The sequence below is a fragment of the Plasmodium brasilianum genome, chromosome 7 (genome assembly GCF_023973825.1).
Source record: "Plasmodium brasilianum strain Bolivian I chromosome 7, whole genome shotgun sequence".
NCBI lineage: Eukaryota > Apicomplexa > Aconoidasida > Haemosporida > Plasmodiidae > Plasmodium > Plasmodium brasilianum.
The window spans coordinates 264,188-336,276 of NC_090120.1; the positions used below are offsets into that span (position 1 = coordinate 264,188).

Genomic DNA, 72,089 nt, shown 5'->3' on the forward strand with positions numbered 1-72,089 from the left:
AATATTAACATATGTAAAATAAAGTATTAATATCAAAAATTAGTAAAATATATAATATTTAATTTTAGTGATTTAGAAATATTTCAAATGAAATAAATTTACAAAAAAGAAAAATATATATATAATTTTTAACGTATTTATTACAAATGAAAAGGAATAACAATAAAATTTAAGAATATATACAATTTATTAATTTTTCTGCTTTTTTTTATATGGAATATGTAATTTTTTATTTATATTTTTACCCAAACTTTGTGCAAGAGCACGTATTAAAGGTATAATATAATCAACAAACATAAATATATAAACAAATAATAATATACTAAAAACATTTTTACCGTAATTGTTAGTTATTTCCCAGTATTTTTATTCCTTTGAATTGTAATTCGAACATTGAAAATTCCATAAATAAATCCCTCAAAACATTTGAAATTATATAAAATATAACGTTATGTATTTGTTCGCTTAAAAAATTATTATACTTCCAATAATATATTTAATATATTTGAAAAAGTTAATTATCAATTAATATATTTATATATATTTGAATTGTTTTCTTTCTAAAAATAACCTATTCCATCAGAACTTCTTTCATTTAAATAATAAAATTTTGAAAAAATAAAATATATTTAAATTATCACATAATGAACTATGCTGTTGTAGATAGGTTTTAATTCTTATTTAATACTATTTGCCCTTTCATATTTTAAAAGTAGTATAAATTAATACGTATATTTCTTATTATGCATGCAATGTAAGTACATATTAAAATTTTTAAAAAGTTTTTTTCATAAAGCTATCAAATACAGAAAGACCAAAAAATAAATAACATTATATTCATTTATTTATTCTAAAATATGTATTAATAATTACAGAAACGCAACCATAATATATCGCTATTTTTTGAACTATTTATTGTGGTATATTATTCTAAGTACATAGACTTATTATATTATTTTGTTTTATTATAAAGTTAATTTTTTTATTTCATTTTAAAACGTATAGTAGTATAATTAATATTAAAATGAAATTATGCTAGTAATTTTTCATTTTTTGGAACAAGTAAAAAAACTTATTTTCATTAAATAATATATATAATTATATATTGCTTCAATTAACAGTTATAACAACTTAAAACATTCCTATTCAAAAGTGACAATAGTCATATACATAAGTATATATTCGTATAATAATTTATACTCTTCTAAAATTGCTAAGAGATACATACCTTTAATAATTAACATTTAGCCAATTTATATATATATTCAATGTTAAGTATCATAAGGACATTCTTTATTATGTACTTTTCAGAACTTTAGACACAATATATAATAATTTATATATTATAAGTGTTCATTTCTCCATAAAGTGTATTAAATATAAAATAATATTAATAGTATAATTATAACAGTTTAACTGTTTATGTTAGAAATAAATAACGAAAATGACACAATAGAAAAAAAAATTGCTATCAATTCTAATAATTTTTTGGATTATAATTTATATTATTTTGGAAATCAAAGGAATAAATAGAATTATTTACATTAATACAATTAATAATATTTATGTATATTTATGTACGTGTATTAGGATAAGAAGAAAAAAAAGACTCAATACATATATAATTATATTTATACACGATAATATATATATTATCTCTTAATGTTAGTTATATGTAATTTTCTATTGATAGCCATTTTTTTATTTCTTTATAAATTGAATATTAACATTATATGATATATCCTTAAATGTTATTTAATATAAAAATGTGATTATGATATATATCCAGTTATATTGTACTTATGTAAAGTAAAAAAAAAAGATAGCAATAATATAAAATAAATATTGATGTATTCAATTATTTTATAATTCTCATAAAAATTACAGTGTTGGAATAATTTCATTATTTATGTTAATTAATCATATTTATTATAAATTATGCTACTGATAAATAAGAACATAAAAATTTGTATTTTTTGTTCAGATGTTTATTTTCAACGATATAAAGAAATAATGTACAGTCATGGGTGGTTCACAATCCATAGTAATATTAATTTTTTATAACTGAATATATGAATAATTTATTTATTTATTATAAAAAAAAAAAGCGATAATGCAACCAACATAAAATTTAGTACCTACATATTTCCTAATTATCGCTTTGAATATAGCTCTTAAGAGGAGAACGTGATGAATTGAACAGGTGGGCTACATCACATAAAATAGTAAATAAAATAAATTATATTATAAGTAAAACTCGTTTCTTGAGTACTAACGGTATTAAAAAAGAAGAATTTAGGAGACAATGCTTAAATTTGGTGAATTTTCTAATATTACAAAAGAATGCACGCCCAAATATTTTATCACAAAGACGGTGGGAAGCATTACTAAAAGAATTTTTAAGTAGATACTTTAACAAGCCTAATACACATGGAATATGTCCTTTTATATTAAAAGAGGAAGAAAGAGACCTTTTAAAATTATCATATAAGGCGCATGATTTCTGTGAAGAAAAAAATAGTCTACTAAAAGTTCTAGTACCATACAAAACAGAAGATGAAAATACATATAAATGTAACGGTGATCCTAAATGTATAAATAACTTTAAACAATATAATGCGTGGATTATAAAAATAAGAGAAGTTTTTTTTAAAAATGATATCTTTAGAAAATCCCAAGCAATACCTCCACAAATCCATTTTCCAAAAAATAATTGTAACGTATTCAAAGATGAAACTTTTCATGAACTCGTAAGCGCAGAATTGGATCAATTTCCAAATTATCAATATTCAGATAAAACACAAGCAAATTACAAAGAAAACGTAGGAGAACAAAGTATAACACCAGATCCACTTATACAAAAAGAAAATACTGCTGTAGAAGAGGATTTTCCATTTTCAGATAAAAATGAACTTCATATTACATCACTATCCGAAGTTCCTATAGAGGAAACTTCAAAAATTCAATCTGAAATTGATAACATAAAACAAAATTTTTTATTGCAAGTTCTTAAACATTTGGAAACTCCCCAAGGAACAATAAAACCTCTACTTGAAAAAATATTTTTAAGTAATTATAATGAAACTGCCTTATCAGCACATAGTGAATACATTGTTACCCAAGATTCTTTAGTTCTACCCTCATTCCCTATGAACACTTGTATCATCAGTACTACCTATTTTTCTATTTTTGAAATTACTATTTTAAAAAAAATATATATTTAAAATGTATTTATAGGTCAAAAAGGAAATACATCAATCAAGTATATATTATCTTTTCTAATAAATTTTCCAATAGTTATTCTATTTTTCTTTTTTATTAAAGTAATATAAACCTTAAATATTAAATATATGGTAAACACATAATTGTTTTAATAAATTTTCTTATAAATCCTTTTTTACTGTACTGCAGCACGCGTTAATGAGGATATTTAAAAAAAATAAAAAGACAAAAAAAAGACAAGTAAAATTACTGAGAATGGTAACATCTTCACTTGCTAGTAAAAAAACTAAGTTTTTAATGGATAAACGTATGGAAGATCCCTTATATAATGATGAAGAAATCATAAAAAACATAAAAATACATGAATCCAATATGATTAAAAACACAAAAACATCAAAGAGAAAAAAGGAAAGAACAAAAATTATAATAGAAATACATATGGAAGTGCTCAAAGAATTCAGAAATGAAGAATGGAAATTCATCAAAAATGAATTTTTATCAATATGCATAGAAGAGTTTACAAATAAGATATATAACACGCATTCTCATTTAAAAAACGATGTATTGATAACTCAAAGAAGTAACAGAATAAATGATATTGAACAACAAAAATTGCTATGGAATAAATGGATAAAAAGATACGGAAATCTTTCAGAAAAATTGAAAAAAGAAGAATGGTTTAACAATTTAAAAAATGAATGGAAAAAAGAAAAAGCCTACATAGAAGAAATGGAAGAATTAAAAAAGATAACTTCTAACGAAAACCACAACTTTTCATTTTTAGAAAGAGAAATAGAAATATTGAAACAGTGCTTATTAAAAAAGGGTATTATTATAGAACAGTATCTGGAACAAGACTGGTTTAAAGGATTTGAAGAGGAATTGCAGAATGAGTTATATAAGTTCGAAATTAAAGAAACTATAAATGATGGTCCACTAATAAATATGGAAGAACTGGAGCATAAAGAATTTTATCAAGTATTATATAAATATGTAAAAAAAAAATTACTAGTAAAACTTTGTACACTCGTATTTATAACGATATTGGAAGAATGCAGAAAAGAAGAGTTGATATATAATAGAGAATTATATTTTGATACTTCCATAAATGAATGGAAGATAGAAATGGATTTAAGGAAAAAATTGGAAATTGCAAAAAACATAACTGATGCTAACGAAAATTTTTTGGAAAATAAAGAAAATATGGGACTTATGGGGAAAGACAACATTAAAAAGGAGATAGCCGGTTGGATAAGTGAAGACAATGCAAATATAAATTTCACAGTTAATGACTAGGAATTACACAAAACATTTGTAGCAGGAAAACACATTTTATAAATACATATTCATACGTCCAAAATATATTTGGACGATATTTAATAGAAAACATATGTTTTCAAAGAAAAATAATTTTAAAATAACCTTATATAGTAAGCGAATGAAGAAGAAGAACCTACGATAATAAGTAATATAAAAGAAATGATAAACGTCATATATAAAAATTAATATGCATATTTTTAAAAGATATTCATAAAATATATAATATTTTTTATCTCCGTAAGAATAATTGGATAAGATTTATATTAACTTTAGATCAATAAAACTAGGAATTCGTTAATGCATATATAAAAAAAAATTAATTATTTTGTATTAATTATTAGAATATTAATTCAATAAGTTCTAATTAATGTTTTTTGGTTTAATCCATAATAACTAATTTTATTAGTAAACTTCTAAGATACGTTAAATATATAACTTATTATTTCAAATGCATATTAATTTCTTATATATTTATATAGATAGAAATGATATATATATTATTAATACAAAATATTGAAAATTAGGCTCCCATAATAACTTTAAAGAGAATATTAGTAACCTACAAAAGAATTCATTTAATTATATGCATATTATTTGTTAATTCTTTTTTTGTTATTCTTTAAGAGTAATTTCCTTTTACTCTGAGCTATAATAAGAACATCTTTAACTCACCTTTAAAAAGAAAAATTATTACATTCTTAACTTATTTTTCTTTCATTATATAATATAAAGTTACATGTTATGGTGTATATCACTCTTTAATATATATAATCTAATATGAATTTTAGTGAATTTATTTTTAATCGAATACTTTATTAAATAAATAATTGTATTTCTTTTGGCATAATGAATTGTAAAGTATAATATATATATATAATAAATAATTTTATATTCCAAAATTATAATATGCTTAATTAATAACATTATATTATATTCATTATTTTATATTGTTTACATTGGTAAAAATGTGTATGCACATATATGTATAATCCATGGATACATATATTTTTTACATAATTAATATATGTTGTTTCCTTTATATCTGTTTGACATCTAAAGTGAATGATTTAAAATATTTTTGAAATTTTGGAAAACATAATTATTGTTACTAATTTAATTGTAAAAGACAACTATAAAAATGGAATAAGCCTTAATATATATAATTAAATATTTAATAATATTTAAATAATATTACTTTTATTCGTAGAGTAAGACAAAAGAAAAATAGAAAGCTTCTTCATATATACTTTATTATTTACTGTTTTTCTGTAATATAAAATGAATGTTAATAAAATAATTAAAGATACAGCAGTAGTAAAATATAGTTGTATTGAAATTATGTATTTTTTTTTTCGAAAAATATTTTAATAAATTTAAAAATATAATATATTACTTTTTTATTTTTGCTTATTTTATTATATTGTATGTAATGTAATTATATGGTATTAAAGATATGATCTTAAATCACTTTTTATAATTAAAAATGTTTATTACATTAAATATTAGAGAAAATTTAAATATAATTTTTCAGAAATTATTAAAAACCTAATTTTAAAACAAATTAATACATCAAATATACAACCAAAAAGCAAAGCATAACATTATTATTTCAACTTGACTTTTGCATTTGTTTCATCCATATAATATATTATACCTTTTTTTTACATATATATACATATTTTACAAATTACTTGAATTCACAACAAATAGTAATTTCATTTTACATATAATATATTTCTAATATATATATCTCACTCAATTATTATGAAGACCTTTTATATTAGTTATATATAATAAATGATATAAGTTATTAAAAATGAACACAATGATAATGATCAAGATATAACCACAGCTTATTACATATTTTTGCATATATAATAATATTCACAGAATTCTTATTAGATTATAAAAATTTTTTAAAATTAAGCTTTGTGAATACATACATCTCGATATACCATAAGTAATAATATTAATAATACGAATTATTAATACTTGGATATATATTTTGTTTTTTGAAAGAATTACTCATAAATTTTAATCACTTTCATATTTTTTTGGATATATATTTACCTCTTAATTAACATTATGTTAAAAATGTATTATAAATAAAAATGTTCTTCACTTTAAAACACTTTATTTTAAATTTAATATATCATTTCACATTTCATATACATAATTCGTGAAGAGCAAAAACTCTTAAACAAAACTCTTAAACTATAATCCATCATTTTTAACAATATTTTATATTAGACACATATTAAATGTTTGTATATGTAAATTACAATACAAATTAAGGCGCTTTTTATTGATGTTCTTGGTATTTAATGTAGAAAAGGCATTAAATATACGGGGCTATAAGTAAAAATATAAATATATTTTAAATACTTAACAATTTATCGTTATAAAACTTAACAAAAATTGTTTTCATATATTATACAATATTATATCTTCTAAAAAACAAATAAATTGTAAGAACTTGCATATATATATATATATATAAATGAAAAAGTTTCTTAAAAATGGTAATTTTTTCTTTATTATAAACATAACATACATAAGGAATCAATTTTGACATATTCATTATAGATTATTTTACATCGAAAAAATATTTAATAAAAGCAATATATGTTTATATCGCTTAAGTAAATATTACTAAATCATAATGTATTAATATCGTAAGAAAAAAAAAAAATAATATTTTAATGCTATACTGTAAAAATAACGTAGGAAATTTTATGTAACAATTTTTTATTCCTAGTAATGTAAATTTATTATTTTTAGTTATTTTGATTATTTGCTACATTTATATTAGGAAATCCATACTTCTCTCTTTATAAATTCATTTTTAATTATTCTATAATGCAAAAGAATTAATAATAAATGTATAAAAAATAAATAACATTTCAATTAATTTTGTATACATAATACATTATAACATTTTCAACATAAATACATTTATTATTTATTTATTTTTTTTTATTAATTTTTTTTTTTAAAGAATAATATTTTTTTTCGCAAAAAAAATTTAAAAAAAGAAAGTTTAACTTATTCTAATATTTATTTTTAATATAATTTCATATTTTGTGTTAAAAATGCTTTTTAATTAACACTAAAACCACTAAATTCTGAGGAAAAATAAATAAAATTATGTGTAAGTTTTTTGAAAAAAATAAAAATTTTATTTATGATATACAATGTAAAATAAAATTGAATACAAATAATATATTTTTTATTATTAGTAGATCACTCAATATTTATTAAGAAGAAATATAATTATGTTGATATTGTTATAAATTACATTCAAATAAGTTTTATTAAATTATAATTATTACATAAATATTTTTTTTCTACAATCATTATGTTTATTGTAAATTATTTTAAAAAATTTTTTTATATGTATGAATTAAGATAACTTTAATATATTTTAAATTATTTTAATTAAATACAAAAATTTTAAATGATATTTTTTTTAAAGCTAAGTTACAACATATATATTAGGTCATGTAAATTTTTTATATTTTATTTGTTTTAGTAAACAAAAAAACAAAGTTCCTCACAATGTATGAATAATAATATATAAATAAATTTTTTTGAAATAAATTATTCATATATCTTCCTTAGTTCCAATTATTTAATTAAATGTTTTCTAATGATATTTCAGAATCTAATCTATTTATATTATTTTAAATAGTATTTTTTCAAAGAAATATTACTATAATATTTTTATTTAATATATTTTTTATCGTATTACATTTGTAAAAATCATATAACTATTATATTTAAATATATTTAAAAGTAAAAATTTTAACATTTTGAAGCATCACAAAATAATAAACGACAAGTATAATTAATCTTCTATTTAATATTATCGAAAAAAATTTATTCCAAAAATTAAATTATCACAAAACATTTGACTCCTAAAATTAAATCCGAAATGATAGCGCATATAAATAAATTAACTTTTTTTATTATAATTTTTTCATTTTCCCTATTAATATGGATATTCCAGGATGCTTATGCGGTAGAATTATTATATTTAATAATTTCTATACATTCATTATAAATCATGTATTTTCATTTTAAAAATAACAATTTATTCATAAGAAAATGAGGACATTTTTATAAATATTAAATATTTATTAACATTTTTAGGCAGATGTCTCTACAGAATCATTGAATAATACAAAATATCATAATCATAAGTTTGATTTAGGTATGAGAAGATTTTTTCTGGGACCAATGTATTATGAAGGTGATGATTCCATACCCAAACATTATAAAAAATATTGCTTTTCCAATTTTTTAAGATGTTATGATACATCCAAATATAAGGATATCATTATAGGTTCTTATAATCCAAATGTATCTAATGCAGCTATTGTCAAATTATATAATGAATTAAAAGAAGATGCAGAGAAATGTGATGGATACAAACCAAGAGCAGTAGAAATAGTTAAATATATAAATAATCTTTTATTTTATTTACAATTGAAATATAAAAAGAAAATTGAAACAGCGTCACCTACTAAAAAGGAAAAATACGAAAAACTTTTACAAGTTGTATCTAGCCCAAAAATTAAAAACTTGCTTAGACTTACTATTCCAAGATTAGCAGAATCATATTGTTTATTTTCGTATATCCCACACATAGATCATTCAATAGGTGAAGTAATTTTATCTGACCTTATAAAACAAGCAAACTCTATTTTATCTTTACATAATAAAAATTGAATAATGGTGAATATAGTATCTAGTCCAAATAAGTAGAACTGTTTTCTATATACTCTTATGAGTATTAATGTATCATCCATGAAAATTTTTAAAATTAAAGAATTTATTTTAATATACATAAAATTTTATGCATTTCATAGTACGTGAAATATCTCTATCATATAAGTGTTATATGAATTATCTGATATTCAATTTTTATTCAATTAAATATACTTAGAGTTATTTTTATATGGGTTAATTTAAATGGTTCATTAATAAATTTGTGTATATATTTATATCTGAATATCAAAAATTCTATAATGATATATAAGCTTTTAAATTATTTTTTTCCCCTCTTCATATTTTTCTATTTATATATTTGTGAAAAACGCCTGTATGTTTGATTGTTTAATTTTAGTAAAGCTATATTTTTACCAATTGTTTTTTTGAAGTTTCTATTATATCTATAATTATTTTTTCGCTTGCATTTCAATGTATAGTTTAGATTTGTAAATTTATAAAATTATTAAGTTTTGTAATTATCCTTTTTTAGCGTATGTATTTAGTGAATTTTGACACGTGTTCGTTTCTTGTAAATTAAGATAATTTTTTTGAAAATAACAATATATGTAATATTGCAGTGTTGTAACTAAATATATAAATTAGTTTTATAATAATTTTTTCCCAGTAGTAATATTGTTTATTTGTAAATTTTAAAATTTTCAGATAATATATTTTCATTGAATGGAAAAAACACATAGTGAAGAATTACTTCTTTTGTAGAATAAACAGTAAACTTATTTCACATTCACCTATTATCCATTTTTCCATTAGTTTCCTTTATTATTATTTTTACTATTTTTTATTTTTATAATAATTCATGGGATTATTTGTTAAATATGAACAATAATTTGAATCATATACTCAACAATATACTGCAAATGTTTCTAATTTTTGTACCACTAGTCCATCACTTAAGTATTATGCTAATGATAATATATGTGACCCTGTATGTTAAAAGATTTATGGATACTTAATAAATATATCTAAGAACTATGCATCTAGCATAGGAAATACTAGTAAATACGTGAATTATATTATGCATAAGAAACATATTTATAATTTATATGACTAGTTTCATACACTTCAGCTACTTTCATAAAAGAGTAAACGAATATATGTAAAATTTTTATAAAAAAAATTGATTTTCATATTTTAATAAAACATACAGGCCTATATAATTTCTATAAGATTTTAAACAGATTAATTTATCAAGAAGTTATAACTTCATTAAGAAATTGTGAACATTTTAATAAACGTTATGAATATTATAGTAAACTTTATAAGAAATGAGAAGGGAATATAACTAACGAATTTTCTCAGAAGTTAAGCAATTTTAAGAAAGTATATGATGAAAAGATGCTCAACGTAACTGAAATCCCTGGCATACCAAAAATTTTATCATCTAAAAACAGTTATGTTTTTTCTTCCAGTTGAACAACAACTGTTGTATTACTAGCATCTTTCACCTTATTTTTTTTATATGTTATTAATAAAAATTATAATTAATTGTTCTAATAATCTAACAAAATGTACATTTTCATTTTCACAAATAATTACAAGCACAAAACAGTTATATTTTTAAGTATATATATTTTTTTTTTTCATATAGTTTACTTCAATGAAATCATGCTTACCTAGTAATTTACAAATGATAAAAATAATTCAACTTAACCAAGTTAAATAAGAAAAAAGAGTAACCTTTCAAAACATCGATAGGGAATTGAATAGAAATTTTGAAGGAAGTTTTCATAATATAAGTTATCGTACTAAATAAAACAGTTAATAAAAAAAATTACAGTTTATATTATTTTCTAGAAAAAGGCTAATACTCAGTGGCACGAAAGTTACAATCGTGTGGAATTTTATTGTTAAATAAATTTAGCTAAAAATAAACAAATGTATACATATTTATAAAAATTACAATAATTATGAGGTAAAAATTGTTCAAAAAATGTATTAACATAAATACAGTACTAATTTAAGAATTAGCAGCACAAATATCCACTTATACGTGATATTTGCTTCAGAATTCATAAAAAATAATTTTAAAACATAAATATACTATACTAGGTGGTATAGAAAACTTTGAACTCCTTATAATATAATAATAATTAAAGATTATTGCGTAAGGATTAAAATAGAATAAAGGGGGCCGAAAGAAATAATAAAAAATAACACAAATTATATTATAAAAGATGAAAAAATTTAAAATAAAAATATGACTCAAAATATAAAATATTATTTTTTTTCTTTATAACATGCTTTATTTTGATATTCTATTACTATTTGTTTCATTTTAATTATATAGAATTTAAAATTTAACCCAATGCATTACAATTTTAGCATTATTGTCTTTATGTTGAAGTTAATATAAGTAGAATTGCAGTTTTGATATAGATACATAAAGATAAGCTATAATATTATATGGAATCTAGTATATGAATGAGAATATTTATACGCATTAGTTAATAATTCATAAATATATCCTTCTTAAGCATTATGCTTAATTTTTTTTTTCTCTTATAATACCCATTTACCTATATAATATCCAAGAAGGATAAATAAATGGGCATATGGTAAATAAAGGACATATAAGAGATTAGTTTTTAATTATAAAATTTTCACAATTGCAAATTATAAGAGTAACATATAATATTTGTATTTATATATTTTAGTATTATTTACTTTATACAGAAGAAAAAGTAGAACAAACATTTACAATATTATAATAGCAAATAATATGATAAAACGTGTACAATAAGAAAAATAGAAAGATAATTCTTTTTAACACGAGGTTTCAGATAGTATTCTTCTTTTATGTTCTCCATGAAACTCATTATATACACATGATATTTTAGAAATGCATTATGTCGTGTTTCATCATGTGAAACTTTCACATAACTTCTAATTTTCTAATTAGAAATTTCAGAATAAGTACACATTTTTACTATTGAAAACAACTATGTATTATTTTGGAACTAACCATACATCGGAATTATAGTTATAAATATAAGATTTTTAGGATTATATTTAATATCACATTCAAAATAATAAAACAATATTTAGTTATCGACGAAATTATACCATATTACTCAAGCAATGTAATATTTAGATAAAAAGGGTAAAACAAATTTTTTTTTATGATATTAAGGTATTCAATTTTATATTTTCATGATCATTTTTTTGTAGTAATAGTAAATCTAGTAAAAAGAAAACGTGGTCATCATATGGCTAATACGGATAATAAGAATTGAAAAACTATTTAATTATTATATTTTATTTATTCATTATTTTTAGTATCACCTTTATATTTTATTAAACATTATATATATATATATATATTTTTTTTTTTTTTTACTTCATAATAATAATGTAAATAACAACAACGAGTAAAAAAATATTAAAGCAACATTTCGTTACTAATTAATTTATGTAATATTAACTTAAAATATTTTTAACAGAATTGATCCATAAAAATTATTTACTTTATTTCCCTAAAAATTCATTTAATTTTTAGTAATTTACTTTTTATAAAAAAGTAATCTCAACAGTAAGCATATTTATTTCATTTATATATTAAAAATATAGAACATAGAAATAAAAAAATATTTTAATTTGTTAAATCTTCGAAGTTTATTTTTTTTTTTTTTCTACAAAAGAATTAATTCTATATTCATTAATATGTATAAGCCAATAAATTCATGTAAAATAGTAACAAGATTAAGTTTTAAAATATTAACCATAATTCCTAAAGAGTAACCCTATTTAAAAAGGATATTCTTTTGTTATAGTGTTTTAAGTTCATATATTTACCATGAAAAAAATAAAACATACATTGAGAAGGATTTAAGAAAATAAAATTTTCACAATAAGTTTATCCTAAAGCTTATCTCGCAAAATAAACATAAGATTGGTTCTTATGTTTAACAAAAAAGAAACATTACACCAACGCAACAAAATATATTTAATTCATTTCATAAACTACTAAACATAAAACCTATACTTCTAATTTTAAACGAATAATACTATTTTTTTATATGTGTAACCAATAATCATTTAAATCCAGTAGTTAAAAAAAAAAAAGTAATGCTATTTTTAACAGTACCATAAATTGGTATACAATATCAATATAAATATAATATGTGTACTTGTATATACTAATTCTAATTCATATACATATATTTCTCAAGTCAATCTTGTTAAATACAGAATTATATATTTGGACCATAAATATTGTGTTAAACAGAAAATGTACTTTAAATATCAAGTTAAAAATATCAAAATAAACAAATTAATTAAAAAATTAAAGTGAAAATTTTTACAGTTATTCATCAATAAGTCTATGCCTTGGCAACTGTACATATGAAATCTATGCAATTATAGATACACTTGTAATTTTATTATATCACAAAGAAAAATAAATATCTTAATTCTTAAAAAATTCGTTTTTAATGAGAGAAGGATAATTCGTATAATTTAGTTTATTTTTTACATTTATTAACTTTTCATTTTTTTCAATATTTCTACATAATTTAATAGCCCTTAATATAACTATAACCGTTATTATAAAAAATACTATAATTATTGGGCTCCACCATTCACATGTAAACATATCAGCACCAAGGACTTCAGGATTTGCTATTATTAAAATAAATATTATTTCTAATAATATAACAAATGTAGGTAAACTGAAAAGTGCGACTTCTTTTGCTTGTGTGTTGTTTCTTAAAAATTTAACATCTTCCTTCGTAATAAACCTAACTTGATTTTTATAATGTATTTTGTCGAATATTCTTTTTATAATGTGCGAATTTCCTCCGTTGCATACAGAAGATTTACTTTTCCTAGATTGTTCATTAATTTTTATATTATTTAATGAACATTTCTTTGGCTGTTTATTTTTTATTTTCGCTAAGTTTTTATTATTATATTTATTTTGTTTTTCGTACCCTCTAATAGGGTGTAAATCTCCTTTTATACAGAAAACATTCGAGCTTTTTTCTTGTTTATATTGTGATAGTAAACGATATGTTCTTGTGCATACTCTTTGAACAACATTGTTTTTGTCACCCAAAGACACATAAAAGGTACACTAAAATTAATAAAATAAATATTAATGATTTAAAAGCATAAATAACCTCATATTAAAAAAATAATTAAATAAGAACAATAAAAATATGAGTAATAATAGTATTCTTAAATAATATAATTATACCATATCACTGTTCATATGATATATCCTTGTTAAAAAGAAAAATATAGCAAATATAATAAAAAAGGGAGACTTAAATTTTTGTTCCATGGCATCGATTTTTAATATTTAATACATTAAAAAAAAAAATAACAGTATATAACGATTTTTTAATGTTATGCGTACTATATTTTTTGAAAAAATCTTTTCTTTTTTTTTTTTTATAAAAACCTAATTAATTGCATATATACATAATACACTTGAAAACATAAACCAAGAAGAATAACTTTAAAAATCCCTCATTATATTTTCATCGTAATGCTATAAAATAATGTTATCACAATAATATATTTTTAATATTTACTCAAGTCATATAATTTGATTATTCAATTGTATTGTAATTAAAAAAATTTTCTAAATAATACATATCAAAATAAAATAAATACAAATATATGGTTTCTAAATATTTCATAGTAATAAATTTACTTACAATATTGCATATATAACATATCCATAGTACATTGTTCTATATAGTGCAAAAATTAATACTAATTTTAGTGATGCTTTTGTAATAATAATTCTAATTTTATAAATAATATATTTTAAAAATAGAGGTTTTTACGGATAAAAAATATAAATTTAACGATATAATTGTAATAATAATAATAATAAATGAAAAAAAGAAATTTTTTTTTTTACATTTTCTTCTATATTAATTATAAAACTTCTATAAGATTTTAAGTCCATTAGATATTTAAAAAATTAAATTCATTAAATATTTCCTAATGTATTAAAAAATATATAAAAGCAAATACAAACAGATATATTTTTGCATTATAATTTTTCTTTTAATTTATACCATTATTTCTAAATTAAAATTTTTTAACTCAATATTTTCTTTTTTAAATAAATGTTTTTATTTAGGTAAAATATTAATAAAATTAAAAAAAAAAGAAAAAAGAATATATTAAAAGTAAAAATTTTAAAGGAATTATTACATTTAATTGCTACAATTTTAAAATAATTCTAATTATAAAAATTTACAAATAAAAATAATATATAACATACAGTATGTACTAGAAAAATGAGAAAAAATAACATTATAATTTAGTGAAGTATATGATTAGTAATTTTTCTCCTAATGACATTAGAACGAATATAAATTTTTTTTTTTCTTTTTAAAAATATATATGATTAAATACATATTTTAGAGGTATAACTTAATATATACAAAATAATATTTTTTTAAAAATTACCTTTAATAGCAAAAATGTGTTGTATTTACATATATCTGTTATATATATATTATAACAAAAAAAAAAATTGATACATTACAAAAATAATATTGCCTAAAAATTATTTTAACCATACAATATACATATCTACTACTTTTTTCTTGGAATATTACTTTTCGATTAAATAAATAAAGAAATGAAAAATCATGAAAAAAAATTAAATTTATATTAATATTTTTACATTGCAAGAAAAAAAAAAAAAAAATATATTTTTAATGAAATTTTCAAAATTATATTTTCCTTGTTTTATATTATGATTTTATTTATCATAATATTTTAAAATGTTAGTTAGTATTCGTATTCTAACTATTATATTTTCTGATTTATGAACTCAAATTTTTTCTCTAAAAAATATAGTTAAAACCATTTAAAAAATTTATAATAACATGTATATAACAAATAAAATTAATTATAAAAAATTTTAAATCATACAGAGTAAATCCAACTAAATATTATATATGGCATTCGTAAGTTTTAGAAACATTTATTTTCACTAAAAAATTTTTAAAGCCATTTTTTCATTAATTATAAATTTTTTTTTTTTTTAAATTATATTTTTGTAATATTAAATTTTCATATAAAAATATAGTACATTCATAATAAAGCATTTAATTTTCTCCTTACTGAATAATAATACTGAGAATAATTATATACATATGTAATTTATTCGTATTAAGCTCGTAACATTTTTTGAATTCATCGGTATATTCACTATTATTTTCGTTACTGCATACTTATAAATACGTAATTTATATAAATGTATTACACCTTTAATAGCTCGTACATTCAAGGTTTTACCGATAATGTGTAATACATTTTTGTGTCTTCAATATTTTTGTCTACATAAAAAATAAAAACTTCTTTATATTTAACAGGTGAAAATTTAGTATATAACATTTGAATAATTCACAATATTTAAATATTCATGATAAAAATATTAGATTTTTTCATTTATCCTCTTACAAATAAAACACTGATATGTTCACAAAATAATATGTATCTTTATTATTATTTCAAGTGAATAAAATTTCATGATTTTATTCGTGAGCTTTTTATATTATTATGTTTTTAAGTTATATTTATTTCTTTATTGCATTTTACTTATTTGCTCCAATATATTTAATAATATGTACAATATTTTCACAGATTATATATATTAACATAAGTATATATAAGTTATTGGAAAAAAAATATAATGTCTTTTTAATTTTATTATCATAATATATATTTAATCATCGTAAAATTATTTTTCTCTTAAATATTTTTTCTATTTATATATATTTTTATTAAATTATAAACTCTTTAAGAGATCATGCTTTTTCGATACAATATTTTTATTTTATACTGTAATTATTCAAATCCTTATAAAATGATTAGTAAAAATAAATGATACTTAAATGTACTCATTTTCAGATGATAATTTCCTTTGTATCAAAACATCCATCTGTTCTGTTGTATAAACTTTCATAAAAAAAAAATAACTTTTATGCATTATTTTAATGAACAAAATATGTATATCTATTCCACAAAATACATTCACTTCGTTTTATTAATTAGAAACAAGGCGCGTATGTTTTCAATTTAAAATTAAAAAATTTTTTTAATTGAATTAACAAAAAATAATCTTAGAGGAGAATTATATAATAATTAAATAGCACCATTCCTCATAGCACAAATATTTATTATCATAAGACCTGAATAAAGTTCTATTAATTCCCCTATTATATACTATTTTTAACTCATATTTATTTTGCATAAAATTATATTGAAATATAAACATATCTATATAATATAATAAAATATATTTATGCTTAAAATATAACTTAGTACACATAATGAAAAATATTAAAACATTCATATTCAAAAAGAAACTAAAAATATATTTTTTGAGTTCATATATAAAAATGTCCATGATTATGTGCATGCAAATACATAATTTATGTAATTATAGATATTTGTATTAAGTATTTGACTAAATATATAACACACATTAGTTCACATATAATAGTTTTTTAAAAAAAGAAATATATTGAAGATTATAAGTTTTACCTTTTCTTGAACTTAATTTTATCATATTTTTTAAATTTCTTACAGTAATAAAAAAACGCTGATATAAATGTGACACCTAATATGAAGAAAGGTATAATATATATTAGAATACCATACAAATTATATAATATATTATTTTTTCTCTCAAATAAAGGTTCCAAGAACCATTTTAAAGATTCCTACGTAGCTTCTAAAGACGTCTTCAACTGCTCAAAAGGACCCTATAATTTAAGAACACTAAAAAATCCTTTATTTATTGCCTTTTCCAAGGAGATATCTATTATGATTGTCATCGATAGCAACAAGAATATTATTAAAGTTGAAGCAATCCGTAGTCCGTATTTTTTACGTATAATTTGTTTGTAAGTTTTATTACTAATTCTTTTGTTGTTTTTAAGGAAATATGCATAATCAAGTTGTTTGAATATTTTTTTTTCTAAATTAGAATATATTTTTATTTCAAGCATACAAGATTTATTTATCACTGGTTGTCTATCTTCTTCTGTATTTATTAATGAACTTTCTCTTAATTGTTTACTTCTTGCATTTACCCCTTTTTCATTATTAAATATATCTTTTTTTTTGTTCATTCCATTAATTCGTATCATTTCTTTTAGTACAAAAAAATATTAATCCTTATTCTTTTCACATTTTGCAAGTAATTTATAAGTTATTGGGACTAATTTTTTATGAAGACTGTGTTGCTCAAGCAAAGACTTATTTAAACTCCACTAAAAAAAAAAGTAAATATATATTATAATAAAAAAAATAATTTCATCTCAAATATAGTATTAATAAAAAAAAAAAAAAAAATTGTAGTATTCTATATATCCTTAAATAATATTATCATACAATATCACAATTATAATGGCACTCCAAGATGAAAGGATAAATCCAACAAAATTAATAAGTAAGGATGTCTTATTTTTCTGTTTCATGATGTAGTTATTTAATGATCCAACATAATCAAAACAGAAAAAATTAATCTTATTTTAATACACTTCAAATGATAGAATAAAATATTTAAAAAAATAATTTCTTCTTATTAGCGCTTCCTATATACATAATAAATATACATATATATAAAGTACATCAAAATAACTACAACGAAAAATAAATTTTTAAATGTATTATATAATATTTATCTTAGTTTTAATTAAATGAAAAATAACTTTTCTTAATATAATTTAATTTATAAATACATAAAATATATAAATTAATTATTTAATAATGTGCATGAATTATGTAGTATTTTATTGTTTTTCAGAATAAATTATGAAATAAATATGTAAGTACTTATCAGGTTTAAATATTCTTTTTTATACATTACTGAATGTAGAGAATATAAACGTAATATATTCCTCTATATATTAAAATAATAATTACTAATATTATGAAGGTTATACAGTAAATATTTCATATTTCATTAATATTTATTTAGAAAACACTACTGGTATTAATAAAATATTAATTATTACAATGATACAATAATAGTAATTACGAAAAACAAAAAACAAATTACACACGTTAATTATGACAAATACATTAAATTCTCCTTATGTAAATAGAGTTTCTTATTATATACAATTTTTTTAAAAAGAGGAATTTATGTCGAACTACATAATCTATGAAGAAACATATATTCTATAAAATAAAGAGTAATTTTTTATGTTGGTGCCATAATTTTTCAGTATTACACTTTTAAAAATAGGTTTAACTTGTACTATTGTTTCTTAATTAAAAAACTGTGTATTCATTTACATAATTTTTTAATTTTTCCTCTAAATTAATTATATATATTCAAAAATAAAAATTAATGAAGTAAAAAAAAAAAAAAAAAAAAGAGAGATTAAAGGTAAAACCGGTATAAAAATATAACATATAAATTCATTAAGTTAAAAACATGTAAATGGAAATAAATTTACAAATAAGAATAATATATACAAGATATAATTTATATATAACAAATGAAAAAGAATAACAATATATTCGATAAATATATATGATTTAGTAATTATCTATTTGTAAATTTAGAACTAATATATTATCTATTATTTACACTACATAAAACACATAATACTAAAAACAAAATTTGCAGATGTTTCATAATAAATCGACATTAATACATAAATAAATAATATTCTACTAAATATATTTTTTAAAGAATAAATACATTATTTCAAAATTTTTATATTTTGCTTATTTTATGGTGAAGAGAATGATAACTGTAAAATTGTTTTATATATACCGAATATTATTTTAATCATGTGAAATATAACATAATAATGAAGCTCTGAAGGAATACCTTTTTCCAAGCGTATAATTAAAAGGATTAAACATGAGAAGAGACAGATAAATTTATAAAACTATTATTAAAATAAAAAAATTAACATTATTATATTTTACTTTTTAATATACATATTATATTATACATTCAATATTTATGAAAACTCTTATTCAATTTCTTCTATTTTTTATCATAATTTGTCCGTTTTAGTTTTTTATGACACCTTATATTACTATATAAATTATATATTAAACATTTTTAATATATAAAAAAACATAAAAAATAAAATAAATATAATGTATACGAAAATTATATAGTAAAAATCTTCTAACAATTTAGCAATACGTGTGTTTTTTCAGTTTTAGCAACAATGATTTTTTTTTAAACATACTTTTTTTTCTATTTTTTTAAAAAAAATATAAATAATTGACTATAACATTTATACTTTTATTTTAATTAAGAAATCATATTCATATTGTTTAATTTCTTTGTAGAACATTAAATTTCTTCCCCATTAATTATATATACAACACGTATATCTTGTTATATATATATTGATAAAGTTTACACGCTTTTAAAATTATGATGTTATATATTTAATACATAAAAATAAAACTAGTTATATATAAGGTAATATTAAATTTAAAAATATTATTATCTTATTTATACTAGCGACGCAGTAAAATACTTACAAAATATGATATATTTATTTTCACGTTAAATTGTTATAGAATGTAATGTATCATATATATCGTTACAACTATAATTTATTTTTGTATATATATTTTTTTAGCTTTTTAAAAAGGAAACATGGTTTAGAAATGTTCCCATTTTTAAATCCTTTATATAAAATATTTGTTTTACTATTTCTACAAAGTACTTATTCTATTATCAATACATACATTCTGAAATATATGGTTAATTATATAATAATTTATAAACAAATATATTGTTCAAAATAACAATCATTTTCTAAAAAATTGCAAATCTTTAAATATGAATATTGTGCCCATAAAAATTATATGAATATGTACAAAAGTTGACTATACATAAATTTTGTCAAAGATATTCTTGAACTTCTCAATCTCAATGAATTTTAGTTAATATAAAAACTTCACTCCTGAAGTTATTCACACAAGTAGCACATTCTAATAATACTCAGAAATATTTTATCTAATATTTTCCAGTAATTATATTAACATTTATTGTATTTCTTTACATATTTTTTCTTTTTCTCAGACCATAAATTATTTCAATTTAAAATAATAATGCTCTTCTACAGGCTCTTTTATTACGAAAATAATCTACTTCCGTAATAATTTTTCATAAGAAAATATGTATTTTTTAATACTATTTTGCTCCATTTGGAGAATGATATTGACTTAAATTGAAAAAAATATAAAAATTTGTAAATAACTAGATCAATACAATATTCAGTTAAATAGTCATTATTCTAAAAATTACCATATATACATAAATTACAAGACATACTAAATACCGCATCGTACTCTAAATAATTCTAATCTATAACTCTTCAATTATAATAGTCATTGAAAATATAAAATAAATAATTATACATGTTAATTGAAATGTATTTTAAAAAAATACAAAAAAAACAAAAATTATAGAATAAATATTTATAATAATAACATTGCAAAATATTAAGATACAGCTGAGTATTATTCTAAGAGAATTATTTAAAGTTCTTATGTAAATATTCATGTTAACTTCAATTGAGGTAAAATAAACAATCTAAAATTAAATAATAATTCTTTTGTGGAAATTTTGTTTTTCCGTTAAGAAAAAATATTATAGATTTAAAATATATTAATATTAATTAATAATATTAATGTTATTACTCAACCTTAAAGTAGTTAGGATATATGATATTTTTTATGGCAAATTCATCCATATAATTTATGTAGGGGCAATAGGATAAATGAACATGTATAACACTATCACTAAGAACAGTGAAAAATATTTTTTGTATAGTCTAATTATATATAATAATAAAAATACATTATATATTAATGTAGAATTAATACATATATAATAATTTTGATATTGTCATTACTAAATAGACAGATATTTGATAATATATGGAATCACATTTTGAAATATAAGTGCTAGAGTCAGAGAATTTGATACTAAACATATTATATATAGAATGAAAACATCTAATCTAATACAATTAAGCGATATTAAATAAATATAACAATAATATCAACTATTTTACATTACTATAATATCTATAAATATAATTAATTTCGTTTTCATTCTAATCAAATATAAAACAAATTTTTTTTTGAAGTATTATGCGATTCTATATTTATCTGTATAACTAAAACAAAAATAAAAATATATTTATCATCATAATATATTTTATTATTTTAATTTGAATATATTTTACTAAGAACTTATTCTCTATTATAATATATAGATAATTATTAAGTCAAGTATGAAATAATATAAGCTACCATTTAAATATGTAAGTACCATATTTTAATAATGTATGCAACAGCTCTTACTTTAGGCATTTATACATATTAAATAAAAAAAAAGAAAAAAATAATCTGTTATTTAAAGAGATATATTTTCTTAAATATAAGTACATTTAATTATACTTTTTTTTGTTCTATGTTACTTTTTATTGTTCTAATATTTCTATTTATATTATGTTAAAAATATACATATTGAACATATCAATTTTAATATTATATATTATATTTTTTATAAATAAACAAATAAATAAATATATAATATATTTATTATGCTGAAAAAAAGATTCAGTACAACGTATGAATTGTTATAAATTTTGAATCACGTTTAAATAAAGGTAATGTTTATATTGATGCATCAAGCTATAATATTCATAACATATTAAAAAAAAAATAATAAAAAGTACGTTAAAAAAAATAAAATTTTACCCATATACATAATGTTGTAAATAAATAAAATATTTAATATAAATACAATATAATACTTGTTCCTTTTTTATTTTTTTTTATTCGCATTTTAATTTTAACAAATATAATTTATCACAAGAATATTTTGTTAACATAGTTTTGAAAAATATTTCTCTTTATTTCATGGTCTAGTTTTTCTGAGGATCTTCGTATTGAATTAAAAAATATAAAATTATTAACAAAAACAAAATAAATTTATTAAATGAAAAAAAAAATTTCTTAAAATAAAAATTTTATTAAAAAAATTGAAAGAATATATTTTTTTTATTTATAACTATATTTAAACTTTTATTATTATTTCCCCCCTTAGAATTAAATAGAATTAAAATGTTAATTTATTATACAAAAAATTTAACATTGTTGTTTTCAAATGATATATATCAAATATTTCATATAATAAGGATATTTATAAATGACAAAAAATGGAAAAAATTATTTTATTTAATGAATTTAAATGAAAATACATTTATCCATGCATTAATAATTCATAAATATGTTCTTATGAAGCACTATTTTAAAATTATTTTGTCCATATTAATACCCTCATATATATATAACATACAAAAGAGGCAATCGCATGGATATATTAAAATAAAGAACATATACAAAATTACTTTATAACTATAATTTTTTAACGAAAGTGAATTTTAATACTAACAAATAGAATTTACATTTTTTTAATTCCATTTATATGCATTATACAAAAAGGAAGAATACGACAAAAGCATCCATAAATATAGTAACAAGCAACATAGAAATATTCACATAATCAGAAAAATTGAAAGGTAATACTTTTCTTTTGGATTATTATGGAATTACACTTTTATACTCACTAGGGAACTTATTATCTGTATATTCAAGTACATGTTAAATTTTTTGAAATGTAGGTTCTCGTTTTTCAATATGCAAAAGTTTTAGGCGGCACAATAATTTGTGAATTAGGAATTTCATAATATTCACTTATTATAACTATTCCATATAAATATGTATTTCCTAGGACTATACGAACAGTCCTAGTTTTATTTATTAATTTAGTCTTAAAATTCCTCTGATTATGTTTAACATCACACTCAAAATATTTGAACAAAAAATTGGCATTATAGAAATTATTTCATATTAGTGAAACATTGTCATGTTCATATAAAAAGGATAAATGCAAGAATTTTCGTAAATAGAAGATACTTATTCTTATTTTTCATATTCATTTATAGTAATCATAAATTTAATAGAGAATAAATATCTCAGCATATTGTTCGTAGTACTAATAAATATAAATATGTTATTTAGTTTGTTAAATAATTTTAATAGTAGTTTTTAACTTTTCCTTAATAATTTATTATTCTATATATATTTTATACATTGTAAACTACGTAATGAGGTACATAACAAAAAAAATTATAAAAGGAATAATGTTACATTTCCTGTATTATTTATTTTTGTAATGCAAAGTATAAATAATTTCAAAATAATTAATCTATAAAAAACTTTTATTTGGTTAACATTCAAATTCAGAATATTTTTAATTATTTATTTTTTATAAACAAATAATTTCATTAACAAAATATTGCTTTAATTTAAACGTTAAATATATAAGATTTAAAAAATATATATTTTTTTACAGATTAAAATATTATTTTTAAAATTCAAAATGTATAGAACTTATTTTTTTTGTATTTAAGTACACAAATAAATATAGATTTCTCTTGCTTATAACTATGAAGTTTATACTTTTATTTTTAAAAAAAAAATTAATCGCAAAATTAATCAGTAATATAAGATAAAAGAATAAGATAATACATAAAGTGTATCAATATTAAAACACTAATAATAAGCTCTAAACTCTAAGCTCTATTTATAAAGAATATTACCCTATTATACATTTATATCTTCTCATTTATATGATACAAAAAAAATAAAATATATATAAAAAAATTTTAAAAAATAAATATTTGTCACAATATATTTATACTAAAGATTATTTTTCCTAATAAATATTTTTATTTCCTCCGTTATTAAAATATATATATATATATATATATAACAAGATATTTTCAAGTCGTATTGGCTTTTACAAAATAGGACACATTTATTTTTAATTTTAAATCAATAATAAATTTTTTTATTTACTCAAAATATAATAATTTAAGGTTCCAAGAGAGACTTAAAACAAATTAATACTATATTTTGCAAAATATAATATGTAATTCAGCAAATGTTATCATTAAAATTAGATATATTAAGCTTTTATATATTAATTTTAAGGCATATATGTATCTTTCAAACAAATATTAATATATATAGAACTAAATATATGATCCATAATATTTACTAATATATGTAAATAACTTCAAATTCAAAGTGAAAAACATGAAAACATTAATATTAACCAAAAAATTAAAAGTGCATATTTTTATTGGGACGAATCAAAAAGGGCGTTCATATGAAGGACTTATAGTTTATGTAAATAATGTTATTTTTATTAAATAAAGAACTAAGAAAAAAAATAGGTATTAGCTCATATTGACTATTTCCTTAAAAATGGAAACATATCTAATACCATTTAAGTTAACTTTTCCTAAATTTAATTTTTTCATATTTTTTAACCTTCTTATGGTAATAAAACAACATCAATATAAAAATAACTCCTATTATAAATGGAACTAAAAAATATAGTATAATATTAAAAAATGATTTATTAAAAATAGTATACGGTTCTTTACCTTTTGCTACTACATTTACACCTGTCCACGTTAAATTGTTATTCATTATCCAACTACGCAAGTCTTTTCCCCAATCTTTACCAAGAGTGCACAATAAAATCTTAAACAAACCTCTAACAAGTCCACAATTAAAAATATAATCTAATAAGAGTGACAATAACAAAAAATAGACAAAAAATAAAGGTAAAGCTAGTCGTAATCGGAATTTTTTAAGTATTACTTTTTTGTAAGTTTTATCACTAATAGTCCTGTTTCTTTTGAGGAAATCAATGTAATCAAGTTCTTTGAATATTTTTTTTTCAAGGTGGGAATATTTTTTTGTTTCAAATATATAAGATTTTTTTTTATTATCATATTTGTAGTATACCTTATTCTTTGATGAACTACCATTTGACTGTTTGTTTGTTTCTTTATACCTCTTATTATTGTTATATATATATTTTTTGTCGTTCACTCCATAATTTGATAGCTCTCCTTTTAAACCTAAATTATTTGAATACTTATCCTTCTTACAATATGCTAGTAATCGATAATTTCTTGTTACTAATATTCTACTAGGGATGCAGTTCTTATTTAAATATTTCTTAAGCGTAAGCTAAAAAAAATGTTTTTATATATGTTTTTTAAAGAATAAATAATTTCAAGCAAAAAAAATTTATTAATACAAATATAAATTGACAAATGCGACTAGTATATATTTAAATAAATAATAATATTATATTACATCATAATAGAAATGATATATCCAAGTTAAAAGTGTAAACGTACTAGTATTCATTAAAAATAGTATCTTCATCGTTTGTTACCATATAGAGATCATAAATATTATATTATATTCAGTAACGAAAAAATTGACAACAATATAATATTCTTTAATAATAAAGAAATATTAAATATTCTTTTAATTTTTTCTTTTATTATTTTTTGTGAATTCATGATAAAACATATACAATTAAAATGTCTATAACAATGGAAGAAAAAAAAAAAAAACTTTAAAAATCTATTATAATTTTTTTATTAAAATGTTATATAAAAAAAATTAAATTTTAATAAAAATAATATAATTTGGATTCAATCATAAATATTCAAAATACATAATTTAATATAGTACTGTTATTAAATAATTTGTTTGTTTAAACTATTTCAAAATAAAAAAAAATATACGCTTTATCAACATTTTTATGTATTGAGTTTATATAGATTATAGAAGATAGAGGATATGTATAAATAATTATTCCATATATTAAGAGAACAATAATTTGTTTTAATGATTTTTTCTTATTGATAACTTTATTTCTATGAATATTATATTCTAGAAAAATTGATTATTTCTAATAAGATACTCTTATAGCATTATAATAGTAGAAAAAAAAATAATGAAAACAATGTTTTTTATTACGATAATTATAACACAAGCTCTAATTATACCTTAAACCTTTATAATATTTTAAAGTGTATAAAATGTTTAATAAAATTAATTTATATTATATTATTTAATCTATAAAGGCTTACGTATCCTAAATGTAAATAAAGATGATTCTTTATTTTTGTGCCATAATTTTTGAAAGTAAAATTTTTAATTAATTTTAAGTTAAACACTTTTTAAAAAAAACATATTTATATTCATGTGCTCAATTTTTTATTTTGTTTTTAATTAATTACATATATTTTAATGAAACAGTAATATCATAAAAAAAAATATTTTCATTGTGGAATTATTCCATATATCCATGTATATATTTATAATTTACATGGATTAAATATTTTAATAAATTATAATAATACATTGTATTAACAAAAACATAAATAAATAATAAAAATAATTGATTTTTTTATTAAAATTCTTATTACAAATATTTCTAATTTCTCCATGTACAATTATATACATGCTAGTTTCATTTTCCCTTAATCTGGGATATACCTTTACATAGAAAATTACGCATACAATAATTAATATAAAAAAAATAATTTTTTAAGTTTAATACTGTAAGATTAAAATAATCATTAATATTATATTATCATTTTTATTTGAATCTGCAAAAAAACAAACATAATAAATGACTTTTATTAGAAAAAATAGTGCATGAAAAATCGTATATATTACAGTTATTTATTTAATAGAAAAAAAAAACTATTTCGAAATACATCTAAATATATGATTTGTCTAAAGAAAAAAAGTTTATTATATAGATATTTTATACTACTATATATAAAGAATGTAATTATGAATTTTATTTATCTTATATTATTTGTATATATAATATAAAAAAAATGCGTTTCATAAAAATCTATACATAAATGTATTTAACCATAATAATAAATTAAAATAATGATATTTAAAAAAATATTTCTATTTACTAATTATAGGATATTTCATAATATCTAAGAAAAAATTTATCAGTAAGTTATAGTAAGTGATTTGACCAGAAAATTTTAAGTTATTACATTAAATATGAAAATTTTTATATTCTAAAAAGATTATCTATATTAACACTCTATTTATATATCAAATATATATTCTATTATAAAGTTCATATAATTGAAATACAATTATTTATAGCTACTAAATATATTAATAAATTTACAATACACTATTTTATTATATATTGTTCATATAAATAATTAATATATATGTTTATGAGTACAAAAAGAAACAAGCTACGATCTTATATTTTTTGTATAACTATTAGATAACATGATAATAAATTGTATATAATTTATGTTTGTATATATTCACAAATAAGTAGGTACAAATATTTTTCTTTAAATAATATAACAGGAAAATAATAATAATTTCTAAATACATTTATTTATTAATTTTTACAATGAATATTTTATAAAATTTATAATTTTTTTATACAAATATATATATATATATATACAACATATAACATATATTTATATAACTAAAATTAAATTAAAATAAAATATATATGAATAAATTATTTTATATTAAAAATATAATTATTAATAAACACTTTATAAACCCTATTATTTTTATTATGCTTCGTTTATAACAAAGTGACTAGCAATAATAAAATTATCAGTTATAGAAAAAAATTAATCTAAGCTTATATATAAAATCACATAATACATTTTCCAATAACGAAAAACTAAATAAACTAAGAAAAATAAAGAAAACTATTTAATTAAAAACAATTTTTTAATTAAAAAAATAATTAAAGAAGAATTAGACTACTTATTTTTAAAATGAATTAATTTTTATATGAAGCGACTATCTCATTTAAAAGGATTCTTATTATTCATTGAAATTTCTATTATCTTGTTCTATCATAACTAGATTAGTTTAATTATCACTTAGTAAATATTTTAGGGATTTCATTAAATTATAGAGACATTAAAAAAACAGTTTCATTTTGTTTTTCTAATGTATATGATTTTTTCTATGTTATGAACCTATACAATAAAAGAATTTGTTATTTTATATATTCTTATTAATCTTATAACATTTTTCTATGTACCTGTAAATTTTATATAATATTCATTCCTGACGTTTTATAAATTTGTTTTTATATTATTGTATTATTTTTTTATTTCCTACATGATTATAATAATATATAGAAATAATTTTTTTCAAGCATATATTTTTTTTTAAAAATAACAAAATAAAATAAATAAGTCCTATAAATTTTTTATTACCTAATTCTTTTAATTTTTAATAATATTTTAGTATAAACTTACACTTCACTACATAATCTAATTATGCTATTACTAATAGATATACTAATTTATTCGCTCAAAATTATATATTTTAATTCATGCATTAGTTTTACAAACTTATGCATATATGTATGTATTTCTTTTTAATGCTTTAATTTCCATATATATATGAATCTTATATTCATATATTTCAAATTGATCACATACTAACATAAGATCTTCAAAACATGCAATATTTATATATGTTCAAGTGAAAATATATAATATATAAGTTACATAATGGTAATGTAAGGAGAATTTAATTTTCATCTTTCATTTTATATCATGTTACATAAAATTATTAATTTTTTTGAAAATATCATTTATTAAAATATTATTTATAAATTATATTATACTGTAGTTTACATTTCTTGCGTATATTTATTGATTTATTTTTTATATTCATTGAAGTATTCATCAGTAATATGCATACTATGATTGTCATTGTTAATATATTACATGTACAACATGACTTTCCCTAGTATATATAAAATTATTCTACTGTTATATGTAACTTTGCATACATAAATATAAGGACTCTTTAAATAATTTTAAAAAGGATAATTTACATATTTAAGTAAATTTGTTAATAACATATAATATCCTTTCTATAAATGTTAAGGTATATATTAGATATATTCTAAAATTCACCTATATTAATTCATCATCTAGTAATTTCGTGGATATATCTTACTCACAAGATATTTGCGTAAAACATATTTTCCAAGTTACATTCTAAAATGCGAACTTTGATTTGCTATTCCATTTCTCAAAAATAAGTTAATATAAATGCATCAATTTATTATAAAATTTCTTTTAGTCTTTTTACTAACGTTGTAAATAATATATTTTGATTTTCTATTACTATTATTTCATCGTTTATTTAATATATAACTTTTTTTTTTTTTTTTCTTTTCCTTTTTCATATATTACATACTTTTTTAAATATAATCATACCTTAAATTGAAAAAATCTTTAAATTAATATATATTTTCTATGGCTCATTATGGTGTCCTTCATTCAATAAAATATATGTACATTATATATATTAATTATTTTCATTTACCTCTTAAAATAAAAAAAAAAAAAATTTTAACTTTTTTCGCTGGATATTAACGCATGCATAAAGATTGCAGTTATAAATTTTACCACATTAATTAAATAATTATTAATATATATAAAAATATGTTAATGAATCTGATAAATTATATATTCAAATGTTATATCTCTGGTACGGAGAAATATATAAAAAATAATATGACTTCATATAGAGACATTTATATACACAATTTACATCTGAGAAGTGTTGAATATTATTAGATAATAATTTCTAAACAAAGTTTAAAATGTTTTTCATGTTCTAATTTGAAAACACTTGTTCATTTATACATTCTTATGTTGGTAAAACACCTGATATTCTAGTGATTATGTAATATTAAATTATTACCAACTATATATTTCCATCAGAAACTTATAATATTGTTCTAAAACATTTTTTATAAAAATATATATATTAAATGATATTAAAAAAATACATATATTTATTTTAAGATATGTATTTTATCTTATAAATTTTATTATATATATAAATATAAAATATGAAGGAAAACATACAGAAAGTAAAATGTTACAATAAAATTTGCACAGTTATATGCGTTATAACCCATTAAAAATAAAAATATATAAGAATCTTAAACATATATGTTACTTCTTGTTAAAACTCTTTTATAAATAATGTAACAGTTTTTATTATAAACAGTAATTTTTATTTGTTATTATATGCAACATAAATATATATATTTATCTGTATATAATAATAATTTAATTATTTCTTATAAACATAAATATTATACAAAATTAAGTATTTTAATAAATACTTATAAATTTAATATTAACTAAAAAATAAAAGTTATATATGTACTTATAAGGTTTCATTCAATTGTAAATTTCGATAAAACTTATATAATATAATTGAAATTACATTTTTAGTAAGCATTGTATTACATGTATATAGGTCTTATTTAGACGCATTAAATTATTATTTTCAAAATTAGTATTCATCTATAATTAATTCATTATTAAAAAAAATATAAAATTTTTTACATATTTATATTTCATACTTAAACTGTTCATAAATTTAAGCACATAGTAAATAAGGTTTTGTATTAAATACGCATTATAATACTTTTATCATAATATCATATAAAATCAAAAATAACTAATTGTTCTTTTGACAAAATTAAAAAAAAAAAATAAATGCATTCTACTTGTTTTATAAAATACAGAAAAGACATTTAATATTAATTTGAACAAAATAATATATGTTTTTTAATTAGTTTACCAAATAAACTTTTTTGACTAAATGAATAAAAAAGTAATGAAAACAAATTATTTTCACCACTTAAGAGTAACTTAAAATTTCCTATTAATTTAAATAATATATAATAAATACACATTTTTATATGAATTCTATGGAACATGCATATACTTCGTATACAAATACACCTGCGTACACATGTAACTATTTTGCCAATATACTAAGATCAAAGGATTCCTTAACATACAAATTAAAAAATAAAAACTATCAAACTATCTAGGAATTACAAATACATATTTTTATACTTCATTCTAAAATATTTATGTGTATGTAACTGGTATTGTAAAAATTAACTATATGTACATTTCTTATGAATGTATTATAATTAAGGATACTGAATATATTTTTATTCCATATTAAATGTTTTTATGGTCCACTGAATTAACAATATTATTACAATTTTTACTATTATTTTTCTTTATTCTTTTATATTTTTCACATTTTATGGAAGTATAAATAATAACTAATATTATTAAGGCAGTAACAAATATTGAAATTGCTGAAAAAACAAATAATACTTCATTTGGTATAACATTAGTAATTCCTATTTCACCGTTAACTTCATCTATTTTTAATTTTACAAATAAAAAGTATAATATTAAAACCATTAAACTTGTCTGTAAAACTGAAAAATGTGCAGTAACTCCTAAAAAAAATCTTTTTATTTATCATTCTTCTTGCAGTTTTTTCATTAATTTCCATGTTATTCATAAATCTATCAACAAAATCTAATTGATGGAATATCTTTTTTTCAAAAAACGTATCCATTCTATTAAGTAATGTTTTTTTATTTTATACGTAATATATATTTTTCCTCTTATTTTAATAAAATTTCTTTTATTATTTTTCTTCGTGATTTAGGGAATTTGCCATTTTTAATTATATCCTTCTTTTCATTTATTAATTTATTGTCACCCCTGTCATACAATAAATCTCCAGCTAACTTTATATTCAGCGAACTCTATGATAAAAATCTATTTGTTGATAAATATGAACAATCATCTAGTTTATAATTCTTATCTGTAAATTTACCATAGTCATACTAAAAAAAAGAATATTAACATTTATAATTTATAAGTATATATATTTCTATACTAAAAATATTCACTTTCTAAAAACAAAAGTTCAAACCCAAAAAAATAAAAAATTAGAAATATTATAATAATACTATATTACCGTTATAATTGTAGGCCATAATAAAAAGTGTTAATGTAAATATTTTAATAAAATAGAAGAGCTTAAAAACTTATTTCATTGTAAGTTTCTTTAATGATATTATATATCGACTAATAAAAATGTAAATTATATTTTAATTCCTTCAAATAGTAAAATAAACATCTTATATTATTTTTGATTTTTTTATATTATTTTAAAAGGAATACATTGAACTTATATAGATATAGCTTATATTAAATTTCGCAAATTAAGATTAACATTAAAATTGATACAGAATAATTTAAGAAATGGTTTATTGTATTAAAAAAAAAAAAAAAAAAATAATATAAAAAAGAGGAGTATTATATAAGCTACAAACAAATAAATGATTATTTATTCAGAGCACATTTTTTTTTTTTTTTATTTAAAAGAACATATATAATGTAGAAAATGTACAGTCATATATATTTAGAAGCTAACAATGAACTTTTACATTGTTTCTAAATAACTCTAATTTTATAAGTTTTTTTGTAGACTTTCCTCCATTTAAATAATACTAATTATTGTAGCAGTATGAATAGTAGCAAAAATATATAAAGTTAAGAAAAATATTTTTAATTATTTAAAATACAGATTAGTACATATCCAAAAAGAAAAACATGCTTTTTTATAAACTATTATATATTAAATAAATAAAATTTATTTTTACAAGGAATTCCGTAATGAACGTATATTTTTAAGGGTACTATAATAATTAATGTTATATTTTTACTTAGTGTTTTTATAATATTATAATTTGTATATAAATCTGAATATAATTTATTTTCATTTAATGGCATATATATATAAATATAAATTCCATATATTATTTAATCCTTTTAAAAATATAGATAAACATATATTTGGAAAAATATTAATATATTAAAGAAAAATTAGGAAAAATAAAACTTAGAATAAAACCATGTATACAATTTAGTAAATTCAAAAATATTTATAGGCATAATATATTACAGTATAAAAGAGTAAATATAAATTTAAAATATAAAAAGGTATAATAAAAATAATTTACTAATGAAAAATTTTGAAAAAATTCAAAATATACTATTTCTTTTATATACATACTGTTACAAAAACATTTTTAACAGAATCTATAAACAACTAATGTTTTTATATTACATAATAACTTCCAATAACAATAAAATTATATTGTATCCATATATTATAACTTTTTCTTATAAGACAATGCCTAATAATTATAAATTTATTATATATAAAAAAATTTTATTAAAATTGTAAAAACAAAAAAAATAATACATTTAAAATAATTTTATTAAATTAATAAGGGAAATTGAAATAATTAGTATAATTATATTTTTATTCTATCACATTATTTGTAATCATATCATAACATCCATAATAATACCTATATAATACCCTTTATAATCTTTTATTTTTTTATAAACATATATCTTAATAATTTTAATTTATTCCAAATAAAAAAGGGAGTAATACGTAAAAATTTGTAAAAAGGCACTTTATAGGTTATATTATGAAACAAATTACAAAAGTGTAAAGACTAGTTTTAATTATAATAATTGAATTAATTTAAATTCGCAAGAATACTTAGGAATAAATATTTTTATTAAAACTTTTTTCATTTTACTATATATTTAATAGAAATATTTATTCATTCAGATGATTTATTATGTTATAAATAAGAAGAGTAATCATTTCTGGAAATCAATTTATTTTATCATAAATATTTAAATATATTTCTATAAATATAATTAAATTAAAATCATGTATGTATAATAATAAAATGATAAATATAGGAATACTTTTATTCATTGGAACGGGTTAGAACTGCAAAATTAATAATCCTCTATAAATGCTTTCAACTAAAAATTATATAATACAAATAAATACTCATTATTTCATAGAAATAATTTTAACCATAAATATTGAAATATATAATTTTTCTTTATTAAATGTATATAATATAAACGTAAGGTATTATTATATATATATATATATATATTAATTTTTTTGAATTATTCTAGTTATAATACTAGGTATATCACACATTTCTTTTGAATATTTATCCTATTATAATTGATTATGTATCTTCTAATCAGTGATGTTATTAATATTATATAATTATAAGATATATAATATATTTTATTCCAGTATGTGATTTAAAAATATATTATTGTATACTATATATATGTTCAAACAAAATTTTATTGAACTATTGTTTCATTAATTGAACATTTAACATTAGTATTTACTATAAATATATTAATTCTTTTTAAATATTATATTACTAATAATTGGATTACTAAAATATATTAGGACAAAAATATATAAATTAATCAAGGAAATAAGTGAAATTTCGATTTTCAACTAATATATTTTTGCAACGATATTTTTCTTATTTTAATTTAGTACTTTATTAATATTAATTTCTTTTAATAAATCTACAATATTCAAAACTTATTTAGCACATTTATACTGTATATAAGTTTTCATATATTTAAAGAATATAAGGCTAATAAAAAAATATATATATAAATAAAGTTAAATTAATTAATAAATATATTATAAAATATATAGATCAATAAATATAATGAGTAAAATATAGAACAAACATTAATAAATTAACCAATTTTATTAATTGAATATTTATTCCTTTTCGTATATAAAAATATTAGTGAGGGAGCTCATGCAAAAATAACTAAAAAAGAAATAAAATTGATATTTTTTGTTACATTAAGTAGTGGAACCTACTATGACCAGAAATTGTAATGTATAATAATACTTAAATATAATAATATTTTTAATTCAATAAAAGTATATATTAAAATAAAATTATTAAAATAAAAGAAAATCTTGTTTATCTTTCATCTTCTATTTAAAATGTTATAAATAATCTATGCCTTTTTGTGGCTTATAAAAAATTTTTATTATTGATTGAACAAATTATTTTATAATAACGAAAATATAAGAAAGCAAAATAAATAGAAATTGGTTATAATATATATGATCTGAAATTACATATATTATCTAGTATATTATGTTTCGTTGGCTTTCTTTTTTTTAAATTTAAACTTAGCTCTTAGAAAGCAGATCTATCTTTTAAGTAAAAAACAAAAATGTATTGTGATAAGATCGATTCAACTTGTTAATCTGCTATATATATACAAACATAAAAAGTAAAAAAATGAAAACGTATATATAACAAAATTAGTACATTCATTCACTTCCTTTCTTCAAACGAAAAACGAGTGACGTATATTCTTAATAATAAAGACTAATCGTACATTTTTTAATTAATTCAAAAAATAGTAAATAAGTCTAAAATAAGATAAAATAAGGTCCTTCCTGTTTGTTTTACAATTACAAATATAAATTGACACACATATCAATGAAAATATATAAACTGTGATTTTATATATTTATATCAAGTTATATTTTACAATAAAATCTTGTTATATGCAGAATTATATATATAAATGACAATATAGTTGTAAAAGCAAAAAATACTTTGAAATTAAATGTGAATAAAATTAAAATATTTAAATTTATGAAAAAATTAAAAGTGTAACATTTTACTGTTGAGGATCAAAAAAAAACATCACCTGCAGGTACACCTACTATATCTCTGAAATTATATGTATGTTTCTTAATTGTGTACATCAATTAGAAAATTATATATTTTAATCGTTATAAAATACTATTTTACGTAAAAAAGATTATTCTGTATAGTTCATTTTACTTTTTAAATGTAATAACATTATATATTTTACGGTTTTTCTTAAGATATAAAAAAGCCTTACTAAAACTATAATCCATAATATATATAATGATCCAAAATATTTTAATACATCTCTAGAAGATATGGAGCGGAGCTCATCATACAACAAATATATTAACATAGCAAATGCTACTCCAACTATTAAATGGAAGACAAATAAAGCAAAAAATGCTCCATCTTTTTATTGTATACACTTCGTTATGAACTTAAAATCAGCATTTTTACTATACCTAACTAAATTTTTATAATATATTTTGTCTAATATTCTTTTGCCATAATTGATATTTATCTTATTGTAGTCCGAAGATTTACATTTCCCTACGTGATTATATCCTCCTGAGCTATTTGATATATATTCTTTTTGCAGATTACTTTTTCCTTTGGATACTCCTCCATTTTTATATACATGTTTATTTTCGTATTCTCCATTATTTGGAATATCTACTTTTTTCCATATGATATTCGAGCACTTTTCCTTTTTATTCTTTGATAGTAAACGATAAGTTCTTATATATAATTTTTCATCATTAATGTTCTTTTCATCTAAATATTTACAAAAGTTACTCTAAAATAACAAAAGAATTATTCATAATATAAAAAAATAAATAAATCCATGCTAATACGAAATAATAATAGAAATAAAGAAAACACAAAAATTAATAGTAAATGTATCATTAATAAAGATATATTATACCACTTCACTATTAAAACGGCATAACTATATTAAAAAGTTAAATGCCGCAATTTAAAAAAAAAAAGAATAACTTAAATTTCTTTATCATAATGTAGATTTTTAGTATTGTATTATATCTGATTAATAACAAATTATTAATAATAAATATTTTTTCAGTGACAAGGAGTGCTATATTTTTTTTTCATAAGGAATTAATAATATGCATATAATAAGTATAATATATTTTACAACATGGAAAATGTAAGAGAACTCTAAAATTTTATTATCATATTTTGACCTTAATATTATTTATAAAAAATAACATTAATTTAATAACATAATTTAAATGTATTAATAATCATTTAAAATACGAATTTCTTTATTTAGTGTAGTAAATTAACTAAGTAATTATTATATTAATCCTATTCAAAAATAAAATTAAAAAATAAAATTAAAAAATAAAATTATGATTTCTTAATACATGAAAACATTCATTTTGTATAAAATACATAATGTACAAAATGTAGATATTACAATTTTTTGCATATTAAGAGAATTAATGCTAATTCTAATTTCAACTCCTTATTAATAATTATTTTTTTATAAACATTATATTTTGGAACAAATAATTATTATTTTTAAAAAATATTAATTATTACAACAATATAATAATAGTAATGATGAACTATAATGGAAACATTTTTACAAATTTTGAATAATTTTAATTTTAAAACACGTTTTTCTTATGATTTATTTTATATTTAAAAAATCATAATTATATGATACTAATGTACTAAAAAATATCAATTTTAAAATAAAATATAAAAAACAAAGTTCTTATATATGTATTGTAAATTTTTAAAATTATAATCTATAATTAAATTTAAATTATTCCATTATTTCTAAGTTAAAATTTTTAAAATTTGTTTACATTATGTATATATTCTTTTTAAATAAAATCTATACTTTTAGAAGAAATATTAATAAAATTTAAAAAAGAATAGAAAAAAGGAGATTAAAATTAAAATTGGTGTAAAAATAGTAAATACATCATAATCAAGTTATAGATATTTAGAGTGAAATATATTTACCATACGCATATTAAATACGTAGTATTAAGTGTACATAATAAATACAGATAATAACAAAAATTTTTGTAAAATATATGATTTCGTAATTTTACTGCATATAATATATGAACCAATAAATTATTTTTGGTTTATTTATTTAAAAATACATTGTATTAAAAACATCATTTAGAGGTACAAATAAATGAACATAAAATTATATTTTGATTAAAATATCGCTAACAGCAAAATTGCAATTTGTCAAAATATTTTTTCCTGCATACTATAATAGAAAAAAATGATAAATTAAAAAATATTATGCATTTAGTGAATTATTCAGATCTTCCAATATAAAATCTAGTTTTTGATCATAAAATATTATTCTTCTAAATAAAAAGTTAAGAAATCAAAAAAGAAAATGTTGTACATAAGTCAAAATTATTGTAATTATATTAATATAAATCAATTTTGTAATTCCATTTATAGATCACCAATAACTTAAACATACATTAAAAGCTTTTATTCAGTATATACTTATTCTTATGTATTTAAAATAATAATATTTATTATAAATGTTAACTTAACTTTTATTATTAAAAAAACCTTAAATTACACTCTTTTTGTTTTATACTATACGAAAAAGGCACGTATAAATATTTTAAAACAAATCATACAATTTTTTTAATTCTATCAAGAAATAATCATTTTTTACTAAAAATAAATAAAAGATACAAAAACAGAATAAGGGAATCATCTAATGTCAAAACATGAATTTTCCCAATAATTTAACAAAATGGAAATTGCACCTATTTTTATGAACTTTATATAACGACATATACTCTACAAAAAAAAATATAATTAAGAGAAGACAAACTATATGTTAATGGATTTAATTAAAGACAAAAACAACATTAAAATACTAATTTATATTATAATTTAATCAAATTCAATAAATAAAAGGAATGTATATTTTTATGTTTTAAATCAAAATAGAGATGTTTGTATATGTGCTATCGTAAAAATTATGTAATTCCATTTACTCTTCTTATAAATATAATATTTTTAAGAATACTACATAACTCCCTTTTAGAACTTAAAAATTTTTCTTACGAAATAACTTAACTCATTAGTATAATTATTAAGATTACATTCTTTTTATCTTTTCATATTTTACAATTTTCATAATAGTATATATAATACCTATGATAAATAAACTTAATGCAAATTCAAAAACTACTGAACCAACTACTAAAAGAATTTTAGTTTCTTTAGATACATGAGCTACACCAATTGAGGTAAAACTTCGAATTTGTAGTACATCTGATCCACCGGTCTTCTTTGTCTTTGCTAGTGCATTAAGCGCTTTATATTTAAGTCCAAATCCATTACTTAACAATGAAAACACTAATAATATCAATAAAACTAAAAAGATTGGAATAACAACTGAAGGTTTCTTTCTACGTATATTTTTATTTGCTGTTTTTTTTATTAATTTTTATATTTTTCCTATTTTTATCTAATGAATCTAATATATTATAGATTTTTTTTCCAAAAAATGTATCCATTCTACTGAATAAAAATGGCTTCGTTTTCTTGTCTAATTTATCGAATGCATCTACACTTAATACACCCATTTTTTAGATCTTCTATTTTTGATATATTGTCTTCGTCATTTTTAGATATATCTTCATTTAGCAATTTAGAATTCCACCTGTTACCAGTTATAACATAATTTACATTTAATATAATGAATTTTCTTCTAGTAGATGATATGCCGTTAAATATAAGTTGTCATCTATCTTATTCTTCTTACACATTGATTTACTACAGTAATTCTAAAATAAAAAACAAAAAAACGAAAGCATTTTTTGCGTCCAAATATATATATTTCTATTTTAAGCAAATAGTTTTGGAAATAAAACATGAGAAAAAATAAAATAAAATAAAATAATTATTAATGTTAAAATAATTTCTTTAAGTTACAAAGTTGCAAAAATTGACATAAATATATTTTTATTCCATTTTATTATATTTGCATATGTTAACACTTACAATGATTCACGTTTAGTATTATTTTCTGACCATAATCATTTTACCAAGAAATATATTTATGTATTAACAAATATTCTTTTACATATAAATTTGCTAATATATAAAAATTAACAATGTAAGCAGTTTATAATTTATATAATTAAATAAATTATAATTACTTATAAGTTCCATTTAATAGAAAGAAGTTAATACTTTAATTTGTTTTACATTTTCAAGTCTTAATAAGAGTATTTATTTATTTTAAAATTTTTCCATTTTTCCTTTTTGTAACAGAATTGAACTTTCTTTTATTTTTTTAATTTTATAAAGAATAAAGATTCAAAACATTTTATGCTATCAATTTATATTATCAAGGACAATGAAGTAATTCTAATAAAATTAAATTAAGTCAATAATAATACAACTGTCATAATAATAAAAAATTTAAGGTATATATATTATTATTTATTGGACAAGAACAGTAATACCCATAATAATTCTTTATATGCAGATTGTAATTAAAATAAAAATACACTAATAAATCTTTTGTATTTCTTAGAATTAACCTGAGCATCGAATCCGCGTCTATGAATTATATGTTAAAAAAAAATATATTTTTTTTATAACAATGAACTTTATCAAACTAAAGTATTATTATGAACCATATAAGCTATATGTAATTTTATATATCATTAAAAACTAGAATAATATTATTTAATATATTTATATATAAATTACATAATAACAAAATATATATTAAAATATATACATATTATTATATAATTCTCTAGAATATGTAGTTATTATAAATATCGCTGATTATAAATTGGAATTTTCCATACATATTCACATATTTAAAGTTTTTTTATTATGTAAAATGGACAAAAATGTTTACATATATTATGTATTAATGTATTTCCATATATATTTTATTTATATAATATTTTAATTATGGAAAAATTAAATAAAAAACATATAGTATTTTTATATATATAATTTCGTATAATTCATATATATATCATTTTTCTAAAATATAATTAACAATACAATTAGAAACAACAATAATATAATAATCAGTTTTATCACTTTTTTTGCTTCTAATTATTTAAAATTCCCAAACTTGCAAGAAATTATAAATAATCCTCGATTCTTACAGATTTTTTTTATTATGTATTTATAATTTTACATAAATAAAATGATAAAAAGCAAAAAGTATGTTTATATATTTAAAATTTATAAATTATTTAAAAATAAATTCATAATATTTATCCTTGCTTGTGTCTACTTAAAAAAAATAAAACTTAACTAATAAAATTAGAATAATTTAATTTTCTTCTTTTAATTTATAACAGGTTTCTATAAAACTATTAATTTTTCAGAAAAAGTCGTTTAATAATATATTATTTATAAAATATATTATTATGTATTTTACAAATATTTCATATAGGTATTGATTTCGTATTTATTTCGATTAAAATATTCTATAGTAGTACATATATTATGAATTTTCTTGATAAGATATGCCATATATAACATAACCATCCCTTCATATACTAATTTATATTAATGTCTAATGTTATACTCTATATATACAATGTGACCAATATGAATAATTTAAAAAATGGAAATTTATTATTCTAATTGCATATGCTTTTTTTAATAAGGTGCAGTTTTCCTTCTATAAACGTTAATGTACTTATTAGATATATTCGACCATGAATATATAATAATCCACTACTCCATAATTTTATTTAAGTATCTTCTCCAATAAATATTTTTTTAATAATATTCTCCAAGTTGTATATTAAAATAAAAACTTTAATAAATTATTAAATTTCTCAAATGCATGATAATGTCTATATATCTATTTATTATATGTGTTTTTGTCACATTTATATTAATGTACCCACTCGTATGTTTTGTTTTTCTTTTATTTTTTTTTCATTGTTTATTTTATTTAAATATATTCTTTTTTTCTTTTTTGTTTATTTTTTCAAGCATTATGTTTATTTGAAAAAAATAAAAAATAATAATATACTAGATTGAAAAGATATTTAAATTATTACATAATTTTTATGGTTTATTTTAATAAACCAGGGACAATAAAAAATAAATGCATTGTGTACATTAATTATAATAATTTATACATTAATATAATAAAAATAAAAAAACATTAACTTTTGACAATAGAGAACAATTTATATATAATAATTACAATCATAAAAAATATTATATTATATTATTTAAATTATTATTAATATAAAAAATGCATTTTAAAGAACCAGATAAATCATATCTTCAAAAGTTCCATATCGAGTTCACAAAATACATAAAAAATAAAATGATTTTCTATAGATACTTTCAGTCACACAAATTTCATCTGAGTTGTGATAAAGATTACTAGTTAAAGATTTCACAAAAAAATTCTAATTTTTCCTTAAATTTTCCTTTTTTAATATATTTATGTCTACTTTTACTTAGATAAGTTACAAAAATAATAGATACACTATTAAAAATAGAAACTAAATTTTTATCAACTTTAAATACATTTAATGTTGGATTTTTATTTTGTTCTAAAATATATTTTACAAACTAACATAAAAAATTAATGTTTATATATAATTAAAAATTATATATTTTTGTTTTACATATACATTTAATTTTATAAAATTCAATATGTAAGCAAACACATGATATCAAGTAAAATTCACAAAAAACGAAACGTTACAATAAGATTTCTTTTAACTCATTTATTTTGTCCCATTGTAAACGAATATATAGCGGAACTGTTACAATCCATGTTATTTCTTCTAAAAAAGGTGCTATATATAATATAAATGTTTCGTTACAAACAATTATTTTTATTTATATTATTTTGAAATATAAAATTATATATATATAATAATATATTTATTTCATATATATACATATGTATTATATAAATAAAATTACGTATTATAATTAAGTATCGTAATATGTAATATTAAATATTAGGTAAAAATGAAGTAGAATACATACATATAGTATTACTTTATAAACTATATTTAGGTAATTCTTATAAAATTAATTAATTGGTACATATAAAGTAATTAATATATTAAATGTACATAGTGTAATATCATCTAAAAAAATTTATAAAAGTCTAAATTAATAATCATCGATAAATAATTGATTCTCTTAGTGAATATTACATTATTATTTATAATTTCACTTATAAGACAAACGAAATTTTAAATAAATATTAAAAACATATTTGCACTAAATGAGTAATACAGTTCACACTTCATAGTACCCTTAATAATAAATAAAAATTAAATTTTTTTTTTTTTTTAAAAATAATAACTATTATTTCATTTTATTATATATAAAAAAAGATACTCACAATTAACATAAAGCAGATCATATAAATTTTTAACTAGTTCACGGAATATCCATTTCGGTCTCAAAACATTAAAAGATATGAAAACAGTATAAGGAAAATTTATTCCAGTAAACATTATGAATTTTCAAATTAATTTAACGAATTAATGCTAACATACCATTTTTATATGAATTTTATGTAATACATATATATTTTACGTACAAATATATTTTAAAAGGTATATACATATTATTCCAATATATCGAATGATATTCAAACAATTTTTATTTATACAAATATAAATGATATAACAATGAAGTTCATTAAGAATTTATAATGCCCATATTTATATTTTATATAAAGATATTTATGTATATATAAGGTGATAATATATGAATTAAGTAATCATATATATTTTTCATATGTATATAATATTTTAAAGATATTATATATAATTTAATATTATATATATAAAGTTATTCTTAAAAAAGTAATTAACTAATTAGCATAAAATTTTGAATAATTTCCCTTTATTATTTTATATTTTGCTATTTTCATTAAAAAATAAAAAATAACTAATACATTTATGAGAGCCACAATAAATAAATATAATGAACATATTGTTATCGATGACACATACATTAATCATAAAGATGCATTCTTTAATTTTGGTAAAGTACGTACATTTTCAATTCGTAATACTGAGAAAAGACCTTGGAAAGAATGTGCACGTAAGCTCCACAATTCTACACCCCAGTTAGATACAACAAATAATATGAAAACTGCTAATGTTACTATAAATAAAACTATAATTAGTGGAGTAAAAGTTACAACTACTTTCAGCATATTCTGAGTACATTTCTTTTACTACTTTTCATGTTATTTGTAATTTTATTTATGGAATCTAATTTATTGCATATTAGTTTTTCAAAAAAATTATCTATTCTTTTAAGTAAAGGGAACTTTTTCATCTTAAGTTGTTTATTCCCTTTTTTCATATTTAATAAAATGTATTCTAGTTTTCCTATTTCAGATAGCTTTTCTTTGTCATATTTACATATATCTTCCCGTTCATTCAGCAATTTTGTATTTCCCCTGTTATCTGATTTATATTCAGTAGAATTAACATTCAATATATCTTCTGCTAGTGATCAATGAGATCTTAAAGATATAGAGCCATGCATATAATAATTTTTACAAAAAGATTTACTAGAGTTAACCTAATAAAAAAATGTAAAAAAATTTTATATAAAATGAAAAATATTTAAATACTAAGAAAATATATTATTTAAAAATAAAACATTAAAAAAAAAAAGATATGAAAAAAAACTAAAATATTATAATAATACCACTTTATTTTTATAGATATATATAAAAATTAAAAAAGTAGATACAGATATTTTAATGTTAACGACATATATAAAATTCTTTTTCATTTCATAAATCCTTAATTGTATTGTATATTAGTTAATAAAAATATTAACTATTTTTTATAATATGAAATATGTATATGAAATTCTTTTTATAATTAGTAGTGTTCTATTTATTTATATTAAATATAATAAAATGATTTTTTTTAGATATAGAACATATAAATTTTTACAAGTTCAAATTAAGCATAAAATTTACTTAGTATATTACTATATAGGTTTATTATATAAAAAAAAATAAAAATAAAACTAAAATGTTAATGTTTAAAACATTTGAAATTATTATTTAATAAAGAAGATATGTCACTTTTTCTTTTTTATTAATATTATTCAAAATAAAGAAAAAGGAAAAACTTATACGAATAACAATATTACATAGGATTAAATCAATTCAAAACCTATTTTATAAACAATAAAATTAGTTCATTTATCTAAAACAAAACTTAAAAATTAAAAAATTCATTAATATATAAGTAGAAGCTAGATATGGACTTTTAATTTGTTCTAAATAATAATTATAATTTTTTTGACATTTTTTTCATAGTTTCTCTTTATGGTAATATTAATTATTATCAAAGTAAAAACAAATTATAAAGGATATATAGCTATATCAAAAAAAAATTATTATATAAAATATGCATTAGTATCTATCTATTAAAAAAAAACACCTTTTATAAACTGTTATAAATTTATAAAATTCATGGTTAGCAAAAATCTAAGGATATGTCTATTTTTAAATATTTTCTAAAATAAGCATTGCATTTATGTGCAATATTATAACTTTTATATAAATTCAAACAGTATTTATTGTTATTTAATAAAAAGTTTTAAAGCTCATAATTTCCAAACTTTTTGTTTCTTTTAAAAAAGTAAAAATACATAAGTTTAAGAAATATTAATATAATTCAAAAAACAAAGGCAAAAACAAATTAAGTACAAAAATGTTGCATGGAACCTTAAATTTAATGAAATATTAATAGCTATATAATTTTACATATAAATGTATAAAGCTGAACATATATTTAAAATAAAAAAAAATGGTAATAAAAATTCAGTAATATGGAAGATTTACTAATTTTTCTGATTAAACAATTTAGAAAATATTCATAATGTACTATTTTATACAAACACAAACTAATAAAGGCGTATATTTAAGATTAAATATAAATAGTAATTATTATCATATAATACAAAAAATTCATATAACAAGAAATTTATTTCATATCCTATTGGTTTTACTCTTTATTAATTTATAATACAAGGGACAATATTTATAGTACTAAACAAATACTATTACTAAAAAAAAAAAAAAAAAAGAAATAACAGGAAATCGTCATACGTCTGATTCAATATGTTCATAATTCAGAAAAATTAATCAATTTATAAAAAAAGACAAAAAATATATAATTATTATTTTCAATATATTTCTATTGAATTACATAATGAAATAATGGAAAATGATATAATTACATTTTCATTTCACTGAATTTTTTATACAAAAGTTAACATTATAGAAAACATTTGTTCATTATTTTTTGAACGCTTTTAATATATAATGCATATATATTTTAAAGAGTTATACAAACCTTTTTACATGAAAAAAATTTTAAAACATAACATGTGCAAAAGAAAGTAGAATACAACTTTTATTATGAAATAAACTATAAAAGTGTAAGTTATATATTTTTCAATGAAGATAATATGTTATTTCCTTCAAATTCTCAATTGTTCTATGGGATATTTATTTTTCGCAGCTTTTTATTTCTCTTTTTTCTTTTTATTTCATATATATTTTAAAAAAATATATATAATTAAGTGTTCTTTTTAATAATAAAAATGTATTTATATAATATTTTACAATGGAACTTTAATTAAATTTCTGTTTACAATGGTAACAACGAACAGTAGTAATATATAAATATATAGAATACTTAATTTAAGTTTCACACATAATACTTATTACTTGTTGCTTTTTTTTTTTTTTTTTTAGATACAACTAATTATATTAACATTTTTAATAAAGCAGTTTTTTTAGTACATTTTGCTATTTATATTTATAATATATTAATATAATATTTAATATATATTATGTTAATCCTTTTTTGTACATCTTTAATATTCAACTTTAATTAAGGATATATTTAATAAAATTCTTGTTTCTTATAGAGTTCAGCACGTTCGTTAACTTTATCTTTTATATATAAAAACAATGTTCACCATATAGAATATTATTTTACTTAAAAGAATAATACAAAATAAGTATATATAAATATTGTTAGACATTCAAAGCATTTGTACATGGATGAAAATATAATCTTTAATTTTATCTTTCTATTTATCCTTTTTTATAAGTATGAATAAATCTAAGAATTATCATTTTAAGAGTTATGTCAAGCTTACATATTGAGATTTTTATAAGTGTACTATTTTATTTTCTAATATACTTGTTCTAAATTTATTCATTATATCTATTAATTCAAATTTATATTTATATTTATATTAAATATAAATTCAATGCGTTTCTTATATTTGAAGCTTTAACATACTATTGAATGAACTTATTCGACTATATCATGAGTAAAATTAAAATAAATAAAAATACTTTACAAATATAATACTACAACTCATGATATAATAGAGCCTTAAATTATTACTAAATAACAAAATAAAACATATTTTTTTACATATGAGAAATAATAACAGTGTCAGCTAAAACTACAATAATTTAAAAAAAAAAATTATTATAAATAAATTCATCTAATAATACTGTTAAAAAATATAAAAAAAATAAATAAAAACAAGTATTAAAAGTTAAAAAGGAAAATGACTATAATTTAATTATGTAGCATTATTTCTTCTTGTCTTAATTATGGCTATTTAATAGAAATATACATTTATCGCAATTTTGCATGCTTTTTAATTTCTTTAATCTAAATCATTTGATAATCTGTATAACACTAATTAAATGAAGCTCCATATACTAGATTTACCCTGCAAATCGCCTCCTGTCAGAATGAATATAGGTATATTTAATGAATCTCCTAGATAATCCTTTCGTATTTAATTTACAGTAATTAATTCAATCTCTTTTTTTCCTTTTTCTAATTTTACCCACATATGATCCAAAAGGAGTAAACTAATTTACAAAAGAAAAACGTAAAACATTTATAATTTGATTATTTTTTATTTATCACACTTTTAGAAAAATATTTTATAAATGATAACATATAATTTATTCATTTTACATAATGCAATTTGTTATTTACTTTGTAATAAAGGAAAAACACAAAAATTAATCCCATTACTAAAACAACTACGATAGACATACGAAAAAATGTGTTGTTTAATGTATTATATTCTTCATCTTTTCTAGAAAATATCTGTCCATATGTATTACAAATATCTGTATTCGTAGCTTTATTAGGATATACAACTTGGGAATTTCTTGAATCTTTAAATATTGGTGACATCGATTTCAATGATTTCCATTCTATTTTCGTGTTAACTGCTCTTGCTAAATATTGGAGATCCCATTTTTTTCCTGCTGTAAATTTGTAACCTGTATAAACTTTTTCTTTTATAAAAAAACCATCGTCTATCAATTCTTCTAAATATACACATTTTCCGTTCTTATCATTCTCTCGTGTGTTACGTAGACAATACATTGCTCCGCTTCCAAAATTCCATCTAAATTCATTATATTTGATTTCGTCAAATGATATTTTATTTTTTTCTCCTTGATTATTATCACCCACTTCTTTCCTATTTTTTTCAGATAGAACTTCTACTAAATACGTACTGGATATTGCTACTTGAACATCTGAAGAAACATTTCCATGGATATCTTGTAGTGCAGCACTTCCAGCTGCAGTCATACTAAAACTTTGTTTGACATTTTCTCCGAATAAATTACATGACATACCATCATTATTTGGTGAAGATGCCCCATTACTCACAGTAGAACATGCAGTTAAATAAATTGACTTCAAGAATTCTTCATTTATTGGCGTAAAATCAGGATTATCTTCAGTCGTTTTATATATAATACTTTTTAGTCCATTACTACCTTGCTTATTTTCAAAATCAAATTTAGATAATAGTTTACCTAGATTAAACACATTAATACAGTTCAAAAAATAATTAGGAAACTTTGATATATTTCTCTCACAATATTCCCTCCTTTTTCCATTATAGAAACTTTTAATGGCATTAATGTATTTCTTATATTTATCAATCACAACAGAAATACAAAAATGTTTACTTTTAATACTCTCATAATATGCAAAATATTCATACAAATATCTCTCACTTTTTCTATTATACAATTCCTTTAAAATTTCGTCATCAAAATTATAACTGCAATTTAATATCCTATAATCCTCGATAACAGAATTTTGGGTATTAAGAATTTTAGTAACAACATCTGTTACATCAGTATTTGATGAATTGTTTTCCATGAATTTGCTTATTTTTTCATATACACAGTATATATAATATAAACAACGGTAATTGTAGTTCCATAATTTATTTTATTCAGGTATTTTTTTTAAATTTCTTGCAACCTTTTCGCAATTAATATAATTATCTTTATATTGCGTTCTTACCGAATCAAATATATTATAACTGAAATTATTATTTAATTTATTGATCTCAGATTTTAATTTTATATATATCTCATTTGAAGGTAAATTTTGTAATATTTCACCCTGAAAATTAAATTTAGAAAAATTAATTATACAAATATCTTTATTTATTATAAAGAATGAATATATTCACATTCTTCTACGCTAAAAGTAGAATATAAATTAAGTAGCGAAAATTATTATTTCTATGAAAAATGAAGTTATACATAAGTTGTTTTTTCCATTTATATGATTCCCTTTCAATTTAACGATGTCCTAAATTAAAAAATTAAAATTATACATATATAATAATATATGTATAAATAATACAATATATATTAAAATGAAGTGTTTAGTGCTTTCTTTTCTTTTTTTAGTATTTATATCTATCTAAATATTTCTTAATTAAAAATGTCACCTAATTTATTTTATAATGTAAATTATAATTTTATCGTTTTTATTACATTATTATAATTGATTGAACCTAAATAAATTAAGCGTTGACGCAATGTAATAATAAGTGCTGAAAAATAATTAATATGTGATATAAAACAACTTCATTATATATATATTAAATTAAAATTAATATATTTCATTAGTAGGAAATAATTTGTTTAATATAAAAATTTAACGGGGAATTATTTTATTTCTGCTCAAGCACTTTTGTACATTTAAATAATTTTTTGCAATCCACTATAATTATCTAACGAAATTACAAAATGTTTTTTTTTTTTTGTTATAGTAATTATTCCATCACCAAGAATAAACTATTTCCACTGAAACTATATCTTTTATTATAGATAGATAAATGAAATCATACATGCATTATTATCCTTAACCAAATGCATATTAAATTATTAAAAATATATTAATGAAACTGTAATATTACAAAAATAAAAAAGGGAAACAAATAAAAAAAAATTATTTTTAATTTATTAATATAAAATTCATACATTTATTTTAATTATAATTCATTTTTTCTATAGGTATACTATGTAAAAAACTACAAAATTTTTGCTTTTTTTAGAGTCTATATTAGGTAAAAAATCAAATTTTAATTTTTTTTTTATTTCACTGTTTCCATTCTGCATTTTTTCTCACACGCTAATGTATTAACGTTTAAATAAAACAATGAGATGAATTATTTTTAAAATAATTTATAATTAAAAAAAATATCTGTTAATTTTCTTAAATATAAGGATAAAAATATTCTTATTTTTTAATTATAATGAAATTATTATTTCATATTTAACTGAACAAAAAATTAAATTAATCTGAATAATAAATGTTATATATGGTAAAATATTTTTCAATATCTATTTAATATTATATAGTTACTAAAGTAATGATGAAAGTAAACTCACTATATTGCATAAATAACAGGTTTCCTTTAAAATTTCCTATGACTTTTTTTCTTTTTAATAATAAATGTACTAAAATATTATTGACAATATAAATAAAGAAAATATTAAAGAATATTTTTTTATGTTTTTGAGTATCTATGCAATAGAACATTATAAAAATTCTTTCTATTAAATATGAAAATTTTAGCATGCTAATATCAAGTTCAATAAAAATATAACGCATTAAAATAAATAAATAATTATTACAGTTCATATATATACAAAGCAGTTTTCTTTTCATTCTGAAATATTCGAAATTAAAAAGAAATATTTTACTTTTTTTTATTTTAATTTATTTTTTTCTCATTTTATTTTTACATAAATTAATCTTTTATTTACCGCGAAAATGTAATATTTTTATTTTTTATTATTTATTATAAATTTCCTTCATAGTATATACATGTATAAATTAATTTTCCCTTTTTAACGAAATTGCAATAAATATAAATAAATAATTATAATTATAAAAATGTACCTCGAAAAAAAATAATAATTTTAAATATTTTTTATAAATAGAATTTCATTTAATTTACATATATTTATTTATTTATCTTAAATATTTAATTTAAACAGGGTTTTTAACAATTCTTCTGATTAATCTGCTTAGTAAAGATATTCATAAACTTATTCAGAATTAACGAATAATAATATTTTTAACGTCACATCATGTTAATAAAATATTTTATTTATTTTAATTGTTAAATATTCTCCTTAAGTTTTATTTTAAAATTTTATTCGCGAAACATTTTAGATTATTTTTTTTAGAATATGGGAAATTTATAACCTTTGTTATGTAACGTATACTACTAATAATCATTATTCATATACATAATATAACTATTATTACATATATAATGTTTTTTATAATATTCATATATTTGTATTTATTAAGTAAAACATGTTATACATAAATAAATTATTCTCCTAAACTAATTAATTTATTAATATATACTAGTTAAAAAATGTTCTTTATACAATGTCTTGCATGTTCCAATTGGAAGTAAGCTCCAGGGGACAATGATAAAAAAAAAATTTTATTTTTTCAGTGAAAGTTGTAATATTTTGGATTATTTTTAAAATATATTATTTTTATATTTAGTAATCAAATTACATTTTTTTATATAATAAGCTGTAATATACTATATGAAAACTATAAGTATAAAAAATCCAAAAATTTATAATATTTTCGAAAGTTTCGATAAAATTTGACAACACATAATATAATATTACTCATAGTTTAATTACTTTAAAAATTATATATATAATAGAAATAGATATCTATATTAATTAAATAGACTTTTTTTTTATTTTAAGTATATATAATGAGATATTCTTTATAAGAATAACAAATTTATATGTAGTATTTTTAATAACGTTTACATTTAATAAATAATTAAATATATAGTTATAATGTATGAATGTATATTCATGGAATATTAATTCAAAAAATATATAAAAATTAAAAGTTATTTATGTGTTAAATAAATGCTAAAATGTGTTTCATGTGAAAATTTTATTAATGAAAAAAGTGAAATTTATTAAAGAAATATATTTATCAAATAAAACAGTTTCATTCCTCTTTCTAAATATATATTTACGCTTTGTATAACCTACTTGTCTATATATATTGATATGTTTAGAATAATTAAATACAACACTTATGGTTAAATTTATACTATATAATTCAATAGTAGTGAATATAAAATTATGATCACAAGCTTTTAATTAGTTGAATAGATAAACAAATAAAATAACGTTGCAACTTAAAGATATAATACCTTTTAATAAATATATAACATTTATATAGTCATTCTAATCCTATATCACAAAATATATTTTCTATGGTATTCTGTTAGTTATTGTGATATTTTAAGTCCCCTATTAGAGGTTTAATAGATATTTTTACACATTTTAATCATAATAATAAAGGTATCGTATTATAATTATTAGCTCTATGAAAATGAATTAATTTGTATAGATATATTCTGTATAAACATAAAGAATAAAATCTATCACTACTGTATAAAATTTATTAATTTTTCATTTTCTAGAATATCCTTAATATAACATATTTTTCTATTAATACTATGAAAGTATATATAGCCAGTAATAGGCATCCATAAATATTTCACTAAATATTTATCCTAATACTAGGTACATTTAAAATATATTCATATATCATTATATCAAGTTTCGCATTCAACTATTGTAAAATAAACAAAATTATAATTAAACGAAGGAAAATATTTCAAGATAGTTATCAATTAGCTAATTCATTTAATATAGAGTATCAGCACATATAAAAATCTAGTATATAAATTAAAATTAATAAAAAATTAAAACATCTTAAAAATAGTTAAATTAATAATCGCATTTAAATATTTATTGTAATTCCTATTAGCTAATATTTTTGTTTAGTAGATAATAAAGTAAGTACACAACAACTATTAGAATTAGGTTATAAAATAGTAGAACCCAAATATATGATAAAAAATTTCCATAAAACAAAACGAGTAATATATATAATTCATAAAATAAGTCTTTTGATGTTTTCAATTGTACAATTTCTTCAAATTCCAAGATTTAAATAATTCATTATATCTAATGTAATTGTTAGTGAAATACGAAAATAATATTACAGATCATATTATAAAACGATATATGAACAAGCCATTATTTCATCTCAAATATATGATATTTAGAAATAAATCCAACAAATTATACATTAATATTTTTTTAATTTATGTCAAATAATATAATCTTTTAATGATATAAAAAATATATAGATTTTTTAAATGAATTTTCAATATAATATATATTCAAGTAAATTGTTAAACATTGAGTAAACACTACTATTATGTAAAGAAATAATATAATAGTTAGCTTAAAAACCTCCTTTAATTTTAATGATTTAGAATCTCAAAGTTTTATAATCATTTATAAATAATTTAAAATTAAAAAGTACAATAAATCATGATATATTTATAATTACATATTTAGACTATGCAAACAATTATGTCTTTTAAAAAGATTTTTATATATATTATCTCTTATAAAATATCCCTCATAAAATATATTTTATAAAATAAATCCTAACTTTTTTTTTTGATGAAAAAAAAATATATATATGTATCACTGTAATACAAATTATTTATATATATACACTAAATGCATAAAGCGCCACATTTATTGTAAACATGATTATAAGAATACATTTTCTTAAATAACCTAAACATATAATAATTTTAGTATTGATAAGAAAAACAAAAAATGGTTTATTCAAATTAAAAGTGATACACTCTAATAAAATTATATAATTTATTATATTATATATTAATTTTAAACAAATATATATAAATTATTCAAAAAACCTATTATAACACAAAGTTGTATATATAGAGACAAAATAATTAGATAAACTGAAATCATTCCTTAAAATACATGTTGAAAATTATTCAAGCATTCAAAAATTCAAATTAACAAAATATCTAAGAACATACTTTTTTATTGCCTCCATATAAAAGTACTGGTATATGTAGTTGTAATTATAAAATAAAAATAGTTATTCTTATGATTGTTAATTATACTATAAAGATATGACTATATATGGTAAATTCATCTTTGCAAAAAAATACACATTACTTCTTATTTAATCGTTTTTTTAACTTAATATTTTCATATTTTATAACTTTTTTATAGTAATAAATTATCACTAATAAAAATATAAGGAAAGGTAAGCAATAAAAGAAAATAGTTAATGCAGATATTTTTTGTAGCATACTCTATTTACTTTGGATTAACAATATTATTAAGGATCCCTGTACCCCAGACTCAACACTATCTCCTTTAGCTTCAGCTCGGGATAATAACTCTAATAAAGCCAACAATCCACCATCTATAAATTTCTCTAATGAAAGATCTAATATGGGTAGTATTAATACCAGGATAACTAACAAAAGTAAAGCAATTCGTACTCTTCGTTTTTTACATGATAGTTTTTTATATTGCTTATATTCAATAGTCTTGATATTTTTAAGATAATCTTCATAATTAAGTTCATTAAATTTTTTTTTTTTCAAAATCGAAATATTTTTTTATTTTAGGTACACCAAATTTATTTTTCTCAACACTTTTATTGTATTCCTCATTATATAACGAACTTCTATATGAGTATTCATGTTTTCCTTTTACTGCCTTCTTATTATTAGATATATATTTTCTTTCTTTACTTCATTATTTGGAATTTATATTTTAAAATTTCAAATACTCGAATCCTTATCCTCCACATATTTTCCTAATAATCGATAATTTGTTGTATTTAATTTTCTATGAAGACAGCATTTTTCATCCAAATTTTTGTTTAAAGGGCTCTAAAATAAAAGAAAATTGTAAATATTTATTATTTAAATGGAAATATATGATTATCCTAAATAAAAGATTTCATAAAAATAAAAATTTTAAATATAAATTATACTATCATACCATGTCATTTTCAAAGCGGCATATCCAAGTTAAGAGTAAAAACTTTGAAATTTTAAGAAATAAAAACAATATAATTTTTTGTTCCATAATATATGTTTCTAAAGTTGTAATATATTCAGAAATAATTATATTTACAATAACGTATTATGCATTTAATTATAATTGTAAAATAAATACCTTTTCAATTTTTGTATATTATTTCTTCACAGAAAGTTAATAACATATATACACCTAAGATGTATTTTAGAATTCGCACCAAAATAACATACCAATAAAAATATATTATAAATTTTTAATATTTACATTATAAATAAAAAAATAACTATAAATACAATAATATAATTTTAATTCATTCATGATATTCCAAATTAATATGTTAATTACGTTATATAATCTAGTAACTACAAGTTTTTTTCATAGAAATTCTTCATTGTAAAAAAAAAAAAATATACGATATATTAATATTTCGAAATATTAATTCAATTTTCCGCATGAAACGTGTAGAATATAGATCTATTGCTATATTTTATATATTATTATAGTAATTTCTAATTTTAATGACGTTTTCCTATTATGAATTTTAATTTCTTAGATATTACACTTTGAAAAAAAGTGTTATTTATTTTATTAAATATTAAACATCATAACTATACAATAATTGTAATATTTAATGAAGTAGTCAATAACTTATATAAATTTTTTCGTTTTTCGAAAATAACACATTGTTTAGTTGTCACATGAACATGTAATTTAATTTATGGTTTACAATATATTTATAAAATTCAATATACAATGTGCTCTTCAATCTATGAAAAATTATATATATTTAAAAAGTAAATAAAGACATATTTTTTATTTTTGCGTCATATTTTAAAGATATTTTATTCCTAATTAAATTTAAATTATATCATTATTTCTAAATGGAAATTTTTTAAAATAATCCCTTTAATATTTATATATTTTACTCACATATAAATATTTGAAGAAATATTAATATATATTATAAAAATAAAAAAAAATGACACAGTGAAATTAGTATATGAACATTTCATGCAATTACCATAATTTAAAAATATTCCAAATAACATAAAATTACCTATGAGATTAATATACAGGTTATTTTAAGCATGTCACAAATAAAAAAAGTGTAACAATATGATTTACCAATATATATTAATTAGTAATATGTGTACTGACATTTTTAGAACTAATACATTAGTTTTCATTTTATCTGTTACAAGAATATTTTGTAACAAAAATAATATTACAGATGTAGATTAAACAATAGATACATTTAAATAAATATTCTTTTTTTAAATAATGCTTATAACAACAAAAATGTTGTGTTAAATTTTTCATATTACATATGTGGTGTAAACCAAATAATGACAATTATAAAACTATTATATTTGCCAAAAACACCTGCAAAATTCTTAGATAAAATTCTATTTTATTTTATTATTATAAAAATATTATTACTCCAACAAATAAAATAAGAAATTGACAATAAACATAAAAAATAAAATTTAAAATACCATTTTAGAGTTCAAAAAAAAAAAAAATTATGAAATATATTAAAATTTTGTTATGCGAGTTAGTGGGCCTTTTTAGCTACATTGATCCATATATTTATCTTAATTTTTCTATCTAGAAGTACATTTTTTCATAAAAAGTTAAATATATAAACTGTTTCATATTATACACAATACATTTTTATACATATGTATAGTATAATAACTAAAAATTATTAGTTTTAATTTGGGGGCTTAATGAGAATTTACATAATTCCACTTTTGAACAAATTAAAGTTTTTTTAAATGCTTGTATATAACATTAATCAAAATGCATATATATACCCTTATATAGTTAATCATCTTCGTCAAAATAGAGCTTAATATTTTAATGGAAATACATTTCTTATAGCATTAATAAACGCTCAATAACATTTATATTAACTAACGTATACATATAACTTGGATTTTATTTTACTTAATATTATATTACTAAGAAAAGAAATACAAATATCCTATAAATATCCTATTCATTTATGTAAACTCATAATATTTTTGAAGCTATTTAATATTCAACGTTTTCTGTTAAAAATAACTGAATACAGAAATAATACGAAGTATCGCAGTTAAATAAATGATTAACTATATATAATAATATTATGGAAAAAATATATTCGCATTAAATTTCATTTATATCCTGTTTAAATTTTAATATAATAGTATTATAGGTATATTATTCACTTTTCTAAAATACTTATTCCTTAAAATATGACAAAATGAGTAACTATTCTATGATATGTCCTAATAAGGGATTAATATTTCTTCGAAAAAGTTTTCACTTAGTAGTGTTAAAAAGGAAAAAATACAATATCTCTTTATTATTATATTTATTTTATCATACATATCTATGCAATAGTTATTAAACATGTTTACATTTAATCATTGTGTAAGTTATTAATGATACATGGATTTAAGCTCTCCATTTAATTATAAATTTGCACAAATTCTAAAATTGATGGTAATTTATTAAGAATTCGTTCTTAAGGGTATGACAATATTAGTTTATATATATAAATGCATCTTTAACTATGCAAATAATATAAAAATCTATTAAAAATATATTTATATGAAACATGTTAGGAAATATATACTTTTCATAGTAATCCTTTTCAATTAATATTTATGAAGTACATATTTGTATAATACATATTAAGAAAAAAATTAAAACACTGATATACCCTTATTAAAAGAAGAAAGACTAACTATAATTAAATTAGAACTAATATATAATACATATGTTTAAAAAATTATTCATTTAAATATTTACAACCATAAAACAAGCCAAGAAAAGTTATAGTTGTTAAAATTATAAATCTCCTAATTTATTATGTTGCATTAATTGCAATCTCATATATCAAATTAAATGAGCCCATATTTTACGCTAAAATTTTACATAAATACATAGATACAGATAATTCTTTTATATATATATCATGTGTTCGTTAAGAATACTTAGTAATATCTAATAAATGTTACTGTGAATAATAAAATATATATAAATATATACAAATAAGTAGAACATGTTAGAATAAAAAATTACATCAAAAGAATAGAGTTCATTAATAAAACAAACATAGAAATACACAAACTGTAATAAATATATATTTTATTTTTTTTTTACTTTTGTGGGTCTATATAAATACATAATCTAAAATGAATAATAATATTCATATACATACTAGAAGGAATTTCGTTAAGAACATAACATTACTAAGAATAAAGTAGATATTTTTAAGTATCTGGAATGTGTTTTTTCTAAAATCAGTATATTTATTATAACATCGCTTAAACTTCATTTCTCCGTACATCAATAGTATATTTCAAAAATTTTACCATTACGTAAATAAACATTGAAATAATTAATGTAACTAACGGAAATATATATCCAAATTCCCCATTAGTAGAAAGTTGTCCAATAAGTGACTCTATAATTCCAAGTTAATTAATTAGACTACCATAATATACAGTTATAAATAATAATTGAAAAACCATTAATAAAAGTATTACAAGTGTTCAAATATTAAAGCTCTATTAATATATCCTGAACGTTTTAAACCTTTTTTATTGTTAAAAATAGTGCATATCCTGTATTTATATATTGAACTAAATCTCCTATGTAATATTTATTGAAAAGAAAATATCCATAGTTGCAAAAAGTTTACATATAACAGATGTACTTTTTTTCATAAACCTTTTGGATGAAGTTCTTGAATTATCGCTATACATAGATTCACATTTTTCATCATATTCTGATCCACCCATACTGTTTTAATTTTCTTAATAATTGTATCTATCTTTAAATAACATACACGTTAATTTTATATTTTTTGTATTATTCTCATTTTATGTCAACAGTCTACTATTTCTTCAAGCTAAAGTGCTATGCTCATTTTTCACATCATACAAAGATTTATGAAAGGTAAACTACAAAGAAAATAATACATTTTAATTTTTTACAATGTTATATGTTTATATATTTATTAAGAAATTATTTATTATTATTATATATAAGTCATATGAAGTAACAAAGAATTTTAAGCAAGTTTTCTGAGACATTATCATTATAACACATTATTTGAATTAGAAAATTTACAAATAAAAAGGATAAAGATAGGAATTTTAATTAGAATAACATATATTATTTTCCTGTATATTCTGCAATTATATTATAATAACTTCAAGTAGATAAAAATTTCATTGAAAAATCTAAGAGTACTGAAAGAAGGGTTTATTTATACATGCTACTATTTTATTCAATTTTTTAAAAGGAAAAGTATTAAATTCCACAAATAAAATATAATAATAAAGTATAAAAGTGCGAGTATAATTTTAAATATGTTTTAGTAAATATTTTTCTCAATAAAGTTTTATTTATATAAAAGCAGAACTAGTTAAAATAATTTTAAGTAGAACTTGTTCTGTTAATTAAAAAATCACAATATTTAATTCCGTTAGTTATCTAACATATAAATTAAAATTTTTTTTAATAAAACTTTTCAGAAAGTAAATGAAATAATTTTTTTTCTTTGGTATTAAAATTTTTTATTTTATATTTAAAATAAAATATATATATATATATATATATATATGTAGAGCGAATAGATACCATGACATATATTAAAAATATATCTATTAAATTTTTTTCTATCTTTCTAATCATTAAAATAGCTTTCCATATTTATTATACATTTTATAAATATTTATATAATTAAAAAATTCAAACAAATAAAATGAATATAACAGAAATGGTAGGATGGAAAAAAAAAGGTAAATATTTTTTTATAACATAATTTTTAAGCTAATCTGTGATAAACAATATATGTGAAATATATATACATTATTTGATTAAAAGCTACACTGTGTTAATGAATTCATTAACGAACATTTTATATTTTATAGAATGAAATTAATAAAAGCTGTTTTATAATTTTGCATTAAAATTATTAATGATAAAAGATTTTAATTATTATATTATTTAATTCAATATATTTTTTTATTACAAAAAGGAAATTTTTTCAATATATTAATTCGGTCATTTTCCCTTTTATGTGTTTTCTAAAATAAAAAAAAATTTATATATTTAATAGGAATATAAATAATAAAAAAATAAAAATGAAAAAGTAAATTTATTAAAAAGGAACCCTTCATAATTGTGATAATTTAAAATATAATTTTAAATAAAATAATATAAATAACAAATGCGCAAGGATAATATGTAAATAATACTTAAAATTTAGGGAAATCTTTGATGAATTAATTTTTTTCAAGAATATTTTGTATGTTGAAGAAGAGAATATTCACTTTTAACCATTTATAAATAGATACTACTGAAAATCATATACTTCATTATTAATTTTTACACAACTAATATAAATGAAATAAATTAGATATTTTTTAAAATATACCATTAGAATCAGATATATTTATATTTTAATATTTTTATTTTTCACCATATCTTACATTTAGGTACTTGTTAACTATAAAAGAAATATTTATTATATATATTATTTTAATTATATATACAATAAATTGATACTTATTTCTCTAAGTAATAACTTTTAAATATAATAATTAATTAAATGAAAAAAAAAAACGTTTCTTGTTATGTCATATATATCATATACTACATTATTATATTTCACATAAATAAGATAATTAAATTATATTTTTTATTTTATGCCTTTATATATATATAATATAAATGTATCATATATACAATTATAAACGTATATTATAACATTGTCCTTCAAAATCTTTAAATGCATCTATTATAAGACTGTTTCTTAGTATCTTTAATATTACTAATTTGTATTCATGTTATAATATGTATGAGGACATCTTAATAATTAATACCATAATTTATGAAGAATATTCAATAATACTTATATAAATATATGTTCTACTATTTATTTAATAACATCTAAATTCGGATGTACTAACTTTGATAGACATATTTATTGAGTAATTATGTTTTCCTATATTATATATTAAATGATACATTTATTAAAAATATGCATGACAATATAAATTAATTAATTATATCTGTTAATCCAAATTAAAATATGGTCTATAAATAATTTTCAGTTTTCGTTAATTATATAATTTGCTCTTAAATGGAAGTATATTTCATGCATTATGCACATTATATATATATATATGTATAATTATGTATTTATTGCATGCATGTACGTATGTATATATGTAAATTAATATATTAATTTATATAAAATCATTAATATTTTTTTACATCTTCTATATATAGTGTCACTCTTAATTTTCATTTCTTCTGAACTTGAGTTTTATAATAGTAGTTTATATTTCCTTCAATTAGTAATGTTACTCCTGTTATATAATTCTGACGTATATTTCTTTAGTTATTTCAGTATTTTATTTTAAAATAAATAATAATATAGTATACGTATTTTTAGTTAAATTTTTATTTTCCTAATGCTTCATTAATTTTCATTTTTTCAATGATATTTACTTTAAAGCTATTGTCTATTTGCAACTGTGCCATTATTACTAATAGGTCTACTAAAATTTATCAAAACAGAATTATCGACTTTAAAATATAAAGAAAATGATCGAAACTCCTATATTTATGTATACTGTTCACAATGACGTATTTATATTTTTTACTCTAATACATTATTAATATTTATTTTTTTTAATTAATCTACAGAGTTAAAAACACTCTTAATGAGATCATATATATATAAGTATGTATAAATTTAATAAGTTTAACGAAAAAAAAGTATATTTAATTAATTAATGGGATTGTAAAATAAATTTATAATTCCCTAAATATGCATGTTAGAAGGTAAAACAAAAATAAATAAAAGGACTAATATGAATTACTAAATATTCATGTCCTTTCTTAAGTATAATGTTATTATAAGAATTAAGTAAAAAACAATTAAAAAAAAAAAAAAGTACCATTATATGTTACATTGTACAATAGAACCTAATAATAACCAGAAGATACAAAATATAATAATATCTAAATATTATAATATTTATACGTCAATGAGAGAATCTATGAAAATATTAATATTAAAGTTCACCCTAATTTTATTTATCTTTTATCTATACTATTTAAAATATTATAAATGTTATATACTTCTTTTTTTCTTATATAACACATCAATAATTAATTAAACATATTACTTCGTAATAACAAAAAAAAAAATAACAAATTAAAATAAATAAAAACTAATTATCATATATATTATAGAAATTATCTCTATGATCCAATTCATTAGGTTTCTTTGGTTCCTTTTTTTTATATTTATATTCAGCTCTTATAAAATAAATATATATTTTGAGTAAAATTAAATATATTATAATACATTGTATACAGCCAATAATTAATTGGTTGCATATATTTAAATTAAATGAAATAAAAAATAAAAATTCAAACACAACTACATTCATTCGCTTTGTTTATTCGTATGCAAAACAATACAATTTTATTAACTTAAAACAAATAATATATTCCTTTGATTATCTCAACATATAAGCATTTAAGACTAAAATATGATAAAAATAAGTCTATTTTTTACTTATGTAGATATAAATTAACACATTATATTGATAATAGTATATGAATTGTGATTTTTGCTATTAATTTTAACACTAGTGGATATATATTTTGTGAAAATCTTGTTAAATACACAAATATATATATGAACCATAATATTCTATTTATGTGAATCATTACATTTAATACAAAATGAAAGCATTCAAACATTCAAATTCACAAATATATTAAAGAATTATATTTTCTCAGTTCCAAATTAAAAAGAATATATCCACACAAGTACACATAAAAAACCTAAGAATTTATAACATTATTCTTAATAAGCATATATCCTTAAGTAATTTACATAGCTTAATTGTTCTAAAGGACAACATTAGGAAAACAAATTATGCTTCTAATTATTTGTTTCATTTATTAAACGCTTTGATTTTTCTTTTTTTTTAATTTTTATACAGATAAAGATAATCACTAATATAATTATAAATGTCAGAGATGATATAACTCCTATATTTATTATTGTCATATTATGCAATGTACTAGACCCACTATCCGAATTTGTAAACAACAATCTATCACATAAAAACATTATCAATTCAACTAATAAGAGAAATATAGGTAAAATAAAAAGAAAAATATATTTAATATCTACCTTTCCCTTTAAATTCCCGGATTCGGAATTCGTAACACTACTATAATTTTTGTTTTTACTTAATTTGTCTAAGTTTTCTTCATCGATTACTTTTATATTTCTAGATTTATATAATATTTATTCTACAATAATAGGTATATCATTTTTTACACTTACAATATTTGAATCATCTCCCTCTGTACGTTTTCCAAGGAATCCCCAGGTTTTTTTGCATAATATTCTATAAATGTCATTCTTTCTGTAGAAATTTTTATTAATGGTAACCTAAAAAGAATAAAGTAAATATTCGTGATTTAAAAAAATTGTTAGTTTCATGCAAATAATAGGTATTAATAATAAAACACATCAAAAATAAATAATACAAAATATCCTTAATATCATCACACCATCTTGTCATCAATATGATATATCCAAGTCAAAACGATAAAGACATTAATTCTAATAAAAAACATTAAATTCCTGTTTTGGCCCATTATATAAAACTTTTAATATTGTAATATATTCATTATGGAAAAAATTTTAAATAATATAAAACATTTTTTCTGATAAGCTATACAAATTTAGAAAAATTTTTTTAATTACATTTTATTTTTTACAAAAAAATAATATATATAAAAATGTTATTATTTCTGTAAAAAAAATTAAGAAAAAATAAAATTTTTTATTATATTATTTATAATAAACTCACCATTAATCAACATATAACAAATTATATACATGTAAAATTCAAAATATATAATTTAATTATTAAATACAATAATTAGATTTTTTTTTTAACAATAATTTTCAAAATAAAATAAAGAAAAGTGTAACTATTTCTTACTATTTCAAAATAAGCAATTTATTTTAAAATATATATTTTTCACAAATTCATATATTAATTTATATACCATATGTTAAGGGTATATATTATAAATTTAATGATTTTTTCTTATAAAAAATTATAATTTTCGAAAATACTTTTATTACTGATAAAAAGGATTAATTATTATATCAATATAATAGTAATTATGATAAAAGAAAATAGAAATATTCTCTTCAAAATTTTGTTTAAAATTAATCATATAACCTGTACTCATAATTTATTATATATTTTAAAAATATAAAATTAATATAATAGTACTTAGTGTACGATAAAGTATGTAAGTTAAACTCAAAAAAAAATATAATTTTTATATTTCACTCATAATTTTTGAATTTTATAAATTTTAATTTAGACTTTAATTTATAAATTAAAATTTTTTTAATTTATCAAATTATTTTATTTATTTTTTTCAAATAAACATGCAAATTTAGAAAAAATTCAATGAAAAAAAACGAAATAAAAAAATATAGAATAATTCTTTTATAAATTGTATTAATATATGAATAATCTTGGTAGTAAATGTAGTTTTTCAATTGTGCAATAAATAAAAATGGAAAAACACATTATATATCAAAATAATATATCATAGATATTGAAGTAGTTTTTATAAAATAGTAGTAAATCAACAATTACGTAAAAGTATTAATAAAATAATAAATGCATATTTCCTTTAACTTGTTAAAGCATTGCTATGCTTCAAATTAATATATATTTATCTACATTAATAGAAAAAATTAAAGTTATACTAATATATCTCATCCAATTTGTACGAATAATATGAATTATAAACCCAAAAACTTTTAAATACGTATATATAATATTTGCAGTAATGAATATAACTTCATAATATATTATGACATTTAATATTAACAAAAAATAAAATAAAAATACATATTTTATTAATATTCATTTTATCAATATTTTTAGTACCCCTCTGCGCAAGGATCAACATACGTTATTCTTATTTTCACTAAGTTATAAGTATATTCGCCCAATAAAAAAGTTATGTCTGTGCTATTTCATTTGCTAAAAAATACTTTTTAAAACATATATATATGTGATGACTAAAACATATAATAATAGTATATCATAATATTAATTTTAATCTATAAAAAAATGAAAATAATATATGAATATAACTCTCAAAAAGGCCTCATTGGGATCTTATTCATCGAACTTGTTTAATTATGCATGGATAAAAAAAATATAATAATTTTTTAAATAAATTTTATTAAACATATATAAAAAATAAAAATTATTTTAAGAATTTATATATGATCGATAACAAAGTAAATCACTTTTTCACTCTTATTTGGTTTAAAAAATTATCATCAATTTTTTGAACACATCATGAATTGTTAATATAAACTATATAATTTTTTGGAAGTCCTTAAAAAGACATAAATATGCTATATAATTGTATTACAAGAAAAAAAAATAAAAAAAATATTTAGATAAATAACTACTTATTGAATTATTGTTGATAATAAATATATATTTTCCTTAAAATTAAGAATAATTTTTGATTCTATAAGCATATATAACACAGTTTTAAAGGTCCATCATTATGAAAAAACAAAGATAAAAAATCAAAACATTTTCATTATATCATCTATTAATATATGATTACATTTAATTAACAAAGTTTATTCTTTAATAATGTAAAATATAAAAAAGTACATATAGTTTATTTATTTAAATATTTTCAGCATATATATATTTAATTAGACGTTCCAGAACATTGTTAACATCACATAAGCACAATAATAATAAATTAAATTCTTTAAACTCATCATTTAATTGTATGGATTTATTAACTCTAAGTCATTTGAAAGTTATAAATAACCTATATGTAATATATATATTATTTAATTGTATATCTATACATACCATTTTATATCAAAAAGAAACAAAAGGATTCCTTTTAAAAGAATTACAATAAATGTGTTTTATAAGTCATATCTAATAAAATATATTTTATAGAAGAAATATCATTTATTTAAGAACGCATATATATATATATATATACATGCAACAAAATTCCTTCAAAACGTTTCATTAAATTTAAAAAAAGATATATTCATCTTTAATTTAAAAATAATTATACATTTTTTTTAATTGAGTCAACACATAATAATATTAGACTGCAACTATTTAAAAAAATAAAAAGTACCATTCCTTATAGCTCAAATGTATATTAACACACCATTTTGAAACACTTATATGGATTGTCCCATAATTTATAAATTTTGACGAACAAAATTTTTTTTTCATAAAATCCTATTTTTACACAAAAAAATATACATTAAGCCATATTTTTTAATTGAATAGAAACAATATATTAAAATATACTTTTAAAAAATCTATAATTTTCAATATCACAAAAAAATTAGAACCTTTTCTCTTACGACCATATATCAAAAAGGATAGGTATAAATAGGAATATTTATAAAATTTAAGCAATTATACTCATTTTTGCTAGTCATATATTAAACAAGATACAGACGATTTTCAATATTAAAAACTTTTTTATATAAAAGAATATATTACATATTATTCAATTTGCCTTTTCCTGAACTTAATTTTTTGATATTTTTTAATTTTTTTATGTCAATATACAACAGTCATTTCAACCGTAACACCAAATATAAGGAGTGGTATTGCATATATTAGTAAACCTAAAAACCTCTAGACATAAGCGTAACCCATAAGGGCTTCGTCCTATGACAACATCATCTTCAGATTTACCGCTCTTTCAGAGTTGAACAAAAAATAGAAAGGACTTTTATTTATAAGCTTGGGTAAAGGAAAATGCCACCCACCTGAAAATAAAATCTACAATATCTTAAACAATCTCAATAAAGGACCATAACCAAAAAAATATTCTATTATGCGATATATTGATAACAGTAAGAGGAGTATTACAGGAAAAAGAAGTTTTAATCCATATTTTTTACTTATAATTTTTTTTCTACATCCTATCACTAATTATCCCATTGTTTTTAAGAAAATGTTCAAAATCAAGTTCTGTGAATATCTTTTTTCCAAGTATGAACATTTTATTGTTTCAAATGTATTAGATTTATTTTTCTTACCTTGTTTATTACATCCCCCATTATTCATTGAACGTTCGTTGGATTTCTTCTTTATTCCTGTGACCCCTTTTTCATTTATAGGCATATCTTTTATTTTATTAATTACATTATTTGGTATCTCTTCTTTTATATATAAAATAATTAAATCCTTATCCTCTTTGTATTTTGCTAGCAATCTATAAGTTCCAATATACAATTTACTATTACTGATGTAATTCTCATACTTATATTTCTTAAACGTACACTAAGAAACGTTTAAATATTCGTTATTTATATGAATAAATATTGTCATTCTAAAAAACAGTATTGATAAAAATTAAACACCAAAAATATAAATAAAATATGTATCTGCAAATAATATTTTCATGTTATATCATTGGAAAAATGAGTAGTCCAACTTAAAAATATTGAAAAATATATTTTAACAAAAAAAGGTAACATAACTTTTTTTTTCATATTATACATCTCAGTACTGTAATATATTCAACAGGAAAAAAACAAACAATTTTATAATATTCCTTTAATGGTAAAAGATAATATATCCATTTATTTAATATTATTTTATTTTTATTTATATTTTCTAAAAAATATAATATATATAACTATAAAATTTTTCACAACTTATATAAAAAAAATTAATTAAAATATAAATTACATAATTTTTATCCTAATGTTATATATTAAAAAGAAACAACAATTTGAACTATGTGACATAAATGCATTACTATGTATTAAAATTATATATTACAATTAATTAATAGTGTAATTTAATAATTCTATTTACCTTTTTCAAAAATAAAAAAAAATTAATATATAATTTTTAATATTGGGGTATACGGAATTTATAGATATAATAGAATGTAGAGAATAGGGATAATTCATTATTCTATACATTAAGAGCATACTTACTAACGTCCGGGATATTTTAATATTAATTATTCTAATTTATATAAATTATATTTCAGAACAAATTATTATTTCCTAAAAAAATTTTACTCTTATAACAATAATAGTAATAATAAATGATGTACTCAATATTAATACAAACATATGCGTTATATTAATCAAAACATATTCATAAGTTACCATGCAAACATATGAATCCTTTTTAAGTGTATATTATAACTAAGAAACCTTATTAATATTATACTATCTAGTATAAGATAACATATATATTTTAATGCCAAATAACACATGATTCTTTATTTTTGCAAGGTAACGTATAAAAATTAAAATTTTCAATTAATTTTAATTGGTATAATTAATGAAAAGAAAAATTATTAAAATCATCGAATTAATTTTTTTATAATTATATAAATAATTTTAGAACAAATATTTATAAAATAAAACAAAAGAAGGAGTACCACTGTACAATATTTATTAATGTCCTTATAAACTAAATTCAATAGTGAATTTGTATTATTCTCTTTAAATTAAAAATTCATATATTTTCTTTCATTAATTTATTTTACAATATATATTTAAGTAATTTCAATAAAATAAATCAAAATTAACAATTATATAACTGTAATAATAAAATAATTATTATGAATGTCCTTTCGTTTATTGATATAGCATTGTAACACTCAATAATATGTAGCATCTATAAACAATAAATATAAATAAAAATTATACTAGTGCATTCTTACCATCTTAGTTCTATAATCAGAACACTATACCAAAATAGTAAATCATAAAACATAAATCTCTAATCTACTACATTAATACAATAAAAAAAAATTGAAATTAATTAATTCTCATATATTTGTATGTTACGATACAGCAAAAAATTAGAAGTCATTAAATATTAAAGATAATTCATTATTAAACATATTTTTTAAATGTTAATTTATTTTTTAAAGTTATTTATAAAGATAAATAAAAAATTAAAAAAAAACTAAATGATGTTATTAAATAATAACAGTATAATAATAAATACAATATTCAAATTAATGTGTTGTACAAAAACGCCCAAAACATTTTATACTGATGTAAATGTTCAAAACGAAATTTTTTATATTTAAATTCAGTACCGTTTTCATTTTTTATTTTGTTCCCATTATACAGAAATATAAACGGAAAACATTGCTAATTTCCTTAGTACATTGGTTCTAAATTAGCGCATGTTATATGCAACAGTGACTGAGAGAATGACATTCTAGATAATAAGAAAAATGATGTAGTCTACTTCTCCGACTAATCTGAAAAGGTTGTTTTATATTCATTGATAATTCTTGTCTAAATACACTATAATTCTCATCCTTATTCTTCTTTATTCTGAACATTTTTATTTTTAAGCATTATCCAATAGCAGTAAATATGTACATGAAAAATATATAACATATATAATATATTTATTTTTTATTTATTATTTATTTAGGAAAGTACATTATTAGTAATAACACAAAGAATTTATATAATAAAATGGATTTTTAATTCATTTTATACAATAGGAAAAACGCAAAACATATTCCAACTCATAGAGAAACAAGCAAATATATTCATATAGGAACTGGTACATATATACCATATGGTTTTACTGAATTTATCGTACGTTTATTTGTAATTACTGCTTTTAATGAATTAACTAGTTTAGTTAATTTCTGTCTGTTTTCTGAACTACTATAATAATGTGACTCAATAAGATATCTTACATTATTACCAGTTGTTAAATAAATAAATTTTTTGGTTTCTTTAGTTCGTTGAATTTTAATATGTTTTATCTCCTTTTCCTGTTCCTCCTTTAGTCCAAATATTTGTCCATGACACACATATAGATCCTCACAATGTTTTTCACCTTCACGTATTGTGAATTTCTAAAAAGATATTTTTTCATTGAAAATTTGACTACGATTTCTTCTTTCTAATTTATTAAAAGATTTATGAAATATCTTATCTTATTCATTATCATATACTTGAAATTTCATATCTGAAATTTTATCTTTTTCTTAAATTAAACATACTTTTGAAAATTTTCCACTATTATTGTTTCTTTACTTCCGCTATCCGTACTCACTTTTTTATCATCCTCATTTATTGGAAATATAGTGCATTATTCGTATCTCTTACCAGGCATTTCATTACGAGTAAAAATATGAAATAACCTCAAAATATCTAATTTTCTATCCTTAAAATAGGCAGGTTTTTCAAAGTACATATGTCAATGTTTTCTAAGCTATTTGTGGAATTGTTATCATTATTATTTAACTAAGATAAGAATTAATTGAAACCCTACTTTCTATCACAATTCAAATATGTTCACAATATTTATAATCATTACATTACTTCTCAAAACTTATATCATTTTTATATAGTTCATTAATACATCTAATGTGTCTTTTAATTTTATCATGATATTTAATATCAGAATTTAATTTACATTCGGCATTATTACATAATTAAAATAATAATACAAACGTTTCCCTTCCACCTAATAATACAATATAAAATCCTCAATATAATACTAAGAAGAGTACTGAATTGATTCAACACAAACAGGTTTCTTTATTTTTTTAAATTTACTGTCAATTCCTAATATAAATTCTTTATGGGATCCACTTTTAGAAAGATTATATATTTCGTAATATAACAAGTATTTGAAACAAAAAACGGAATGTGTACTCTCTTGATTCTCCGTTTCATATATTTTCTTAAATCTTCTATCAATTTTTTTGCAAAGTACTTTTAATGTGTCATCGCTTATAAATCCAACATTTTCCCCTAAATATTTATCAAAATCATTTTAAGTTTCCTCTTCATCGTATTCATTATATTTTTTATAGGAAGATAAATCTTTTAAAATATTCCACTAAAAATAATGGGAATACAAATAAATAGGTTAGTCTGCTTTTTAACAAAATATATAATGGATATAAATAAAAATAGGACATTTAAAAAAAACTATTAACAGT

General features: G+C 18.5%; 11 protein-coding genes across 11 annotated transcripts; 2 read left to right on the forward strand and 9 right to left on the reverse strand.

Moving 5' to 3' along the window:
• Window positions 1-2,023: 2,023 nt before the first annotated feature.
• Window positions 2,024-4,518, forward strand: MKS88_001794 (STP1 protein; the record flags this gene model as incomplete). Its single annotated transcript, XM_067214753.1, has 3 exons — window positions 2,024-2,044; window positions 2,172-3,131; window positions 3,412-4,518. The coding sequence occupies 3 exons, from the start codon at window positions 2,024-2,026 to the stop codon at window positions 4,516-4,518; spliced, it is 2,088 nt and encodes a 695-aa protein (XP_067074100.1).
• A 3,958-nt stretch (window positions 4,519-8,476) lies between these two features.
• On the forward strand, window positions 8,477-9,273 carry MKS88_001795 (uncharacterized protein; the record flags this gene model as incomplete). The annotated part of the gene is made up of 2 exons (XM_067214754.1): window positions 8,477-8,563; window positions 8,695-9,273. 2 exons carry the CDS (start codon window positions 8,477-8,479, stop codon window positions 9,271-9,273), a joined length of 666 nt encoding a protein of 221 aa, XP_067074101.1.
• A 4,468-nt stretch (window positions 9,274-13,741) lies between these two features.
• MKS88_001796 (uncharacterized protein) lies at window positions 13,742-14,617 on the reverse strand (the record flags this gene model as incomplete). The annotated part of the gene is made up of 2 exons (XM_067214755.1): window positions 13,742-14,407; window positions 14,531-14,617. The coding sequence occupies 2 exons, from the start codon at window positions 14,615-14,617 to the stop codon at window positions 13,742-13,744; spliced, it is 753 nt and encodes a 250-aa protein (XP_067074102.1).
• Window positions 14,618-18,071: 3,454 nt separating this feature from the next.
• MKS88_001797 (fam-l protein) lies at window positions 18,072-18,458 on the reverse strand (the record flags this gene model as incomplete). The annotated part of the gene is made up of 1 exon (XM_067214757.1): window positions 18,072-18,458. One exon carries the CDS (start codon window positions 18,456-18,458, stop codon window positions 18,072-18,074), a length of 387 nt encoding a protein of 128 aa, XP_067074103.1.
• A 7,210-nt stretch (window positions 18,459-25,668) lies between these two features.
• On the reverse strand, window positions 25,669-26,632 carry MKS88_001798 (fam-l protein; the record flags this gene model as incomplete). The annotated part of the gene is made up of 2 exons (XM_067214758.1): window positions 25,669-26,418; window positions 26,630-26,632. 2 exons carry the CDS (start codon window positions 26,630-26,632, stop codon window positions 25,669-25,671), a joined length of 753 nt encoding a protein of 250 aa, XP_067074104.1.
• Window positions 26,633-37,070: 10,438 nt separating this feature from the next.
• On the reverse strand, window positions 37,071-37,887 carry MKS88_001799 (uncharacterized protein; the record flags this gene model as incomplete). The annotated part of the gene is made up of 2 exons (XM_067214759.1): window positions 37,071-37,454; window positions 37,861-37,887. 2 exons carry the CDS (start codon window positions 37,885-37,887, stop codon window positions 37,071-37,073), a joined length of 411 nt encoding a protein of 136 aa, XP_067074105.1.
• Window positions 37,888-38,945: 1,058 nt separating this feature from the next.
• MKS88_001800 (uncharacterized protein) lies at window positions 38,946-40,263 on the reverse strand (the record flags this gene model as incomplete). Its single annotated transcript, XM_067214760.1, has 3 exons — window positions 38,946-39,015; window positions 39,778-40,033; window positions 40,200-40,263. The coding sequence occupies 3 exons, from the start codon at window positions 40,261-40,263 to the stop codon at window positions 38,946-38,948; spliced, it is 390 nt and encodes a 129-aa protein (XP_067074106.1).
• Window positions 40,264-48,530: 8,267 nt separating this feature from the next.
• MKS88_001801 (PIR protein) lies at window positions 48,531-49,908 on the reverse strand (the record flags this gene model as incomplete). Its single annotated transcript, XM_067214761.1, has 2 exons — window positions 48,531-48,587; window positions 48,757-49,908. 2 exons carry the CDS (start codon window positions 49,906-49,908, stop codon window positions 48,531-48,533), a joined length of 1,209 nt encoding a protein of 402 aa, XP_067074107.1.
• A 5,350-nt stretch (window positions 49,909-55,258) lies between these two features.
• MKS88_001802 (fam-l protein) lies at window positions 55,259-56,045 on the reverse strand (the record flags this gene model as incomplete). Its single annotated transcript, XM_067214762.1, has 3 exons — window positions 55,259-55,425; window positions 55,744-55,846; window positions 55,959-56,045. The coding sequence occupies 3 exons, from the start codon at window positions 56,043-56,045 to the stop codon at window positions 55,259-55,261; spliced, it is 357 nt and encodes a 118-aa protein (XP_067074108.1).
• Window positions 56,046-64,335: 8,290 nt separating this feature from the next.
• Window positions 64,336-64,691, reverse strand: MKS88_001803 (uncharacterized protein; the record flags this gene model as incomplete). Its single annotated transcript, XM_067214763.1, has 2 exons — window positions 64,336-64,482; window positions 64,605-64,691. The coding sequence occupies 2 exons, from the start codon at window positions 64,689-64,691 to the stop codon at window positions 64,336-64,338; spliced, it is 234 nt and encodes a 77-aa protein (XP_067074109.1).
• A 3,380-nt stretch (window positions 64,692-68,071) lies between these two features.
• On the reverse strand, window positions 68,072-71,335 carry MKS88_001804 (uncharacterized protein; the record flags this gene model as incomplete). Its single annotated transcript, XM_067214764.1, has 4 exons — window positions 68,072-68,410; window positions 69,828-69,851; window positions 70,749-70,975; window positions 71,248-71,335. The coding sequence occupies 4 exons, from the start codon at window positions 71,333-71,335 to the stop codon at window positions 68,072-68,074; spliced, it is 678 nt and encodes a 225-aa protein (XP_067074110.1).
• Window positions 71,336-72,089: the final 754 nt, after the last annotated feature.